The 72,089-nt window shown below is 43.9% G+C and overlaps 1 pseudogene across 1 annotated transcript; it reads right to left on the bottom strand.

Moving 5' to 3' along the window:
• Positions 1-39,276: 39,276 nt before the first annotated feature.
• LOC106583988 (cysteine protease ATG4C-like) lies at positions 39,277-71,797 on the bottom strand (annotated as a pseudogene). Its single transcript, XR_014382269.1, has 9 exons — positions 71,621-71,797; positions 65,651-65,821; positions 62,993-63,347; positions 62,602-62,893; positions 60,559-60,654; positions 42,582-42,660; positions 41,707-41,783; positions 41,023-41,142; positions 39,277-40,580 (listed from the first exon to the last, which is right to left on the bottom strand). The product of XR_014382269.1 is annotated as a cysteine protease ATG4C-like (transcript).
• Between the last annotated feature and the right edge of the window lie 292 nt (positions 71,798-72,089).

Raw genomic sequence — 72,089 nt, 5'->3', positions numbered from 1 at the left:
CAAGGCACATCTTTGGTTAATGCTTGGTGATATAATAAATTGATGGTCAAGTTTTTTTCACCCCCTACCCCTTTCATACAGACAATCTGAACCTGCATAATGAAGGTGCTTTAGAGGGAAAGCCTTTTGTTTGAAAGGAGTACAAAACACCTAAAACAATGGGGCCTACCTTACAGATGTAGCAACGCTATAGCAAAGAGATAGCAAAGTTGACCTCAAACTGTGACCAAGGATACTACCGGTAACAGTTGCACTTAAACTTAACTGAGTAATCATTCGTACTGTAAAACCAATATGAGAGTGCACAATACAAAAACAAAGTGTAATGCATGGAACTTTGTATTAGTATTAAGACAACAAACAGAGGACCGGTTTATAGAAGCTTGATTTAAAACATAAAATCTCACACAACAACCTATACATTTTTTCATGATCCTGGATAATGATAAAGGGAAAAAATGAGTCCTATATTTCGCCCTAACATTTTGCTGGAGGTTCAGTATAACGATAAAGAGACCAGACAACGCAGATATTCCTGGTTGACCTTCTCTAACAGAATTCAATGATAACAGGCAATATGCTGCCAATCTTCACAATAACACCATGCCACGTACACATACACAGCAGACATTGTCAAAAAGTTTTAAAAAAAACAGCAACATACACGTCCTACAGAGGGGCAGAACTGAAAAAAAAGTATTTTTAGGAACTCACCGGAAATCCTAGAAATCATTATTTTCATGTCATTATTATTTCACTTTGGGACCTCTATTCTACAGATTCCCTCAGGTGAGGTTATTCTTCCACATAGATGACCACTGCCCCGGCCTTACCCTGCTGTACAATAACCACAGATAACACAGAGAGAGTAAACTTTAGTCCTCCCATTGCAATCTCTGTCCTGAGCAGTGACTCTATCAATCTGGAGGAGTAGGGGAAGTTTGCCTGATTTGGTGCCCGGGGAGACCTCATCACTCTCGGCCTCATTGAGTGTCTGACCGACCCGGCCTGGAGCCCAGGCTTGGCTCTGTAGCTCATTGCTGCTCAATGCGGCTCTGCTTAACATTATCACCCTCATCTGTAAACACAGTCATCCATCACCCGGGCACCACATGGCAGTCCCCCCTCTTATCCAAACAGATAAAGAAGGTGTATACTCTTATAATTTGCTCATCTCTAGGAGAAGGAATAATAATAATCTCTACTTGATGTACAGTCAGTGGCTCCCTCCTCCTACTCTCTATCGCTCTGTTTCTCTCTGTTTCTCTCTCTCTCTCTCTCATTCTCTCTCTCCACGTTGCTCTCTCATTGGGAGCTTACTCACTTAAATTCTCTCTCTGTGCCCCCCCCCCATCCCCCCTCTGTCTCCTTTCCAGTCATAATGTGCTTGTGGATAGTGTATTAATGAAGCAGCCTAATTTGACACCTCAGCGTGGTGTAATGGATTAAAACGCTGTGCCGCCATCCGTCTGGCCGGCACAAATAAACCGTTCGGTATAAATATTGTAATTCATAGCGCCTCTCGCTCAGATGATAATAATCTTAGCCTGTTGATGCCTCGCAGATTTAAAAAAATCTGACGATGAGCAAAGATGGGGAGGGGGAGGAAGGATTCGCATACCGCCCCAACAGATCCGCAGTTGACACAATCTCTATTCCACTCTACACTGCCCTTTCCCCACTTGGACAAAAGCAATACCTATATGTGAGAATGCTGTTTATTGACTACTGCTCAGCGTTTAACACCATAGTGCCCTCCAAGCTCATCACTAAACTAAGGACCCTGGGACTAAACACCTCCCTCTGCAACTGGATCCTGGACTTCTTGACGGGGCGCCTCCAGGTGGTGAAGGTAGGCAACAACACATCCACCAGACTGACACTCAGGGGTGCATGCCACACTGACACTACACGGGGGCCCCTCAGGGGCGCATGCTTAGTCCCCTCCTGTACTCCCTGTTCACTCATGACTGCGTGGCCGCGCACGACTCCAACACCATCATTCATTTTGTTGACGACACGACGGTGGTAGGCCTGATCACCGATGACGATGAGACAACCTATAGGGAGGAGGTCAGTGACCTGGCAGTGTGGTGCCAGGACAACAACCTCTCCCTAAACATCAGCAAGAGAAAGGAGCTGATTGTGGACTACAGGAAACGGAGGGCCGAGCACATCGACAGGATTGTGGTGGTGTGGGTGAAGAGCTTCAAGTTCCTAGGTATCCACATAACTCAGGATCTACAGTGCATTCGGAAAGTATTTAGACCTGTTGACGTTTTCCACTTTTTGTTACGTTACAGCCTTATTCTAAAATGGATTAAATCATTTTTACCCCTCATCAATCTACACACCATAATGACAATGCAAAAACAGATTGTTAGATTGTTTGGCAATTTTAATAAAAATGATTCAGTATTCAGACCCTTTACTCAGTACTTTTTTTGAAGCACCTTTGGCAGCAATTACAGCCTCAAGTCTTTTTGGGTATGATGCAGCAAGCTTGGCACACCTGTATTTGGGGAGTTTCTCCCATTCTTCTCTACAGATCCTCTCAAGCTCTGTCAGGTTGGATGGGGAGCATCACTGGACAGCTATTTTCAGGTCTCTCCAGAGATGTTAGATCGGGTTCAAGTCCGGGCTCTGGCTGGGCCACTCAAGGACATTCAGAGACTTGTCCCGAAGCCACTCTTGCGTTGTCATGGCTGTGTGCTTAGTGTCGTTGTCCTGTTGGAAGGTGAACCTTCACCCCAGTCTGAGATCCTGAGCGCTCTGGACTAGGTTTTCTCAAGGATCTCTCTGTTCTTTGCACTGTTCATCTTTCCCTCGATCCTTACTAGTCTCCCAGTCCCTGCCGCTGAAAAACATCTCCACAGCATGATGCTGCCACCACTTGCTTCACTGTAGGGATGGTGCCAGGTTTCTTCCAGACGTGACACTTGGCATTCAGGGCAAAGAGTTCAATCTTGGTTTCATCAGACCAGAGAATCTTATTTCTCATGGTCTGAGAGTCCTTTAGGTGCCTTTTGGCAAACTCCAAGTGAGCTGTCATGTGCCTTTTACTGAGGAGTGTCTTCCGTCTGGCCACTCCAGCCTAAAGGCCTGATTGGAGTGCTGCAGAGATGGTTGCCTTTCTGGAAGGTTCTCCTATCTCCACAGAGAAACTCTGGAGCTCTGTCAGAGTGACCATCAGTTTTTTGGGCACCTCCCTGACCAATGCCCTTCTCCCCCGATTGCTCAGTTTGGCTGAAGTTTTTATTGCGCTTTCATTGGTTATCCGTTTTTGATTTTGATATAGCTAGTCTGGTGGCTATAATGTGTGAAAAATAACGTTTGTTTTTGTGTATAAAGGATTCACCCCAAAAATATTCTCGAGACATATAGCAGATAAATAAATGTAATAAAATGGAAATATCAACACACACACACACAGTGACTGTCTTTCTAGGAGCAGGTGTCATAGTTAGAGTGACAGTCCCAGTCAGACATTCACAAGATTAGCCACAGTGCCACATGACAAGCAGCTTAACTCTTGATAAGAGCAAAGCCTGTGGTCGGAGCCAGCTGATGTTGTTACCAGAGATGGTTTAGAGCCAGAGATATTGATCTACAGGTTTATGAATGAATGGACACACTTCATGGAGAAGGAGGATTCTGGGAGGATCCATGCAATATCTAATCCAATGACTGACCGTGCAATATGGTCTATGGTGCAGCTGGGGTTGAGTTTCCCGAAGACATTGTTGCGGACATGGCACGTTTTTGTCCTGCTCCATATAAATCAGAAGACATTGGTTATCATAAATCTATGACCTTTTCCTGAAATTAAGCATGCTTCCTACCCTATATTTATGTTCTAAATGAAATAATGACATCAATTATATGAAGCCGAACACAGTATGTGCAGCACTGTAGCAGTGCCTTAGTGTACTCCATTCTACTGTACCACATATCTGCCCAAATTGTCTTAACTTAGTTTAACAGTATAGCTTCCGTCCCTCTCCTTGCCCCAACCTGGGCTTGAACCAGGGACCCTCTGCACACAAGAACAACTGACACCCACGAAGCATCGCTACCCATCGCGCCACAAAAGCCGCGGCCCTCGCAGAGCAAGGGGAACAACTACTTCAGGTCTCAGATCGAGTGACGTCACCCGATTGAAACGCTATTAGCGCGCACCACCGCTAACTAACTAGCCATTTCACATCGGTTACACTAGGCCTACATGTATCTCAAAAACAAGGGAAGCTTGTAGCAGTGTATTGCTGATCACAAGATTGTGCATCTCTCTAACAGGGGGAGGAATAAATGTATAGACATTATGCAGTCCTCTGGTGGACTGACTCGCTTAACAGATTTACGTCTACCGCCCTATGCTCTCTGAATAGCAAACAGGTGCATTTGCAATGTAAATGGTTGTATTCTTCTCTATATTGAATTGTTTTCTTAATCATTTCCTTTGTGCCATGAAGTAAAGAAAACAGATTCTGTCTAAAGAGCATTGGAAGTGTTAATGACCCCTTGGCTCAGCAGCAACATTAGCGCCTGGCAGCATAGCAAACACAGGGTCAATCACATTATCTCTAGGTGCTTGCTAACACCAACATTTTCTTTCTGATGAGCAAGACAATTGGATTCTGGAATTTGCAAGAAATACTTTATAATGTCCAATGGTGTGAATCTTCACCTCACCTGAGATGCTATTTCGTTAAAAGCATCTTAAAGGTATACCTGTGTTCTATGTCATTGTAATGTCATTGTTTTAAACTACATATAGAAAATATACCATCGAGATACTTTATTTTTCTCATACACCTTTGTATGTTACTGAACTTCATATTGTAGATGCAGAATAAAGTGGGAATAGGTATAAACTCTTTACATTTCAAAACCAAATGACTACATTCTAAATAAAGAATGTGTAGTGAAATTAAGCTTTCTAAATGCATTGATCTTTATAATATAGTTATCACCACCAAAAGATGAAACAGAAAGATAAGATTGGAAAGAAACCTCATTTCCTTTCAATCCTTCGGTGGGACGTCCCCCACATGAATAATCTACCCGTGGTTGAAATCTGTGCATAATGAAAATCTCTTTTATAAATATGTATGCAGCCAAGACACAACATAATAGAGGTTTTTAGTGAAAAACAGATGTCTGGCTGGCTGATTTCTAAAGGATGAAGAGCAGAGAAGAGCACTGCAGAAAATGATGTTCCCTAGCCTAGAAATGTCTTTAATTAATAGCACATTTTACATAATGATTACACTGTAATTGTGCCAACTAGCAGAGTGTCATTAAGTATATCCTTGCTCCTTTACAACGCTCTCCGGCTAAAAATAATGAGTTACATGGTATATCACTATGCAACAGGTCCATAAATAACATTTAAGCCCATACAAGGAATGTACTTATAAATAATAAATATTTGCCTTTTGTAATTGAGCAAAAAAAAACGACTGTCTCTTTTGTCTGCCCTCCCATCCCCGCCAATTTGGCTTTGTCCTGTTATATGCTAGTTGGGGGGGAAAGGAGATTTTTCAAATGTTTTCCTCCCTTGTAAGTACTGAATAATTTATTTGCCGGCTAATAGCCAACACTGTCAACACAGGGTGGTTAAAATATACCTGTGTCCAGATAGATGCGTTGACTGGCCGGGAAGGGATTATTCCCTGCTTCCAGATATTTTGTTGGATGCAGTCCCTGTATACACTGCAGTAAATCACTGCCTTCCAATTACACAGCTCCATAAAACAAGGCTTGAATTCAAATCAGGCCCCAAAACAGAGACAGAGATAGCATCTGCTTGCCTGCCCGGGTAGTGTTACTCATGTGGGTGAGACAAGGGGGTCTGAAGCTGGAGTTGGGGGTACAGGAGAGGGAGGGGTGGAGGGTAGGGTTGGGGGGGTGAAGATTTGTTTCTTGTTTATTGCTTATGCCATTTTATTGTGGCTTGGGTGTAGGTTGCTCTAACCTCTTGGGGGAGGCTGAGTTCAAAATATTTCAGTTGGTCCCATAGCACATGGTGTAAATTTGCCTTTTCTGTGCCAGAGGTCAGCTTTAGGTATGAAGAGAAATCATCATATTGCAAAGATATAAAACTAGAGAGAGGACAAATTATTTAATTATGAATAAGACTTTGGAGGCTTGGTGCCGGCCTGGGTGTTGGTTTTACATTTACATTACATTTTAGTCATTTAGCAGACACTCTTATCCAGAGCGACTTACAATTAGTGCATTCATCTTAAGATAGCTGGGTGAGACAACCACATATCACAGTCATAGTAAGTACATTTTCCCTCAATAAAGTAGTTATCAGCAAAGTCAGTGTTAGTAGGAAAATACAACTTGGGATTAATTTAAGATACTCTTTGAAGAGGTAGGGGTTCAGACGTTTTCGGAAGATGTCCTAGCGTCAGGGGGAAGCTGGTTCCCCCATTGGGGTGCCAGGACAGAGAAGAGCTTTGAGTGGGCTGAGCGGGAGCTGACCTATAGAGGTGGGAGGGCCAAGAGACCAGAGGTGGCAGAACAGAGTGTTCGGGTTGGGTTGTAGGGTTTGAGCATAGCCTGAAGGTAGGGAGGGGCAGTTCCCCTTGCTGCTCCGTAGCCAAGCACCATGGTCTTGTAGTGGATGTGAGCTTTGACTGGAAGCCAGTGGAGTGTGCGGAGGAGTGGGGTGACATGGGAGAACTTGACATTGGAGAACCACCAGGCGGGCTGCGGCGTTCTGGATACGTTGCAGGGGTTCGATGGTACAAACACGAAGCCCACCCAACAGAGAGTTGCAGTAGTCTAGACGAGAGGTGACAAGAGCCTGGATTAGGACCTGCTCCACTTCCTGTGTGAGGAAGGCTCATTCTCTAACAGATGTTGTAGAGCATGAACCTGCAGGAGTGAGTCACTGATTTGATGTTTGCAGAGAATGAGAGGGTGTTGTCCATGGTCACGTCAAGGCTCTTTGCACTCTGGGAGGGGGACACTGTGGCCGGTAGTGAGAGCATGTGGTGCAGACTCAGATTTGATCTACATCACCTGGTCGGAGTGTCCTGCCAGGTAGGATGCAATCCAAGAGTGTGTAGAGCCTGAGACTCCCAGCCCTGAGAGGGTGGCGAGGAGGATCTGATGTTTCACGGTGCCTTCGAGGCAGCGGATAGATCTAGGAGGATGAGAACAGAGGAGAGAGAGTCAGCTTTGGCAGTGCGGAGAGCCTCGGTGACACAGAGGAGAGCCGGTCTCAGTTGAGTGAGCTGTTTTGAAGCCTGACAGTTTAGGGTTAAGAAGATCATTCTGAGAAAGATAACGTGAGAGTTGGTCATAGACAGCACGCTCAAGTATTTTGGAAAGAAAAGAAAGAAGGGATACCAGTCTGTATTTGTTGACGTCAGCAGGGTCGATTGTTGGTTTCTTGAGGAGGCAAGAGACATTTTGAAGTCAGAGGGGGCACAGCCAGTAGCAGAAGGGGAGGGCCAAGCCAGCCGGGAGGAAAGGGGACAGTGAGAGTCATAGGATGTGGAAAGGGAGGAGAGTAGGGTCGAAGAGGCAGAATCAAGACACAGGAGAGAGAACGATTTAGCAGAAGGTAGAAATTATAAGAGGAGAGAGTTGTGGGTAGGGGCTTAGTAGGAGCTGAGTGGGTATGGTTGAATGCGAGAGAGAGAGAAAAGGAAATAACGTGGTGATTAGAGACATTGAAGAGGTTGCAGCCAGATTAGAAGGTGAACAGAACTGGGAAAGAGTGAGGTCAAAAGCGGAAAGGAGTGGAAAGAAAGAGGTGGAAAGAAATGAATCAAAGTCAGGCGTCGGGGGGTTGAAGTCACCCAGTACGATGAGAGGTGATCCATCGTCAGTAAATTAGCTTATCAAGGTGTCAAGCTCATTGCGGAATTTTCATAGGGCACCTGGTGGGCGATATATGACAACATTGTAAAGCTTGAGTGGACAAGTGACAGTGACAGCATGGAATTGAAATTAGAAGATGGATAGGTGAGAGAGGGAGAAAATAGAAAATTTCCACTTAGGAGAAATTAGTAGTGTGAACACTTAAACAAAATAAGAAAAAACAATGTTTTTTTTGTTTTTTCCTCCGACAAAATTCTAATCGCAGTGCAGTTATCACAAAACATATTATTTTCAATGTTATAGCATAACTAGACGATAGGCTATAAGAGGCAAACTTTAGGCTACTTTGGTGAATTTGCGAGGCATGCAAAATAGATTACCAAGACATATGCGCACCGTGTTTTTCTTCCTGCCCCTCCTCTCTTTCCATCACGTTGGCTCGCCTGTGTCATATTCATTACACTGATTCTGTTGCTAAACTTATCTTAAATGGAAGCAAATGGAACAAAACGAGGAGGGACCTACCTGAATTTGTCCAATAGACACTCGTGTTTTAGTTGTTCCGTTTTGCAACTGTTTGGACAAATGAGACTTATCTTTCTCTTCACTAATGATGTTAGTGTGTTCAGTCTTCAGTCTGGTGTATGTAGAATGTCCTAGCCTATTCATTGATGATAGGCCCTGCTTTACTGAAGTTGCGAGACATTGCAATCCAGGAGATTGTGAGATACAGCATTCCATTGCAAGATACAGCTTTTGATTACCTGTAGATAGGTCTGGTGCACAGTTCTGACTGTCTGCCTGGTGGCCAACCTGGCTATACTGTGCCCCTCTCCTCTCTCTCCCTCCCTCCCTCCCTCGCTAGCTAGCTATGGAAGATGCAAGTGTTTGTGTTCTTGGAAGAATTGCAAAAAAATACCTAGTTGATTCTTAGTGGAATCGAATCTTGACACTCAGAGGTGTAATTGAGGTTCAGTAATAGTAGTACAGGTGATTAACCATCTGAAAAGGACACACCATGAGACCCAAACCGTTACTGGCAGCAGCACAGCTGCATTGTGAAAACACCATGACATTTTATTGATTTCTATTATTGTTTTAACGTAAAACCAATAAAGAAATGGCTCTTTAAACGTTAAGAAAAACGGTCCATTTGTCACATCCCTAGCCCTGTGCCACCACTGCGATGACCAGATGCTCTCGGACTATGAGAAAATACGCAGTCAGATGATGAGAGAGCAGCTGGAGCAGCAGTGTTTTCTGGGTTAATCCATGTCTCCGTAAAGGCCAAAAAGTTTAGTAACTGAAGAGCAACATAGGCTGACATTTAGTTTCCCAGTTATTGAAGCATTCTGCATAAATGCAATCCGTCGGTGGCGTTGGTTGGCGGGATGTTTAGCGAGATGGAGAGATGGGGCGATCGAGGGATGGAGGGATACGGAGGTGTGAGGGAATTTAATACACTCTGAGGCAGGGAGGCGAGCGGCAGAGAGCGAGAGAGCGAGAGAATCTTGAGTGTTTTTCGTCCGCCGCTGCGCCATGACGCGTCGACCAGGGAGCTGAGCAAAAGTAAATCGCATCATCACATATGCAGATTTCCCTGCGCATGTGATTCACATTTGATCAGCTCCCCGGCCAGCGCGGCAGGGCGCAGCGGCAGATAGAAAACCCTCCGGATTCTCTCCCTCTCTGCCGCTCGCCTCCCTGCCTCAGAGTGTATTAAATACTCTCCCTCACACCTCCGATCGCTCCATCCCTCCATCTCACCAACCATCCCCCCAACCAATGCCACCGACGGATTGCATTTATGCAGAATGCATCAATAACCGGAAAAACTAAAAGGCCTTGTCAGGGACGAGGAGTTGTCACAGGCACAGGCAAATGATTCTCCACCGGCGCTCATCTGAGCTGCAATCAGCTTATAATCTGGGTATACATCAGGCTCTGACATGGACATTTCCTGCTTCCATTCTCATTCTCCGTGGCAGTAATCACAGCGATAGGCGCTCAACCTCACCAAAATGTATAAATAATTTTAATTCAAACATATTAACAGTCAAAATATGGGAATCCATCATGGCGGCGTACGGGGAAAGGCTTCTTAAGAAGCAATCAGGGCCTCGGAGTGTGTTCTTTGTCTTTGGCGGCTGAGAGACAGGGTGCAGATTACTATCAGCCAACCCTGTTCTGCATAACTGCCTCCTCCCTCAGTGCTTTTAAATGTTCCTGACGATCTATTACATTTACCAAGCAGCCTTCCCAGGCGGCTGCACGGCTCCCCTTGCTTCTTCCTTTAATCTCATGCTTCCCTGGGAATGCGAAGGAGATCTGGATGAGGGTTTAAAGACCTTTTTATGAAGGCAGGCATGTGGGCCTCTATCCATCTTCCACCAACTAGCAGACACGTTTATGTTCCATGGACGGGTTATGTCCCGCCATCTTAAAGAACAAAAACTTGCCCTTTTTACCTCATTGGGAAGAAGAGATGCTGGACATGTTACGGTGGTTTTTGAGTGTTCCTAGACCAGCACCAGATCTTACGCTTGACCAACAATGGACGTGACTTGGATGTATCTCTCACAAACTAGAACGATTTTCAGTCTTTAAATGTTAGACAAAATTATCCTCTGGTGTATTGATTATGTGAGATCAGACATGAATCTATGATAGAAAATGTAAATATTGTAGATGCATACATATCGTAGACTCATAGATAAGGCTACAATCATTTCATCGACCCTGTGACAATACGAGTCAAACACGGATGCCCATACAGGCACAGGCACAGGCTTCCCATTGCCACTGAAATTAATTCCATTGCTTTGCTGTCGGAGTGTGTCATCGGATACGCACACATAAGTATAAAGATGTAAAATGGCATAATCCAGCCATCCAACCATCTTATTAAAGCACATCAAAATATATATTTTTTCATTCCACCCAGAGGAGAAAAGAATGTTAGCACTATCTATTCACAGGAGGTGAAAATGAAGGCAGTTTCAGCCTGGAAGCCACCCAAGCTTGTCAGGACACGGACTGCGGTTTTATGTCATGTCATTTATCTGCAGTTTAGATTTTCTATGACCGCATTGTCTCTTTCAAGAACCTTTTGGAAAATATACACGCTGTACAAACAGCCACCTCTTGTCCGTGGCGTAACTAGGAAACGCTAATGTTTTTCTAACAGTCACAGCGTCCTAATGACCCTCACACACATCTCAGACACGTTTCATTTTTGAATTCCGATTGAAATAAATATTTATTTAATAACACGGATAACGCTCAGAGAGAGCGGAATCCACATGGGAAGATAGGAGCATATAGAATAGTGGAAGGATGCGGGGTGAATGACAAAAACCGATCGAGGGATGCCCTCTCTTCGTCCGCCGTAAAGCACATCGAGGCAAATCAACACCCATGGATCACAACCCTTTTCATTACAGTTTAACAGGCACCGCACTTTCTATTTTTCACCTCAACAAAACCTTTGATGTAAAGTTCCATAGTAAAAAGAATAATAATGGTTTTCACCATGGCCACAGGTTAATGGTTTGGATCTTAGATGGGACTGGATGGATGAGAGTGGAGGCAGCAGCAGCCAATGACCTGATGGTCCTGTAAAGGTGGGTTCAGATTAGGCTTGTCTGTAGGCCTAAGAAGAAATATTTAGAATTGTATGCTATTATAAAAAAAAAGGATACCGCTGGATAACAACATCAGTAGTGTATGCCATGCAATAACTGCACAAACAGTATGCTCAACATGTTGGTCATTTGAACCTTACCCACGTTATTGACCATTCTACAGCTGGTTATATAGAAACACACATAACACACTCACACACTGAGCCACAAAAATGGCTGACATCACGTGAGTGTGTGCATGCTGTGAGAGTGTTTATTAAATTGCAAATCAGGGCGGCAAATTGAAAAGCCCTTGCTCTTGTCATATAGATTTTCCCCCATCAATCCCACCCTTCACCCCTCTTCCCCCATCTATCCCCTGGCCTCCCCTAGCATGAGGGCATACAGCAGGAATTATAGCTCAGTGAAGTGCGGTGGCAAAGCCCGGGAGATTCATAGACAGTTGAAATGATAAAGTCCGGACCAGGAGAAGCGCCACCGGTGCAATAACAGCCAGAGAGTCACAATAAAGGTTAGTTTAATGACAAGCACAAATAACGTGAACATTTGGCTGGGGCGCTAAACCCTTGCTTCAGGATCGCATGTGATATATTAGTGGGCAACTGACCATGACTGCCGGGCGATTGTGCTGCTTGCCACGGAGGCGTGGGCCGCGGTGATACATGTGGCAAGGTGGCAGGTGTCCATTTTATAGAGTTATTCACTCGGAAATGCTGCTGGAGTGGACACTGGACGTTGGCTGGGCCATGAAGGGTGGAGGGGGCCTGGTTACATTATTGTTATTGCACAGCTGATATCTCCCAGACCCTGGCCCTGTCCACACGTGCCCCGCTGGACCTCTGGCTGGCTCAGCACCACTGCAGTGCAGTAGTCTAGTACACCAAACGCTAACAGGCTAACGGATAGTCTCTGAGGTGATAACCAACCTGATGCGCTAACATGACAATGGCTAGTCTCTGAGATACAGCTAGGCAAGTGCGCTAGCAGACTTATAGTGTCTGAGGTGATAACCAACCGGCTGTGGACAGGGGAGCCTGGCCTGACTAGCATCCTAGGCTGGGCTGGGCTGGGCTGGTCTGGGGCACTTTGGTTGGTTAAACGACACCCAGAGAAAAATGACATGGGCTTCAGCTTTTGGTCACTGTGTCCCGGTCTGGTCTGGTCTGTGTCTACAGGGCTGCCCATTTTAGGCAAGCCTCATGTAAAAACATAACGGATATTATGTTTTCCCCTGAATCAATTTAGTGACCACATCATCTAGCAGTGTCCTGATACACCTGGTTAAATGACCAGTGATGACGAAGTCTGAACCACAGAGATACAATTAGATGATTTAGATCAGTGGTTCTCAACTGGTTTTGCCTCGGGACTCAAAATGAACCAGGTTGTCTCAGTCGCGATGCGATATCCGCATCACGATATTCTTTTTGCCTAAATACAATATGGAAAACTTTAATGCTAAATTGATAATAAATGTACCAATTTTATGAGAAGGGAAAAACAGTCACATCTTTTCCATTGTCAATAATTCCATTTGCCCATATTCTTGATGAAGACCACAAAATCAACCAAATCCACTAAACAGCACTGCTAATAACTCCCTATTGGACATACTGTGATTGAAGAACATTTTTGAAGAGGTTCAATTATTTAAAAAATATATAGGTTAGTTGTCATTTCTACACACTTTCTACCTGGTTTTATTCGGTTAAGTTCGGACATTTTTTATTTTATTTTTCTTTACTCAGACACTCAACCCATTCAAAACCTGCCGAGACGCAAACCAATTGAGAATCGCTGATTTAGATGATCTATCTCTACATTCTCGCTAAAGCGGGATCACACATGATCATGTGAAAAACAATGGGACATAACGATATTCAATTTGCTCCAACACTCGTTTATCACACGCTTACTGTCACCTACTTAACCACTGTGAGTGATGATGGCTGGCTGGCCATGGCCTATGGTGTAGCTGATGGGCTGATGGGCTGATAGGCTGGGGTAGGAGATGGAGTGTCGGGCAGCTGGTCGCTTGGTGGTGAAATAGGGGATCAGGACTGGCCGAGTGTTGTGAGGACCAGCGGGAGAGACGACCACTGGGAGATGGACGACAGTGTGGCGCACCGGATAGTTTTCCCACAAATCAATCACTGCGTCCTTAACAGCATTACACCTATGAGTATTCGTTCGCTTGAACATTTTGGTTTATGAGTACAGGGAAAAGACAATGCAGATATCCAGAAAGAGTGAAATAAGCCACAATAAAGCCTTTGAATCAACCCTTTTGGGATGAACCCAGCACTATAGACTCTAACAAGGGACACTAAGCGACCACCCTCTGCTACGCTAGTTGTTGCCACGTTTTCTGTTTACACGGGCTGAAAGAGCTCATTTAGCGCGGCCATTGTTGAACGTGGCCCTCAATGCAGATCAATTTGAAGGGCCATTATCCAAGGAGAACGTCAGAGACAAAAGGAAGACAGCTAGTGACAAATGATCCAGCCCATAGTAGGGTATAAGACACGCTTACCATGCTAACAACATGGTGGGCAGAATGGACCCCACCCCCCGTTGAAAACAAACAATGTGCTTCCTATTAATCATCGTTGATACGTGTCATCATTATCCCTCAATGAATGGCTATCCAGACCTCCCGGCGGACATCTACATGACAATTCAACATGGTGCAATGCAAATCCACCGAGAGATAGACTAGAGCATATTTCCATTTCTGAATGGTAATGGACACTAAATAATAAACGGATTGTGTCATCATCATCATGTCATCTGGAGGACTAGAACAAAAATGGCGTTTGTGGAAAATGGCACTGAGTGTTGGTGATGAGGGAGATGGTGGTGGTGTCTGGGTAACCTTGCAGGTACACTGTTGTGATTATTCTGTACAGGTTGGGATAATGTTGGGCTCTGGGGGACAGAGAGGAGCTGATTGGTGATTAGAGATATAATTAAGAGCAGCTTTGACATGGCCCCTCCCCCCTTCCTCCCCCCTCATACTCCCCCAGTCTCCCCCGTGTCCCCCACCTCCCCTAAAAGCCCTCAAGGCCACTTCTCATCTGTGTTTATGGCTCTTCACCCTATTATCCCACAACAAAAGGGAGCTTCGCCACACAAACCCCAGCCAGCTGCCTGCCTGCCGCCCTGCATGCATGGCTGCCTGCCTAGCTACCACCACTGCCCTGGAATACACTGGTGCTCTCCAGTGACAATAAAAAGAAACTTGAGATTAAACAAAAAAAGTTACACCATATTTGCTCAGACTAACTATGATGAAAGGCAATGAAGACAAGGGCTCCTCATGTAGGTATCAATATAAATATTACTGGAAGGTCAATTAATATGTAAATTAACTCCTCCATTTAATTAGCTATTTAACTATTTTCCGAGGCATGGACATATTAAATCATGCTTAAAGACCCCTCTAACTAGGCTCCTGACAATAGTGCTAGGGAGTCGCGGGCTCATAAACTACCGGCTTGACCTATAAAGAGCCGCGAGTCTGCTAATTCCATCTCAGGCTAATTTTATGACTTGCATAAAATAACCATAGTGCAGCTTTGTGGCTGTAAAGAGGATGTGGGTGATAAAACTAGACCCGGGGAAAGCATCAGAAATCTCCTCTTTACTAGTGTCCTCATTTATTATTCTATTATTCTTTGCAGGGTACCGGGCTCCTGTGAAAGACAAATGACCTTATTATATTAAATCATTTGTGAGGATATTAACCGTTAATCACATATAAACAGCATTTAAAAGGTATTGATTTCCCAGCAGCTCATAACAGCTTTTTAAATTGATGTTCAATAACATGATAATAGATAATCAGCGTAATTCTGCCTGTCAAAGTAGGGGACAAAGGTTAATGAGTGTTACCTGCAGTGACCTCATCCCAACTCCCCTTCACACCCCTCCAAACCCCTCCAATGACCTCTATCTCAACAGGTTCATGACCTTGGCTGTTCCCATCACCCCAGAAAGGGATGGACAACATGTTCAACATGGGCAAAATACCTGTCTGCCCTCTGTCCGTTTTCAGTATCATACCATATTACTCACCATGGAATGCTATTTCACATGTTCAAATGGATATCAGATTAAAACTGGTGTGGTCACAAAATGACACTGTGATACTACAAATACATCATATGTACACTGAGTATACAAAATATTAAGAATAGTATGTGCATTACGTTCAGTGAAGTACAGTATGTAACGCAACAATGACAACAACACAACAATTACCTTGGGAGCAGAGGTAGAGGCGAGGAAGAGGTGCCAAATGGACCAATAATGAGACTAACCTACACACAGTAAATAAACATTGAATTCAACTTAGTGTTGGTATAGATACATCTATAGCTCAGTAATCACCTCTCTAATACACCGGGCTTGTATAGAGTAGAATGGCCTGTCTTATTGCCGCATCAAGCCTGTAGAGAATGTCTCGTCCTATTGTTGGATAAACTTATGTGGCCTGGTAGATAGCTATGTCACAGGGTATCATTCAAACTTGTTTACTACACTACACCCCCTTAACATTGATAAGACATTTATATTGCAATCAACATTCCATACAGTTTAATGATTCATTCAGTATTTTGAGCTTTGATATGGCACTGAGTGTGTACAAAACATTAGGAACACCTGCTCTTTCCATGACATAGACTGACCAGGTGAATCCAGGTGAAAGCTATGATCCCATATTGATGTAAACTGTTAAATCCACTTCAATCAGTGTAGATGAAAGGGAGACCTGTTAAAGAAGGATTTTTAAGGCTTGAAACAATTGAGACATGGATTGTGTGTGTGCCATTCAGAGGGTGTATGGGCAAGAGAAAATATTTAAGTGCCCCTGAACATGGTAGTAGATGCCAGGCACAACGATTTGTGTCAAGAACTGCAACGCTGCCGGGTTTTTCATGCTCAACAGTTTCCCGTGTGTATCAAAAATGGTCCACCACCCAAAGGACGTCCAGCCAATTTAACACAACTGTGGGAAGCATTGGAGTCAACATGGGCCAGCATCCCTGTGGAACGCTTTCCACACCTTGTAGAGAATTGAGGCTGTTCAGAGAGCAAATGGGAGGGGGGGTACAACTCAATATTAGGGAGGTGTTCCTAATGTTTGGTGAACTCAGTGTATATCAAAATATACCGTTTTAATAAAGAGTAGTAGACCATACCTTATTGTCAAAGGTAGGAAAACACATTATGTGCCTGCCTATAGGCACATTACCTTTTGTTCACACTATCGCTAGCAGTTTTCAGGTGAGTCACTTTTCACACCTTAGGTGAATCACAACACTTTATTTGCAAGTATGGACGGCCATATTGTATTTAACCCTAGAACTTCACTTCAAAGACTACAGTTTTGGGGCAGTTTTCACATTTGTGTGTGTATGTGCGTGCGTACATCTGTGTATGTGTGTGCATGCGTGCGTCTGTGTGTGTGTGTGCGCGTGTGTGTGTGTGTGTGTGCGTCTGTGTGTGTGTGTGTGTGTGTGTGTGTGTGTGTGTGTGTGTGTGTGTGTGTGTGTGTGTGTGTGTGTGTGTGTGTGTGTGTGTGTGTGTGAGTCTGCATCCGTACGTGTGTTCATGTGTGTGTCTGTTGTGCATCCAGACCGCCCGCAGATACCATTTAGTTTTAAGAGTCCTCCCAGTTGCTGTTGGGAATCTGGCATGCCACAATAATACATTGCAGCAGGTAGCAGAGGATAGCGTGCAGCATGCAAATCTATCTTGGTGTCCCTCTGGGGCCAAGGCAGAGGAGAGCACAGGGAGAGAAAATGAAACTGTGCTGCACCAAACACTGTGTCTCCTCTCTCTCTGGGACCAAAGTTAATTTCGGAGAGGGAAGTAGAAAATAAGGTTCAGGCTAGTCCTCTCTATCCTCTATCCCCTGTTCCAACACACTGTGGCTCATAATATGGTACAAGAGATGGATATGTGAGAGGATAGACTCACATTCAAAGCCTGACACAGGTCCAGCTGATTCATTATGACAGGCCTATCTTTTATTAGCCCGTGCTTCGTATTTAAATTCCATCTCGTTGGGGGATGAAAAAAAAGTGAATTTTCTCTGGATGAATACAGCTGATTTATTATGCAGCCAGACGTATAGCTATAGCCAGGTAATTATTATTAGCCCTGTGAGTCTTGACAGTTGTGTTGAGTAGTTATTATGTACGGTATATGATATTAGCCGTTTAAGTTAGTAGTGAGTCCTATAGATTGACAGGATGTAAACTCACACAGCCACTGTGTTCAGTATATCCTTAAGATTGGAATGCTCTATGTAGATTGCCAATGCAAAATCATTCCAAGACAATACAAGCAAAAAGGCCTAATAACAGTCTCTAGCCCAACTGTTGTTAGAAGAGACTAGCTCATTTTCAGGTGTAGAATTTTATTGTAGGACGAGGGGTTGAAATCAAACACATCCCATTTGCCAGTTATTAGGAGATTGACGAACAGGAAATTAATACATGGGTGGACGCTAGAGTGCTTCAATTCCAGGCTGCCAGCACAGGCCCTGGTTTTATAGTCTCCTCCCAGAGCCGTGAAGAGAGCGAAACCAGGCTAAATTAACATGACTGAGTTTGCTACTCTGCTCCTCTCAGCCTGTTGTTACGATATGGCTTTTAGCCCAAAACTTTTCTAATTCCTTATGAGTAAAAGTGTAGTAGCCTGAGTGTAGTTATTTGTGATGGAATATGTGATCTAACTGCCCTACACTCCAAAGTAATAAGGTTGATATAGTAGTGTTATAGTAGTGTATCAAAGTAATAAGGTTGATATAGTAGTGTTATAGATGTGTATCAAAGTAATCTGACCAGATATTTTTATATATTTAACATTGACTTTATTTCACTGCTTCACTTAAGTAAAACATTTAAAACTTCTTCAGCTGCAGTACCACAAAAATACTTGTGTTTAATGGTACAGTTCAGACGTGTCTTAGGAAAAGGAAACTCTGCACACTTAGAACGTTTTAGTCATTTGATGTGCGAAGATTTTGGTGAATAAAGACATTCGTCAAAGCATTTTAGTGTTTTATATTTCCCTGCACCTTATATGGCTACTATGTTGGGATTTCTCCATTGTTCAGATTTGAGAGACAGAGGTTCAAGGAGTCCAGCATGGCTGATACCAAGGCAGAGAATAATGATGAGGTGGGTGGTGGTGGAGGATGTGCTCTGCACCTCTGGTGTTGGGAGAAACACACCAAACTGTATTGATTCTGATCCTGTTTCATTTTTGTAAGTGGCCAGCGTTTCACACTTTGTTTGGGCACCTTTTTGATGGCCCCTGACAGGTCTGTTGATGCTGTCTGGGACAATTTGACAGGCTGGACGAGGCTGGGGGGAATGAGAGAGGGGAGAAAGGGGGAAGGGAAGGGGAGGAGGGTGTGTGTGTGTGCAGCTTAGCACAGCTCAGCACCAGTGACTTTCCTATCCTACCGCCGCCTCCTCCCTCAGCCTCCTGGAATCAATTCTGTGTGTTTATAGACCATTTCACAGGCCTTTACCTGTAACATCACTGGTGTCAGTCCCATAAATACCCACAGATATATAATGGTTGAATTAGTATAATGGTTAAAACAAGGCTTTGGCTACAAGCATAAAGGAAATGTCAACATGTTCTCTTCACTAACGTAATTAGAGACCATTACTACAGCAGGCTTGGCTGGAAACATCATCAAGGTTAAAGTCAACATCCACAAGACCCCTCCAACTGCTGTTTTTTTACCCCTTGTCTCTAAAAGATGGGCCATGGACATTTTGTAAACAGAAGCATTCGCAGGGTTCCTTCCAGGTTCAACGCAAAATCAGCCCACTTTTTCAGCACTCCAGGTAAATGACCAGGTCTATTTCTACAACTGTGGTTTTAACTGGCCAGACAGATGCTCAATGAGCTGGTCAAATACAGAGCGTTTAGACTAAGGGTGCGTCCAAAATGGCACCCTATATAGTTTACTACTTTTGACCAGCCCTATAGGCTCTGATAGGGGATGGGCTCTGGTAGTGCAGTATAGGAGATAGGGTGCCATTTCAGATGCAGCCTAAACCATTTTAACAAAAGGACAAGCCTGACAACACTTCCACACCACTGGTTAGCACATGGACCACAGGGATGTTCAAATCAAAATGTATTAGTCACATGCACCGAATACCGCAAGTGTAGACCTTACAGTGAAATGCTTACTTACGAGCCTCTAACCAACAATGCAGTTTCAAAAAATACAGCTAAAAATAAGAGATAAAAGTAACAAGTAATTAAAGAGCAGCATTGAAATAAGGACAGCGAGACTATATACAGGGGGGTACCGATGCAGAGTCAATGTGCCCGGGCACCAGTTATTTGAGGTAGTATGTAGAGAGAGTTATTAAAGTGACTATGCATAGATGACAACAGAGAGTAGCAGTGGCGTAAAGAGGGGGTAGGGGGTGTCACTACAAATAGTCTGGGTAGCCATTTGATTACATGTTCAGGAGTCTTATGGCTTGGGGGTAGAAGCTGTTTAGAAGCCTCTTGGACCTAGACTTGGCGCTCCGGTAATGCTTGCCGTGCGGTAGAAGAGAGAACAGTCTATGACTAGGGTGGCTGGAGTCTTTGACAATTTTTAGGGCCTTCCTCTGACACCGCCTGGTATAGAGGTCCTGGATGGCAGGAAGCTTGGCCCCAGTGATGTACTGGGCCGTACGCACTACCTGTAAGGGGTGCGTGACTGGCTGCAAGGAAGTCAGGCGCAGGAGAGCAGAACTGGGTAATAACCGGAGCAGTTTAATATGAAAAACCAACGGCACCCAGAACAACAGAAAATGGGTACAAAATAACCCGCCGTGAACCAGTCAGAGTGCACAAACACTTTACAACAAACAATTTCACACACAGACATGGGGGAACAGAGGGTTATGTACACGACAGGTAATGAGGGAATGTAAACCAGGTGTGTGGGAAAACAAGACAAAACAAATGGAAAATGAAAGGTGGATCGGCGATGGCTAGAAGACCGGTGACGTCGATCGCCGAACGCCGCCCGAACAAGGAGCTGAACCGACTTCGGCGGAAGTCGTGACACTACCCTCTGTAGTGCCTTGCGGTTGGAGGCCGAGCAGTTGCCATACCAGGCAGTGATGCAACCAGTCAGGATGCTCTCGATGGTGCAGTTGTAGAACTTTTGAGGATCTGAGGACCCATGCCAAATCTTTTCAGTCTCCTGAGGGGGAATAGGTTTTGTCGTGCGCTCTTCACGAATGTCTTGGTGTGCTTGGACCATGATAGTTTGTTGGTGATGTGGATACCAAGGAACTTGAAGCTCTCAACCTGTTCCACTGCAGCCCTGTCGATGAGAATGCAGGCGTGCTCGGTCCTCTTTTTCCTGTAGTCCACAATCATCTCCTTTGTCACGTTGAGGGAGAGCTTGTTGTCCTGGCACCACACGGCCAGGTCTCTGATCTCCTCCCTGTAGGCCACTGTTGTGTCATCAGCGAATTTAATGATGGTGTTGGAGTCGTGCCTGGCCATGAGGTCATGAGTGAACAGGGAGAACAGGAGGGGACTGAGCACGCACCCCTGGGGCCCCTGTGTTGAGGATCAGCGTGGCGGATGTGTTATTCCCTACCCTTACCACCTGGGGGCGGCCCGTCAGGAAGTCCAGGATCAGGGAGGTGTTTAGTCCCAGGGTTCTTAGCTTATTGATGAGCTTTGAGGGCACTATGGTGTTGAACACTGAGCTGTAGTCAATGAATAGCATTCTCACATAGGCATTACTTTTGGGAAAGGGCAGTGTGGAGTGCACTGGAGATTGCATCATCTGTGGATCTGTTTGGGCGGTATGCAAATTGGAGTGGGTCTAGGGTTTCTGGGATGATCGTGTTGATGTGAGCCTTGACCAGCCTTTCAAGGCACTTCATGGCTACAGACGTGAGTGCTATGGGTGGGTAGTCATTTAAGCAGGTTACCTTAGTGTTCTTGGGCACAGGAACTATGGTGGTCTGCTTAAAACATGTTGGTATTATAGACTCAGACAGGGAGAGGTTGAAAATGTAAGTGAAGACACTTGCCCGTTGGTCAGAGCAAGCTCGCTGTACACATACTGGTAATCCGTCTGGCCCTGCGGCCTAATGAATGTTGACCTGTTCAAAGGTCTTACCCACATCGGCTGCAGAGAGCGTGATCACACAGTCTTCCCGGAACAGCTTGTCCTCTCTTGCATTTTTCAGTGTTATTTACCTCGAAGCGAGCATAGAAGTAGTTTAGCTCATCTGGTAGGCTTGTGTCACTGGGCAGCTCTCGGCTGTGCTTCACCTTGTAGTCTGTAATGGTTTGCAAGCCCTGCCACATCCAATGAGCGTCAGAGCCGATGTAGTACTGTATTAGTGGTTTGATGGTTCATAGCGGGATTTCTTCAAATCTTCCAGGTTAGAGTCCCTCTCCTTAACCTGTTGAGGACAGACGTTCCGCTAGCGGAACCCCGATCCGCCTGCGGAACTCCTAGCCAACAGCCAATGGTATCGCACGGCGCGAAATACAAAACCAACTAAAATACCACAACTCAATTTTCTCAAACAATCAACTATTTTACACCATTTTAAAGATAAGACTCTCGTTAATCTACCCACATTGTCCGATTTAAAAAAGCTTTACAGCGAAAGCAAAACATTAGATTATGTTAGGAGAGTACCCTGCCAAAAATAATCACACAGCCATTTTCCAAGCTAGCATATATGTCACATAAACCCAAACCACAGCTAAATGCAGCACTAACCTTTGATGATCTTCATCAGATGACACTCCTAGGACATTATGTTATACAATACATGCATGTTTTGTTCAATCAAGTTCATATTTATATAAAAAAAACAGCTTTTTACATTAGCATGTGATGTTCAGAACTAGCATACCCACCGAAAACTTCCGGTGAATTTACTAAATTACTCATTATAAACGTTCACAAAATACATAACAATTATTTTAAGAATTATAGATACAGAACTCCTTTATGCAATCGCGGTGTCAGATTTTAAAATATCTTTTCGGCGAAAGCACATTTTGCAATATTCTGAGTACATAGCTCGGCCATCACGGCTAACTATTTTGACACCCACCAAGTTTGGGACAACCTAAACTCAGAATTACTATTAGAAAAATTGGATTACCTTTGCTGTTCTTCGTCAGAATGCACTCCCAGGACTTCTACTTTAACAACAAATGTTGTTTTGGTTCCAAATAATCCATAGTTAAATTCAAATAGCTCCGTTTTGTTCGTGCGTTCAGGTCACTATCCGAAGGGTGATGCGCGAGCGCATTTCGTGACAAAAAAATTCAAAATATTCCATTACCGTACATAGAAGCATGTCAAACGCTGTTTAAAATCAATTTTTATGCGATTTTTGTCGTAAAATAGCGATAATATTCCAACCGGGCAACGTTGTATTCATTCAAAGGCTGAAAGAAAAAAAGTAGTAGTCTCGTGACCGCGCATCTCCAGTGTCACTGTCCCCAGGCTGACCACTTACAAATTCTCCTGCTGTTCTTCGCCCAGAGACAGCAGACACCCCATTCCACTTTCTGGCGGCTTTAGAGAGCCAATGGGAGCCTTAGAAAATGTCACGTTACAGCACAGATGCTGTATTTTCGATAGAGATGCAACAGAAGGACAACAAATTGTTAGACAGGGCACTTCCTGTATGGAATCTTCTCAGGTTTTGGCCTGCCATATGAGTTCTGTTATACTCACAGACACCATTCAAACAGTTTTAGAAACTTTAGAGTGTTTTCTATCCAAATATAGTAATTATATGCATATTCTATTTTCTGGGCCGGAGTATTAACCAGTTTTTTATCCAGCCGTGAAAATGCTGCCCCCTATCCCAAAGAAGTTAAAAGCGGCAGCTCTAGCATTTAGCTCAGTGCGGATGCTGCCTGTAATCCATGGCTTTTGGTTGGGGTATGTACTTACGGTCGCTGTGGGGATGACGTCATCGATGCATTTATTGATGAAGCCAATGACTGATGTGGTATACTCCTCATTGCCATCGGAGGAATTACATTATATATTCCAGTCTGTGCTAGCAAAACAGTCCTGTAGCTTAGCATCTTCTTCATCTGACCACTTTTTTATTGATTTAGTCACCGGTGCTTCCTGCTTTAATTTTAGCTTGTAAGCAGGAATCAGGAGGAAATAATTATGGTCAGATTTGCCAAATGGAGGGCGAGGGTGTGTGGTATAGCTTGTCAAGAGTTATTATTCCTCTGGTTGCACATTTAACACGCTGATAGAAATTTCGTAAAAGGGATTTAACCTGTTAGGGCTAGGGGGCAGTATTGACACGGCTGGATAAAAAACGTACCCGATTTAATCTGGTTACTACTCCTGCCCAGTAACTACAATATGCATATAATTATTGGCTTTGGATAGAAAACACTCCAAAGTTTCTAAAACTGTTTGAATGGTGTCTGTGAGTATAACAGAACTCAAATGGCAGGTCAAAACCTGAGAGATTCCTTTACAGGACCATTTATTGTCTTTCTTTGACATCTCATTCAATTACAAAGGATCTCTGCGGTAACGTGACACTTCCCACGGCTCCAATAGGCTCTCAGAGCCCGGGAAAAACCTGAATGTCGTCATTCCAGCCCCAGGCTGAAACACATTATCGCCTTTCTCAAGTGGCCGATCAAGGGACTGTGGGCTTAGGCGCGTGCACTGGCCGCCCCCGTCTTTGTGTTTTTTCCTCTGTTTGCCGAAAAGGAGATTCCCGGTCGGAATATTATCGTTTTTTTACGAGATAAATTGCATAAAAATTGATTTTAAACAGCGGTTGACATGCTTCGAGGTACGGTATTGGAATATTTAGAAATGTTTTGTCACGAATTGCGCCATGCGCACGACCCTGATTTACCATTTCGGATAGTGTCTGGGACGCACGAACAAAACGCCGCTATTCGGATATAACGATGGATTATTTTGGACCAAACCAACATTTGTTATTGAAGTAGCAGTCCTGGGAGTGCATTCTGATGAAGACAACAAAAGGTAATCAAACTTTTATAATAGTAAATCTGATTTTGGTGAAGGCTAAACTTGCCGGGTGTCTAAATAGCTAGCCCGTGATGGCTGGGCTATGTACTTAGAATATTGCAAAATGTGCTTTCACCAAAAAGCTATTTTAAAATCGGACATATCGAGTGCATAGAGGAGTTCTGTATCTATAATTCTTAAAATAATTGTTATGCTTTTTGTGAACGTTTATCGTGAGTAATTTAGTAAATTGTTTGTAAATTCCCCGGAAGTTTGCGGGGGGTATGCTAGTTCTGAACGTCACATGCTAATGTAAAAAGCTGTTTTTTGATATAAATATGAACTTGATTGAACAAAACATGCATGTATTGTATAACATAATGTCCTAGGGTTGTCATCTGATGAAGATCATCAAAGGTTAGTGCTGCATTTAGCTGTCTTCTGGGTTTTTGTGACATTATATGCTAGGTTGAAAAATGGGTGTCTGATTATTTCTGGCTGGGTACTCTGCTGACATAATCTAATGTTTTGCTTTCGTTGTAAAGCCTTTTTGAAATCGGACAGTGTGGTTAGATTAACGAGAGTCTTGTCTTTAAATAGCTGTAAAATAGTCATTTGTTTGAGAAATTGAAGTAATATGATTTTTAAGGTATTTGAAAATCGCGCCACAGGATTCAACTGGCTGTTACGTAGGTGGGACGAATTCGTCCCACCTGCCCTAGAGAGGTTAAGTTTCCCTGCATTAAAGTCCCCGGCTACTAGGGGCGCTGCCTCTGGGTGAGCGTTTTCTTGTTTGCTTATGGCGGAATACAGCTCATTCAATGCTGTCTTAGTGTCAGCCTCTGACTGTGGTGGTATGTAAACAGCAACAAAGAATACAGATGAAAACTCTGTCTGTAGGTAGTGTGGTCTACAGCTTATCATGAGAAACTCTACCTCAGGCGAGCAAAACCTTGAGACTTCCTTAGATATCGTGCACCAGCTGTTATTTACAAAAATACATAGTCCGCCCCTTGTCTTACCAGACGCCGCTGTTCTATCCTGCCGATACATCGTATAACCAGCCAACCGTATGTTGATGTTGTCATCGTTCAGCCACGACTCTGTGAAGCATAAGATGTTACAGTTTTTAATGTCCCGTTGGTAGTTTAGTCTTCCGTGTAACTCGTCGATTTTATTGTCTAAAGATTGCACGTTTGCTAGCAGAATGGAGGGAAGTGGGGGTTTATTAGATCGCCTGCAAATTCTCAGAAGACAGCCAGACCTTCGGCCCCTCTTTCTCCACCTCCTCTTCACACAGATCACGGGATCGGGGCCTAGAATCAGTGTATCCTTTGCGTCGGGCTCATCAGAGTCGTGAAAGGAAAAAGAATATTCTGCTAGTCCGTGGTGAGTAATCCTGATGTCTAGAAGTTATTTTCTGTCATAAGAGACGGTAGCGGCAACATTATGTACAAAATAAGTAAAAAAATAAGTTACAAGCAACGAAATAAGCGACCCAAAAAACCCAATCAGCTGGGGGCACGTAAAACGTCGGCCATCTTCTCCGGCTCCATGTTTCAGTAGGAGATAATGTAATTCAGGTTTATTCCCCGCAAGTTAATGAAATGAATGAATTACTGAACGCACACTTAAACTGGTCAATTGAGTATTTGTGTAATTATCCTTTTCAAATGGTTTAAATGATTTCGCTGCTGGGCCAATTTTGATACGCGCAAGCAAAATAAATAAATACTGCATTCGGAGACATATGTTTCCATAGTCGCCGTCTCCTCCTGTGACAGGGGATACACGTGACTCCTGAGAAGTGCTGCGTCTACCAGGAGATTTATCGCACAATCCCCCTGTCGATGGGGTGGTAATTGAGTCGCCCTCTTCTTACAGAAGGCGAGAGCCAAATCGACATATTCAGAGGGGATGCGCAGGGTGGAGACCTGGTCTGGACTTTCCACCGTAGTAGCACCGACGGAAACCCCTAAACACCTCCCTGAGCACTTTCGTGACCACCCCTTGAGAGCCCTCTGTTGCCACGAAATAGGGGGGTCATGTCAGGCCAACCAGGTTAGGCCCAGCACCACAGGAAACGCAGGAGAATCAATAAGGAAAAAACTAATTCTCTCCTTGTGACCCTCCTGCGTAACCATGCCCAGTGGAGCGGTGGCCTCCCTAATTAGCCCTGACCCTAATGGTCGACTATCTAGGGCATGCACAGGGAAGGGCATATCCACAGGAACAATGGGAATCCCTAAACTATGGGCAAATGCTCTATCAATAAAATTCTCGGCTGCGCCTGAATCTATGAGCGCCTTATGCTGGGAATGCGGGGAAAACTCAGGAAATGTATAAACAAAAACATGTGAGCAACAGGGGGCTCTGGGTGAGCCTGGTACCGACTCACCTGGGGTGAAACGAGTGTGCCCTGCCTGCTGTCTCGACTCCCAGAGGAACCTCCCCAGCACCGACCAGCAGTGTGCCCTCTGCGGCCACAGGTGGTGCAGGGAACGCCCCCTCCTCCGGTCGCCCTAAGCGCAGCACCTCCCGGCTCCATGGGCGTTGGAGCGGTGGTGCTGGGGGATGGAACTGACAGGCCCTGATCCGGACGTCCGTGGGTAGCCAGCAGGTTATCCAGCCGGATGGACAGGTCCACTAGCTGGTCAAATGTGAGAGTGGTGTCCCTGCAGGCCAACTCCCGACGGACGTCCTCGCAAAGACTGCACAGGTAGTGATCAATCAGGGCCCAGTCGTTCCATCCTGCGCTGGCGGCCAGGGTCCGGAAGTCCAAGGGGAACTCCTGTGTGCTCCTCGTCCACTGCTCGGTATGCGTTCACATAAAACAATCATGCACAAAAACCATGGGGAAAACAGAGGGTTAAATAATGAACATGTAATTTGGGAATTGGAACCAGGTGTGTAAAACAAAGACAAAACAAATGGAAAATGAAAAGTGGATCGGCGATGGCTAGAAGGATGGTGACGTCGACCGCCGAACACCGCCCGAACAAGGAGAGGGACCGACTTCAGCGGAAGTCGTGGCAAATACTAAGCCTAACATTGCTTACACTGGCAAAAATAAGATTGTAAAATAAATCAATTGAAACTGGATAGCCTACTTACAATAATATATATTTGTATAACATGTGTTCAGGCATCGAATGTAAACAATGCAGGAGTTTCAAGAAAGTTCGAGTTCCACGAACATAGTACCATCTCTATGTCAACATATAAAAACTGAGCCACACTGGTGATAATGGTAAATGAAGGCCTTGGGAGTATTGCCTCAAGACTGCAGACGCAAGCAAGGTCAAGAGAAAATGGTTCATGACCACACATCATCCTCACTGGGGTAGGGGGTAGCATTCGGAATTTTGGATGAAAAGCATGCCCAAATTAAACTGCCTGCTACTCAGGCCCAGAAGCTAGGATATGCATATAATTAGTAGATTTGGATAGAAAACATTCTAAAGTTTCCAAAACTGTTAAAATAATGTCTGTGAGTATAACAGAACTGATATGGCAGGCGAAAACTTGAGGAAAATCCATCCAGGAAGTACTATTATTTTGAAAGGCTGTTTTTCCATTGAAAGCCTATCCACTATGCAAAGACTTAGGACCCAGTTCACGAACTCTATGGCTTCTTCTACATGTGGCCAGTCTTTAGGCATTGTTTCAGGCTTTTACTCTGAAAAAATGAGGGAGATACAGCACTTTCAATGAGTGGACAGTGGACATTTCCAGACATGAGTCCAGCGCGTGATCGGGAACGTGCCTTTCTTGTTTCTCCTTTTCTATTGACGAAGCTTTTGTCCGGTTCAAATATTATTGATTATTTATGACAAAAACAACCTGAGGATTGATTTTAAACATCGTTTGACATGTTTCTACGAAATTTTACTGTACTTTTTTGACTTTTCGTCTGGATGTTGAGAGCACGCTTTGTGCCTTTGGATTACTGAACTAAATGCACCAACAAAACGGAGGTTTTTGGACATAAAGAGGGACATTATCTTACAAAACTAACATTTATTGTGTAACATGGAGTCCTGGGAGTGCCACCAGATGAAGACCATCAAAGGTAAGCGATTAATTAATTTTAACGCTATTTCTGACTTTTGTGACACCTTGGTTGCAAAATGGCTGTATGGTTTTCTGTGGCTAGGCGCTGACCTAACATAATTGCATGGTGTGCTTTTGCCGTAAAGCCTTTTTGAAATCTGACACAGCGGCTGGATTAACAAGACGTTTATCTTTAATCTTATGTATAAAACTTGTATCTTTCATCAATGTTTATGATGAGTATTTCAGTAATTCGATGTGGTTCTCTGAAATTTCACCGGATGTTTGTTTGAGACAATGATTACTGAACATAACGTGCCAATTTCAACTGAGGTTTTTGGACATAAAGAGGGACATTATCGAACAAAACAAACATTTATTGTGTAACATGAAGTCCTGTGAGTGCCATCTGATGAAGATCATCAAAGGTTAGTGATTAATTTAATCGCTATTTCTGACTTTTGTGAGCCCACTCCTTGGCTGGAAAATGGCTGTATGGTTTTCTGTGACTAGGCGCTGACCTAACATAATCGTATGGTGTGCTTTCGCCGTAAAGCCTTTTTGAAATCGGACACTGTGGTTGGATTAACAAGAAGTTTATGTTGTATGTTAGAGGAAATTTAATTATGGGATTTCTGTTGTTTTGAATTTGGCGCCCTGCAATTTCACTGGCTGTTGTCGAGGTGGGATGCTACCGTCCCACTTATACCAGAGAGGTTAAAGAATGGCCATAGCTGTGTACAAGCCAGACTGGGTTTATGATGTCTTGCTCATTCGGAGGTAACTGTGTACACCCCAAAGACCATGGCATTTCAGTCCAGAGTATTTCAACCTTCATCAAGGTGCTGATTTGACCGGATCACTACTGTAGTTTTATGATGAGAACGCTGGGAGCATAAGTTAAGCTAATGTACTGTATAGCAATAGATGTATGGCAAGTACACATCCTTCTTCTGTACAGAGTCGCAAAGCATGCAGAATGCCATTATTACGAAATAAAAAAAGTACCACGTAACAACACGTCATAACAATGTTTTCACTCGTGTAACTACAGTGTTACTACACAGTCATAAGAGCAACTGTCAAAAATGTATTCTGGAAAATTAGGTTTCCTTTCCCGTTCAGCAGAAGCTACACAGTTTTAAGCCTGACTGAGTCCTGTTTGTCCTGCCATAGAGAGCGGAGCAAGGCTGGGCAGGCGACAGGCCTCACATATGCATCAGAATGCAGTCCCCTGTCTGCTCTGTCCCAACACCGCCCGCCTGCCATCCCAACACTAGATGATAAGTCACCTAGCCTGGCCATATTGATTGGGCTCCGGGAGCCTTATACAAAGGATAGCAGGGAGCTGAGTGATTGTGTTTTACAGAGAACATTATCACTCCACCGAAGGAGAGAGTGGCGAAAGAGAGAGAGGCCCGGCCAGGAAATGGAGAGACCACCAGCCACGGCGGGAGGGAGTATATGACTTGACTCAGTGAAGCACTCAGTCCAATTTGAAAGCCAAATTGTGGTGCTTTAGAACAAAAAGAGACGGTTACAGATTGTCGGGTGATTTTTCTCTCTTTGGTCTGGTCTTGGACAGATTTACAATACTATTACTATTTCTATTCATTGAATTTTCTTCTATAAATTCATAACAGTACTGAATCAAATTACACTGTACTGAACGTGTTCTGCATTTCATAATCGAAAAAACCCCCCGCCGAAATAAATACTAGGCTACTATGTGACATCAGTTTTTATCTTATACCTATGTCCAGTGTTTTCATCTATTTTATCACGACAGTGGATAGACTGGTTAAAGACAATTCTGTCAAAGGGATTGTATTGAGCCTTCAGATAACAATCCAAGTCAGCGTCTCTGCTTCACTTACAGTAAACCAGCAGATGGACACATTTGTCCGTTATGGTCATTTAAATAACTTTTACAGTTTTACCCCAGTCTACTTGTTTTGAAAGGTAGATTTATGGTTCTGCATGGTTTTATCAGCTCTGTCTGTAGATTAAATATGGACCCGTCTGCCAGTAGATCACAGGGATCCCGTTGAAGGCCTGAATGAAAGCGTTCTTTTTTTTCTGTTACCTTATCTCTCCCTCCCTCCCTCCTTTCTCTCTCTCTCCCCTTCTCCACCTCCCTCTCCTCTTCTCCTCCTCCCTCTCTTACCATCCCTCCCGTTATCCCTCCCTCTTTCATCTCCCTACGCATTATTTTCCGGTCAAGCTGTGCTCTTCGTAGATAGGACTAACTTGGTAATCAGTGAGGGTATCAGAGCTCTAATAGACTCACACAACAGCTTCTCTTATCAGCCAGGTTCAATCTGGGGCTGCCCGCTTAACAAAGAATAAAAAATAAAAAAAAATCCATGCTGCCGCTGGCACTTTAATAGATTGATGCTAAAAGTTTAGAAAATAAAACCCTGCCTGCTCGGCTAGCACGGTAGAGCTGCTTCCCTCAGACAGAGGGGCCCTCGATTGGAAGTGGCAGCTTGCGTTCTCTGCATCAGCCGGCCCTGTCATCTGGCCCGGGCTGTGCGTGTGCGTGTGTGTGTGTGTGTGTGTGTGTGTGTGTGTGTGTGTGTGTGTGTGTGTGTGTGTGTGTGTGTGTGTGTGTGTGTGTGTGTGTGTGTGTGTGTGTGTGTGTGTGTGTGTGTGTGCGCACGCATGTGTGCGTTAGCACCTGATACATCACACGAGAGCGGCGTCTGAAAAACACATGTACTCAGAATCAGGGAATCAATAGAACACTTAATGAACAATTAGCGGAACAGCTGTAGGGCTGTCAGAGGCCCATCTGTATACAGCTCAGAGAGAGAAGGGAGAGATGGGGAGAACAAGAGAGGGGTGGATAGAGAGCGGGTATTGAGAGGGAGAGAGGAGTGGGGGGAGGGGACAGAGACGGGGGAGAGAGAGGGAGAGAGCGGCGCAAAAGGGTAGAGGGGAGAGAGAAGAGAGAGAGGGGAGCGGGCCTAGCCCCATAATACTGGGCCTATTGCTTCAGGACATATCCCCCTTCCTTCTCCCATGCCCATAACAGCCGGGCCTATTTAGCCAGCAGAGCCTTCCTCCATCTCCCTCACCTCAGTAAAAATATGGAAATGGTTCAAGACATCCTTCAGGCTGAAGGATCGATAAATTTGACAATCTATGACATTTAATTAAAATGGCCCCCGGAAGAGAGGCAGTTTGTTTTTCTGTGCTGACTCGGCCTGTCGTTTATTGCTCAAATGAATACATAAGTGTGTTCATAAGCACCCTTACATTAAATCCTCCTTAGTCTTTAAAATAGGGTGGACCATGGTTTTCCCCCCCGCACGCCTATCCGGGCTGCCAAACACCATGGACAGATTAAATTAATATCTAAACCTAGTGACTTTTAGCGTATTCTTGATGCATAAAGAGATATCTCTCCACCTCAAGCCATGACAAATGAACGTTGGCGACAGTGAGCTCTCTGATTCGCTTGTCACTGACGGTGGCGACCTTAGCTGCCAATCAGGTGGACAAATAGTCAACAGTAAACGTACACCGAGTTGTTGGATAGGTTCAGCCTTCGTGTGTGTAGTCTGCATAGCTGACATGTATACATGTTACGAGTGGACCAGTGGTGTATGACTGACATATATTATGGTTAACTAAGCACCATGTAGGGCTTGGACGGTGGGATGGACAGAGTCTTGTAATTGACCTTGGACACCCTCTGTCGTGATATATTAAAACTTCATTTAAAGAAGAACAACCCCGGGTGGAGGAGGGATGAAGACTCTCTCCCTCTCTCTCCTGCTGTAATGGATTAGATGGGAATCCATTAATGCATTTCAGCTAGAGAAAAAGTAGGGCCTGAGACCTGCTTAAAAATATATATTTTTTGTTCTGAAAATTAATGCGTTCACACGTTCCACTGAATCATTTTAAATGTTCTTTTTTTAGTATATTAGGTATATGTGTTGAGAAGACCTATATTTCAACGGAGTGTGGAGACCTAGTATTATAATAATGGGCACATTAATACATTCATGATTTTATCCTCTGTGGTATCTGTGTTTTGCAGTTGTTATGGCTTTTAGAGATCATATGCACGCGCGTGTGCGCGCAGACACACACACACACACACACACACACACACACACACACACACACACACACACACACACACACACACATACAGTTGTTGTGACAGTTCTCTCACCTCTACATCAGAGCGGTTTTATGTGTCAGCCAGGCTGCAGGGATCGTATCACTACGCTGTGTAAATAACTAACTCTTTGGCCCTAACTCCACGGGCGGATGCACACCAATAGCCACCGGAGACGTTTCACTGTCCTGACATTTTCTCCCCTGACCTCCAGTCTAACTCACTCGACTCCTCCAACCTCATCTTTTAATATTTGCCTTGGACAATGGTCCACTCATTGGTGAAAGTGTTTGAAAACCAAATGATTACTAGGCATGTCATTTTTGATCATTCTAATTTCTAGGGGATTAAAAAGGTTAGATTGCACCATCATGTTGAGTCTTTAACAGGTGCAGGTGCTGATTAAGTTGATTCACTGAGGCAATTACATCCGGATCCCCTTTAATTACTCTGGCTTTATGGCGTCTCTCTGCAGCTCCAGGATCATGGAGAAGCTAGCTAGGGCCCTGCAGCCGCAGGAGGATAGTGGTGTGTGTGTGTGTGTTGCAGATCCGCAAGCGCATAGGCAACCACCTACAGCAAGTACTTAAGCATGCAATCACGCACTCTCGTATGCACATACACGCGCATAGAAATGTGCACACAGACACACATTCTCAAACATACACATGCCATAGACATACTCAACAGAATCGATTTACACAAATATACTCAAACAAACGAGCAGGCACACACTCATACAGTGCGCTGGCTATAAGGAGACGGGGTAGAATACTAACGGACTTAGGTGTGGAGTGAGCAGGGCTATGAAACCTCAGTGTGGCAGAGACTCATGCACAGCAATGACAGGGGGAGGTAAGGCTAGTGGTAGAGGGAACTGTGTTAGTGTGCAATATACTCTCTTTCAAACACAATGCACGGGTGCACAAAGTATGTTGTCACACACACACACACACACACACACACACACTTGCCACCCCTCTCGACACAGGAGTAGGAGGAGAACTGAGTCGACAGCTACACAGCAGGCAATATCCTGTGCCTTCAGCCCTGTTGCGGCGCTGGATCCTTCCTTCTCAGGCTGCGGATGCATCTGGTTAGTAAAAGCTGACAGAGGGCCGGCCATGCCTGAGAGGAGAGGGGAATGAGGAATTTCGGTGTTCCTCCACATCACCCCGGAGACCATTTGCCTGAGATTCCCTGTCACCGGGAATAGAAATCAAAACCAGCACACACATCTGTTGTCTAAATGTTAACTGCAGTGCCCTCCATGTTGTCACAGCCAGGCAAGGTTAGCCAACACCGGCTAGGAGGCTTTTCTTTGGGCACCTGCCATGGCAACATTTAACAGAAAGAGGAGCAAATCAAATCAAATGTATTTGTCACATGCTGTATACAGGGAGTACCAGTGCCAGAATTATGTGCAGGGGTATGAGGTATTTGAGGTAGATACAGTGCCTTCAGAAAGTATTCACACACCTTGACTTTTTCCACATTTTGTTGTGTTACAGCCTGAATTTAAAATGTATTAAATTGAGATTTTGTGTCACTGGCCTACATAGAATTCCCCATATCTTCAAAGTGGAATTATGATTTTAGATTTTTTTTTTACAAATTAATTAAAAATGAAAAGCTGAAATGCCTTGAGTCTTCAACCCCGTTGTTATGGCAAGCCTAAATAAGTTCAGGGGTAAAAATGTGCTTAACAAGTCACATAATAAGTTGCATGGACTCACTCTGTTTGCAATAATAGTGTTTAACATGATTTTTTAATGACTACCTCATCTCCGCACCCTAAACATATAATTATCTGTAAGGTCCCTCAGTCGAGTGGTGAATTTCAAACACAGATTCAACCACAATAGCCAGGGAGTTTTTCCAATGCCTCGCAAAGAAGGGCAACTGTTGGTAGATGGGTAAAAATAAAAAAGCAGAAATTGAATATCCCTTTGAGCCCAAGTTATTCATTACACTTGGGGTGGTGTATCAATACATCCAGTCACTACAAAGATACAGGTGTCCTTCCTAACTCAGTTGCCAGAGAGGAAGGAAACCAATGGTGACTTTAAAACAGTTACAGAGTTTAATGGCTGTGATAGTAGAAAACTGAAGATGGATCAACAACATTGTAGTTACTCCACTATACTAACCTAAATGACAGAGGGAAAAGAAGGAAGCCCGTACAGAATAAAAATATCCCAAAACATGAGTCATTTTTGCAATAAGGCACTAAAGTAAAATTGCACAAAATGTGGCAAAAATATTTACTTTATGTGCTGAATACAAAGTGTTGTATTTGGGGCAAATCCAATACAACACATCACTGAGTACCACTATTCATATTTTCAAGCATGGTTGTGGCTGCATCATGTCGTGGGTATGCTTGTCTTCAGGAAGGACTAGGGAGTTTATTAGGATAAAATGAAACTGAATAGAGCTAAGCACAGGCAAAATCATTGTGGAAAATCTGGTTCAATCTGCTTTCCAACAAACACTGGGAGACAAATTCACCTTTCAGCAGGACGATAACCTAAAACACAAGGCCAAATATACACTGAGTTGCTTACCAAGATACTGTATTTCTAAAAACATGTTTTCACTTTGTCATTATGGGGTATTTGGTGTATGGGAGAGAGAAAAAATCTATTTAAGCATTTTTGAATTCAGGCTGTAACACAACAAACGTAGAATAAGTCAAGGGGTATGAATACTTTCTGAAGGCACTGTATGTACATGAAGACAGGGTAAAGTGACTAAGCATCAGGATAGATAATAATAAGAGTAAAATAAAGAACAGAGTAGCAGAAGCAGAAGCATATGATGGGTGTGTGCGTGTGTGTGTTTGTTCTGTGTCAGTATAGCTTGTGTATGTGTGTTTGTGTTGTGTTGGTATGCGTGTGTGTGCGTGTGTGTTTGTGTGTGTTTAGTTGTCGTGTGTGTGTGTGTGTGTGTGTGTGTGTGTGTGTGTGTGTGTGTGTGTGTGTGTGTGTGTGTGTGTGTGTGTGTGTGTGTGTGTGTGTGTGTGTGTGTGTGTGTGTGTGTGCATATGTAGTGCATGTGAATGTGTGGGGGGTTTGTGTGGGAGTGTCAGTGTAGTGTGTGTGTGGGTATAGTCTTGTGGGTGTGCATAGAGTCAATGCAAGATAGGGTCAGTACAGATGGACACAGACACCTCCCAGTTCCAACACAAAGTCACATTGTAGAGGAAATTAACCACATCTAAACTACTTCATTCAAAGTTTCCTTCAGGTTTTTCCTGGACACTAAATTATCTTGGTGGGTGTTGATGTATTGCTGCATCATGACAGCTGTCTGGCAGTGGGCCACTGGAGACATGCAGAGACATGTGAGGCATGCAACGCCTCAGCACTCCTCAGGAGCCCAAAGAACTGAGGCAGGATAGGAAGGGACAGGGACACCACAGGATGGGACAGAATAGGACAGGGCAGAATAGGTCCACGACAGGACAGGATGGGACAGGACTCGATGGGACAGGGCGAAAGAGGATAAGACGGGACAGGACAGGACGAAAGTGGATAGGACAGGATGAAGAGGGCTGGACAGGGCAGAATGGGGCAGGGCCAGGACAAGGACAGGACAGGATAGGAGGACAAGACAGGGCAGGTCAGGAAAGGACAGGACTGGGCAGGACAGGATGGGTAGAACAGGACAGGGCAGGACAGGGCAGGATAGGACAGGGCAGTATGGGACAGGGTAGGATAGGACAGGGTAAAGCAGGACAAGACAAGACAGGGGTGAGAGGAGGGGACAGATGTGTGGACAGATTTCAAACGTAAGCGCCCGTGCGCCAGGAAGTATTTATGTTCTGACGACTGCTAGAACACATATATTTACCCATTTAGACCTATCACGAAGTGATGAGATTTCAAAGTGGTGGAGTTGCTTGTTTGAAGATGCACTGCATAGCATTCCACAGCGGAGGGCGACAGAGGGGCGAGGAAGGGCCGGGCGTAAATCTAGCACTGCTGCACCTGGCGTAGGGACAGGGACGGTTTGGGAGGAGATAGGTCTGACACCTTAGAAGAGGCCAGGACTTCACACTTACACTACATGTTAGTGTGTGTACATAGGTCATACATATATGCATTGTTGAAAAAAGTACCCTATTGTCATACTTCAGTAAAAGTAAAGATACCTTAATATAAAATGACTCAATTAAAATTGAAAGTCACCCAGTAAAATACTACTTGAGTAAAATTCTAAAAGTATTTGGTTTTAAATATACTTAAGTATCAAAAGTAAATGTCATTGCTAAAATATACTTAAGTATTAAAAGTAAAAGTATAAATAATTTCATATTCCTTGTATAGAGCAAACCAGACGGCATAATTTTCTTGTTTTCAAAATGTACGGATAGCCAGGGGCATGCTCCAACACTCAGACATGATTTACAAACGAAGCATTTGTGTTAAGTGAGTCCGCCAGATCAGAGGCAGTAGGGATGACTAGGGATGTTCTCTTGATAAGTGTGTGGATTAGACAACTTTCCTGTCATGCTAAGCATTCAAAATGTAACGAGTACTTTTGAGTGTCAAGGAAAATGTATGGAGTAAAAAGTACAATACCGTAATTAAACATCTCCACATTACAAATGCAATGTTTAATTGCACTGTAAGATAAAATGCTAGGTTGCACTGTAAGGATCTGGGGGTTTAAGAAGGCTAATCTCAAACATCTACAGTACAGAGCAATGTAACATGGTTGGATTTTTCATGGTTGGATTTATTTAAACACATCTTCACCCAAACACATTGTGTCACTATGAAAGCTCTAGCTCTAGCCTACAGAGACACCGTCACAGCTCTAGTCCCAAGAATTTGTGTGCTGCCGATTCCGCCAAAAGCCTGCTTCATTCCAATCCCGTTCCTGCGCACTGGAAGATGCGTCGCCCAAGGGCTGTGTGACCAGCAACACAAGCCATTTCCTCCCCTGAATGACACCAAAATAAAATCTTTATTGAGTGTCCATCTGTGAGCTCCAAACTCTGGGACAGAAGGAGGCCTCATGGATTCCCTTCCCTTTCATGTGAGTAATGTGCTCGGCTGGGCAAATTAGATTTTCAAGAATCCGCAATGTCAATGACACTATTGGCAGCTGTGTCTGTGTTAATTAAACAGGAGGGCATGGTTAGGATAGTTAGAGTGTGTGTGTGTGTGTGTGATATTTGTTAGTGTGGTTGGGGGGGTTAGAGTGTGTTTATGTGTGCGGCTTTGTACAATGCATTTCCCCTGAGCCCATCCATGACTCACTAATCAAATATTCATACATCCCTGTAAGTACAAGGTGAACATAGCAGACCCTTACAGCACACAGCAGCCATCCCTGTGCCTCCTAGCACAACACACTCTTTCATGTTCACTTGGGGCCTGACAAAAATCCCCAAATCCTGATCCCCCATAACATTCCCCCTCCCATCACATTCCTCTCCACAGCAACCCCCCCCCCCCCCCCCCCCCCCCACAGACTATCCACCACACCAAAATGCAGAAACATTGCCGCATATTTAATGGCTTGATGCACAGTTCTCTGGCCGGTTGGCCTTAAAAACAGCCTTGTTATGTATGAACATACTGATCTGACACTTCCTGTAAGTGATGCCATTATGTCCTCTACCAGCTCAAATAAGGCTGTAAAACATCCGGCCGTGATTCAGATTCCCGTAGGGCGGCGCAAAATTGGCCCAGTGTCGTCCGGGTTTGGCCGGGGTAGGCGTCATTGTAAATGAGAATTTGTTCTTAACCGACTTGCCGAGTTAAATTAAAATGTTTCGAATAATAAAAACCCAATCAAATGTATTTGTCACATGCTTCGTAAACAACAATGCAGAGAGAAAAAAAGAGAGAGAAAAAAAGAGAGAAATAATAACACAAGGAATAAATCCGTAATAAGTAACGATAACTTGGCGGGTACCAGTACCGTGTCGATGTGCTGGGGCTCTCTGGCTTCTCACTGAATGGACATGTGAACAGATCCCTGAACTGGGACCCCCGAGCCCAATGCCAAGCTCCTGATAATACAAGAGTTTGTATTGTACATGACAATATGTAGAGCATAGCTCAAACGATGGGGGGGGGGGGGGGGGGCGGGGGGGGGGGGCAACAGAAATATTACCCATGGCAACAGTGCGTCGTTGCACACAGCAATATTTTATTTTCCTCTACAGGCGGACACAATCCCAGCCTGTGTCACAGGGTCACATTTTCCCGCCGGCTGGTTAATGGGCTGTAGAGATGGTTAGCACGTACGATTAGTTTTAATCTAGTACATTTGACTGGGTAACAAACAGGGTTGAATACATTTCAACACATGTCAAGTTTTGTATTTTTCATTGCAAGATGAGACAAAACCCCCAAAAAATCTCTCTCTTTAATGCTTTTAAAACGTGTAAAGAGGTGCAGGGATCAGACGAGAAATTCTAAAAAGATTTTATGACTTTATTCTACTTTGCTGCACAGCAGTGTGAGAATCAATATTGTGATAAAGAGACACATTTTGTAAACATTTGGCAACACTGGTAGAATTTAGCTGTCTTTATAGATTTACAGTTGAGGGGCTGATCTTGAAACAGTCCAACATTATCGTACAACATTTCAATTATATTCAACCTTATCTTCAACCCACATAAAAAAAATGGTGTACTCTACAAATGTCTGTCACCATTTGAACAAGATGATTCAATTATTACAATGCAGTTAGTATGTGAGTATAGTGTATATGAAGTTTGTAACTAGTGCAATTATAATGAAAGTGCAAGGAGAAGCAAGGCGTTGTACCCGTCACCTCTATAGATGTGTTTGACTGTGACATTGACAAACCTTCCATTTAGACTAATTTAATTTGCTTTGAAATGAAAAAAGAAAAGTCATGAACCAAAGTACCTTTTCAAGGACAATAATCAGAAATGCTCAAATAACCTACCTAAGAAAATGCTAAACATCTTGAAATGATTTGGCAACATAATACTTTTCCTCCTAAGGTAAATGTGATAACAACCTAGAACATATTTTACCAATCCAAACCTCCAGTACTTTCTCAGTATCGCTAAAAACAAACTATAGTATGTGAATGGCACTCTCCTATACAAGCACTTTACCAGGATATATGGCCCAGTTCTAGAACCACAGAGATATCCTTCCTCATACACGTCCTCTGATAATCCCCGTTGGCGGCTTCTGTAGTGCCGCACTGATTTCCTTAAAAGGTAAATGTGTGTTATATTTGGCTGAGAGTCACTCTTCCAATAAGCCAAGGCACCCGATTCTCCATCAGTATCGATAAGGTACAATGTATAAGATTCAGTACAGCGCATAACCCCCAGTACAATTTCATGTCCATAATACAGACTCCTGGTATGTTTGATTACATTTGAGCAGTCAAAACTAACAGCAACTATCTACAGTACAGGATAACTATTTGAATGTTTTTAAGTTTAGCTAATTAAGCCATGAATGCTGGTGTGAGAAATTAAATAAATACATTTAAGTGTCTGAAAAAATTGCGGAATAGCTAGCAGATCCATAGGGTATAGGGAGTGTCTGAGATGGGGTCTTGAGAGGTCCAGTTTGATGAGTCCTGGCCTTGGATAAGCCTGTTTCAGTCTGTCTGGTAAAGTGACTTCGCCAGCCATTGAAAAGTCTCTGATCATGACCTTTGCCCTTGGCGTCGGCCTTCAGAGCAGCACAAAGTCTCCAGCAGTGGCAACCGCTGTCCGTGGGTTGTGGATGAAGGGCCATTCCCTTTTCTCCGGGGTTAATGCTGCCGAAAGGTCGTAATCTCTTCCGTGACCTTGCATGAAAGTGAATGCTGGGTATTTGTCCTTCACTGATGGCTGAAACACCTGATTCATAAACAAAAACACAGCATACAATAATGATACACGAAAGTCAGGAAAGTTTCATGAAGTATCCAAAGAAGCCCACCTGAGAGCTGGAGAGCAGGGAGAGGAAACGGGAAACCTGCCTCAGATTCACAGCTAAATGGTGCCACCTGGTGTCAAGTTAATTTTATGTACAGAAGCAATATGGACACAGAGCAGATTTTATCAACAGTTAACGCCTATACTCACCGTGTGGCCCTGTGCAGACGCGCCAAAAATCATGGCGTTATGCCAAAAATCCAATTGCGCTATTTACTGTCTTGACTCTATGATAAAAGTTCTGTCACACTTACAGCCATTCTCACATCTCACTCCCTAACTATGCTTTCAATGGGATATGCATTTTATTTCATTACAAACTAATAGGATTCTGACCAAATAGTAAAGCCTTTAGTTCACCCACCTTGGACAGTTCTTGGCTGATTCTCTCATAGTCCTGGGCACTTCTAGAGTAGAAGCCTATGGTACAACTAGGATCCATCTGACTGAAAGGCATCTTCTTTGGCGACGGGCAATAATACGACTAGAAACACAAAATGACAAAGAAAATCCTGTGTCAAATGGACAGCAATGTGTTATTGCTGGTAATATTAAACATCTATGATTGAATTGCTTGTTAGTGCAGTAAAGTATCAAAGATATAAGTGCGAAACTAAAAGGACATATTATGAAGATAAAATGTTATGTTTTATGAACGCAATGCAGTTGTAATTAATCTTGTCACACTCACAGACTGGTGAAAATAAAAGTCTAGCTGTTTCTGATCTCTTGTCACATTGTGTGCTGCACCCTTTGACCAAGCATCAGTAGAAGTTCCAATGCAGTAGTCTAATACACTATGATAAATGCATGTTTTATGTGTACCAGTGCTGAAATATTCAGGATCATAGTAGCTGAGCTCCTTATATTCCACATGCTGTATTTCTCCACTGCAGCAGCCTCACATGTCTGAACAGCAAATAAATCAGCAGCCAGAGACTCAGTAATTGCGCATAGGCTGCTTTAGGATTCATATCCTTAAGTACTAACAGAAACTATTAAATTCACATTACTGAGCCCCAGTCAGCTCAGTGTAATTTCCCATTACCTGCAGAGGGAAACGGCTCGTGCTGACATCCACAAAAGACTGACAGTAATGAGGGTCCATGTAAATCAAGCTGTCATCTACAAGGACAAAACAAAAGACAAGTTATTCAAAAAACATCTGATTATTACAAACACTACCACGCCAACGACACATTACTTCCCTCCACTTTATATGCAGAGTAGCTCAAAGTCATTCCGCTAGGCTACTGTTAGCCTTCTTACAGTCAAATATGCCTCTTGTTTTTTAATATCGACCAGGGTGGATTAAACTCTGCATAATCAAATGTCGTTGTGCAAGCACATTTTTTACCCCCGGCCACGGAAAGGAGGCTGTCATTGAATTTTTGTGTAGGGCAATTACTTTTACAAACACACAATTATATTCAGCTATTTGCATATGATGTATGTGGGCTGGAGTTGCGTTTTGGCAGCGAGAATGTATTGCTTGTCATTTAGACATAATCCGGCACTGTATTTCAAATTGGTAAAATGTAAATGCATAAATATTGACTGCCAAAATGTACAACTGAAGGTTCCTCCTGGCCGCTGAAGGTGATGGAGAGTCGCTCACTTTGGGCCCCACTGGATAGATGAGGATGAGATGATATGCATAATGCCTCCTATGGAAATCAATTACGAACACAACTTGGGAGGTTTACCCCTCATGATAAATGAGCCAGGCTTTGATGGTCAGAGAAAAATAAAATAAGCGCTGTTTCACACACACTCCTCTCATATCCAGTCCTCTACGGTCTTCTCCTCACGTACACAAATGCATGAACTTACTTTGCCTCTTTATACAGAGAGGAGAAAGGACATTATGCTAAATGATCTCCACTTCCCTCTCTCTAGTCCTTTGCCTGGTGAAACACTAACCTTAAAAGCCCATGAAGTAGCAGGCCTCTTTGGACTTCCTCTCGATGATGCCGATACAGTGCTCCAAACTCAATATGCACTGAGGAGGATGGAGACCAGGGGACAAACAGTCAAATGGGTCATTCCACCAACTGGGTGCCTTTTGAGTAGTGTAACTTAATAATAAAAAATAAAAAATGAAGTTTGATTTCACTTAATTTTACAATTTTTTTCCCTCAAAAAATGTATTCCCATCTCACAAAACAAATGACTACAGTAAGTGTCAAACAAAGTAACAGGATTGACTATAACGGGGTTGACTGTGACAAGTGTCACGTTGAATAGGAGACAGGCGCAATACGAAACAGGATTTTTTATTTCTCTACCCAAAATAGAGTATGACATGAACATGATGGGGATGAAGCCCAAAACAAACATATATATCTATATCACAGGGCAGTAATCCAAACAAAGCACAAGGTGTAAATCTCTAATAAATACACGGGACGACTCCCGTAATAACAAGTGCACACTAACAAGGTAACACGAAAGCCGATACAACAGAGCACAGGTACTCACAAGACCAACGGACATGGAACAATAATCAACAAGGACAATGGGAAACACAGGGCACATATATACACATACTAATCAGGGGGAAATGGGAACCAGGTGTGCGTAATGAGACAAGACAGTTCGGGGTTGGTGGTAATGATCCAGTTCAGTGATGCCTAGGAGGCCGGTGACGTAGACCTCTGGAGCTGGTGAACGGAATGAGCAGCAGTATGGGGGAATCCAGCCTCTGGGACGACAACAGGGACGCTGTGTGGGTCGGTCAGGGCACCGACGGTGAAAATCCCTGATCAGCGAAGCGTCCAGGATGTTCACCTCAGAAACCCAGCACCGCTCCTCTGGGCCGTACCCCTCCCAGTCGATGAGGTACTGTAGACGCCCCGCCCTATGCCTCGATTCCAGGACTTCACGGACTGAGTGTGCCGGACCTCCCTCAATGTCCAGAGGAGGAGGCGGGGCGTCACTGGGTCCAGCCTCAGCGAGGGGACCAGGCACCACTGGCCTGAGGAGAGACATGAAAAGTTGGGTTAATGCGGTAATCAGCAGGGAGTTGCAAACGGTAAGTTACCTCATTAACCCTCTTTAAACGGCCCCACAAACCGCGGGCTCAGCTTCCGGCAGGGCAGGCGGAGGGGCAGGGTCCAGGTGGAGAGCCAGACCCGGTTGCCTGGAAAGAAAACAGGCACCTCACTGCGGTGGCGGTCGGCCTGATGCTTTGTGATGACGCACAGCCCGCTGGAGATGAGTATGCGCTGCGTTCCAGATCTCCTCAGCCCGCTGAAACCACTCGTCCACCGCAGGGGCCTCAGTCTGGCTCAGATGCCAAGGTGCCAGGGCCGGCTGATACCCCAACTCACTGGAAAGGAGTGAGGTTAGTGGAGGAGTGATGAAGGGAATTCTGCACGTACTCAGCCCAAGGTAGAAAATCTGCCCACTCTGACAGTAACACCTCAGGAACCTGCCCACTTCCTGATTGACCCTCTCCACCTGCCCATTAGCTTGAGGACGGTACCAGGAGGTGAGACTGACCGTGACCCCCAGGCATTCCATGAGCGCCTTCCATACGCGTGAGGTGAACTGAGGGCCACGGTCTGACACAATGTATTCCGGGATCCCGTAGTGCCGGAAGACGTGCGTAAAAAGAGAATCGGCGGTTTGCATGGCCGACGGGAGTCCAGACAGAGGAAGGAGATGACAAGCTTTGGAAAACTGGTCCATTAACGAAGAGAACGGTGGTGTTCCCCTGGAAGTGGGGAAGGTCAGTGAGAAAGTCCACCAAGAGGTGAGACCAGGGTCGTTGTGGAACCAGCAGTGGAAGGAGCTTTCCATAAGGGAGGTGTCTGGGTGTCTTAGATTGGGCACAGATGGAGCAGGAAGAGACGTAAACCCGGACATCCCTAGCCAAGGTGGGCCACCAGTACTTCTTAGTCAGGCAGGCGATGGTACGGCCTATCCCAGGGTGACCCGACACAGGCGCCGTGTGCACCCAGGTAAGGAGGTGGTCCTGCACACCTGTGGGCACATAGGCGCAGTTCTCTGGTCACTGTGCAGGTGTGGGTTCCATATGCAGGGCCTGCCGTATGTCGGCGTCCAAATCCCACACCACTGGCACGAGATACGGAACGGAGGGATGATGGGTGTCTCCTCTCCCTTCCTCTCCTCTGCGTCATAGAGGCGAGTCAGGGCGTCCGCCTTCACGTTCTTCGAGTCTGGTCTATAGGAAAGCGTGAATTGGAACCTGGCAAAGAATAGAGCCCACCTGGCCTGTCTAGGGTTTAGTTTCTTCGCTGTCCTGATGTACTCCAGGTTGCGGTGGTCTGTCCACACCAGGAAAGGGTGTTTGGACCCCTCCAACCAGTGCCTCCACGCCTTCAGACCCTTCTTGAGCGCCAAGAGTTCCCGGTCCCCTACGTCGTAGTTCCTCTGGGCGGGGCTTAGCTGCTTGCAGTAGAAGGTGCAGGGCCACAGCTTTGGAGGGGTTCCGGGCCATTGGGACAGCACTGCCCCGACTTCTACCTCGGAGGCATCCACCTCGACAAAGAAGGGGAGTGAGGGATCGGGATGTGTCAGCACAAGAGCAGTGGTGAAGCGTGCCTTCAATGTCTCAAACGCCCTCTCCTCCTCCACCATCCAACAAAGCCGTTGGGAACCTCCTCTCAGCAGGGAGGTAAGAGGCGCGACCACCAGGCTGAACGCCGGAAATAGTTGGCCAACCACAGGAATCGCTGGACTGCTTCACTGAGTTGAAGATGGGCCATGACCTGACTGCGCTGAAGTGTTGCTCCTCCATCTCCACCCCCTCCGTGGATATGAGGTAGCCCAAAACGGACACAGACCGCTGGAAGAGCATTTTTTTCTTGTTTAACATATAGATGATGCTCCAACAGTCTTCCCAGCATGGAACTGACCAAGGAGACATGCTGGGCGCTGTCAGCAGAATATACCAAAATGTTGTATATATAAACCACAACGCTGAACTTAATGGTGGCTTTATTCAGTGTTTGATAATCAATGCAGGGGCACAGTCCCCCATCTTTCTTATTAACAAAAAATAAGCTTGAGGAGGCTGGTGACGTAGAGGGGCAGATAAAACCCTGCTGGAGGCTCTACTGTACGTAGGTCTCCATGGCCTCGGGCTACGCATAGGAGAGGGGGTAGACATGTCCTCTCGGGAGGGCTGCATCACACAGCAGGTCAATGGCACAGTCCCAGGGGCGATGAGGAGGCAGGCGTGTAGCCTGGGTCTTAGAGAAAACCCGGTGCACATCCTGGTATTCCTCCGGTAAATCCACTTGAGGGGCGTGGTCTGGACTTTCCACCGTAGTGGTGTTGACAGACACCGCGAGACACCACCCCTGGGTTGAAGCAGGGGAATTCCCTGGCTTGTCACCTCCTCACCTATTAGTGGACAGAGGGCAGGTTGGGGAGAAATTACCCTTTTCAAACGTGCAGAGCCCCCTCCATCGGCTCTGGCCATGGAGCAGGTATAGCCATGGGCTCCGGATTCCGTGCAGGTCTTCGTCGGGACCGCTGGAGGTTGTCCAAACAGATTGCCATGCTGATGAGCTGGTCGAGTGACAGGTTGTCATCACTGCAGGCTAACTCCATCTGTACCTCCTCTCGCAGTCCGCTGCGGAAAACGGGGATCAAAGCCGACTCGTTCCATCCGGAACTCCAGGGCGAACTCCGAGGCGGTCCTAGATCCCTGGCGTAGTTGGAGTAAGCACTCACCTCCCTCTCGGCCCTCCACAGGATGATCAAACATCGAAGGGAAGAGGGTGAAGCGCTCGTAGGACTCAACGTTGGGCCCACCCATTTCCCAGACCGCGGCACCCCAGTCCAGGGCCCGTCGGTCAGTGCCGAGATGACGGTGGCAACCATGTCTCTCCCAGAGACAGCCTCGGTGTAGCGAGCGAGGTACAGGTCACATTGCAGAAGGAATCCCTTGCATCTCACTGGCGCTGTCAAAGCGCTCCAGGAGGGACAGGGGTATTCCGCGGACCGGCTCAGATAAGACGGAGGCAGGTAGTGGTGGTGTGGCGGCTGGTGCTGGAACCAGTGCTGGAGACTGGATGGACTGCACATTCCCCTCCAAAAGCAGGATGGTTGCCAGTCCACTGTAATGATCCAGTTCAGTGACGCGTAAAAGGCCGGTGACGTAGACCTCCGGAGCTGGTGAACGGAATGAGAAGCAGTACTGGGAAAATCGGTGATAACAAGGTTGACAATTTCATCTTTAAACAGACATAAATCCCCTTGTGACAGGTAGAATGGAAGCTTGTTGTGTGAAACAGGGAGGAGCAGTTGAAAATAACCTTCACAAAAAAAATGTGTAATGATAAAAAATTCTAGCCTGTCTATCTATGGGTAGCAGGGTTGACGTGTTATGTTCGACCTGCTAACTTTTTCACAAAAACAACACGGCCAAAAATAGTACAAAAAGCTCAACTGCTGTTAAACTATGGTTTGACTCTTAGATGTTCAATGATTGTTTCAGGGTATCTGCAGGTTCCATGAAGTTGAATGTAATACATTTTTAATGCCACTTGGAAGGAAACTAAATACCAATTTAGAGGTCTGCGCTAGAGGTTGACACGGGAGTTACAATTCATCCCTGTCCTATCTTGTCCTGTCAATTTTTTTCCCATACTGTCCAGATCCCGCAACAGTTCTATAACCCCAGATCTGTCGGCCCTCCACAGGATGATCAAACATTGAGTGGAAGAGGAGGGTGAAGCGCTTATAGGACTCGACCTTGGCACCCCAGTCCAGAGCCCGTCCGGTCAGTGCCGAGGTGACGGTGGCAACCCTGTCTCTCTCTCTCTGTCCAGATCCCGCAACAGTTCCATAACCCCGTCATCTATAATCTGTCCCAAGGGCCGGATTAAGAAATCATAGCCTTTTAAAATCACATTTAATGCAATTCTACATCATTTACATGACAGAAGACCTTAGCTGGGCCTCCCAAGGGGCACAGTGGTCTAAGGCACTGCATCGCAGTGCTAGCTGTGCCACTAGAGATCCTGGTTCAAGTCCAGGCTCTTTTGCAGCTGGCCGCAACCGGGAGACCCATGGGGCGGCGCACAATTGACAAAGCATCGTCCGGGTTAGAGGAGGGTTTAGCCGGCAGGGATGTTCGCGGGCGAGAGACTCCTGTGACGGGCCAGGTGCAATGCACGCTGACAGGTTGCCAGGTGTACGTGTGTCCTCCGACACATTGGTGCCGCTGGCTTCTGGGTTTAGCGGGCATTGTGTCAAGAAGCAGTGGGTGGGTTGTGTTTCGGAGGACGCACAGCTCTCGACCTTCGCCTCTCCCGAGTCCGTACGGGAGTTGCAGCGATGGGACAAGACTGTAACTACCAATTGGATACCACGAAGTGGGGGAGAAAAAGTGGTAAAAAAAAGAAATAATAAGACATTAGATTCATCTTTTTTAATAACACATAAATGACCAAAATGAGTGTCTACAGGTCAATCTGGTCTTGAATTCAAACAAACAACAGACCAGGCCAATGGTCTGTTGACCAGGCCAATGGTCCAATGGCCAACAGACCAGGCCAGAATGTACAATATTAGAAGGAAATATATATATACTGAAGAAAAATATAAACATAACATGCAACAATTTAAACCATTTTACAGTTCATGTAAGGAAATGAGTCAATTGAAATAAATGTATTAGGCCCTAATCTATGGATTTCACATGAATGGGCAGGGGCGCAGCCATGAGTGGGCATAGGCCCATCCAATTGTGAGCCAGGCCCACCCACTGGGGAGCTAGGTCCAGCCAATCAGAATGTGTTTTTCCCCACGAAAGGGCTTTATTACAGACAGAAATAAATACTCCTCAGAAATACTCCTCAAACACAGATTCAACCACAAAGACCAGGGAGGTTTTCCAAAGCCTTGCAAAGAAGGGCACCGATTGGTAGTTGGGTAAAAATAAAAAAGCAGACATTGAATATCCATTTGAGCATGAAGTTATTCATTACACTTTAGATGGTGTATCAATACATCCGGTCACTACAAAGATACATACTTCCTTCCTACTAACTCAGTTACTGGAGAGAAATTAAACCGCTCAGGGATTTCACCATGAGGCCAATTTGATGGCTGTAATAGTAGAAAACTGAGGATAGATCAACAACATTGTAGTTACTCCACAATACTAACCTAAATGACAAAGTGAAAAGGAGGAAGCCTGTAACAGAATACAAATATTCCAAAACATGCATCCTGTTGCAATAAGGCACAAAAGTAATAATGCAAAAAATGTAGGAAATGTTATGTTTGGGGCAAATCCAATACAACATATTACTGAGTTCTACTCTTCATATTTTCAAGCATAGTGGTGGCTATATCATGTTATGGTTATGCTTGTAATCATTGAGGACTCTTTGACAGAGCTTGAAGAATTTTGATGAGAAAAAAGACTCACAGCTAAAACGCTGCCAAAGGTGCTTCTACAAAGTATTGACACAGGGGTGTGAATACATTTGTAAATGAGATATTTCAATAAATGTGCAAAAAAATCTAAAAACATGTTTTCACTTTGTCATTATGTTGTGTGTAGATGGGTGAGAGAAAAATATATTGAATCCATTTTGAAATCAGACCGTAACACAACAAAATGTGGAATAAGTCAAGGGGTATGAATACTTTCTGAAGGCACTGTATATCATAGGCTACAGTAGGCTACTAAATATAATTTCCAGTAGCACTACGAGTCACCTAATAATGAAGATGAAGCCATAGGCTACTCACGTGATGGCCGATGCGCTCATCATGGCATTAGCCTACCTCAAGATGAGCTACTTTGAGAAACAGTGCTGCTGCAGTTAGCTAAGAGTTGTTGAGAAAAAACAAATATATTGGTTCTACAGACAGATTAGTCTTCTCTTTTCAGCAGTAGGCATTTGCTTTCAAAACTGTACGTTTTTCACGTGATTGCATTTCGAAATCTGCAAAAGTCAAACCAACAGCCGCAACAAACCATAGAAATATAATCCATAGATGGCTATTCCCATTCAAGTCTGGAATAGCATCCATTGCTAGTGTACCAACGAATTTAATTGTCATATCGCCAGGGTAAGATGTTACAAAACCCTTCTATGGATTATATGTCTATGGCCACAATGCAACAAATAAAGGAAACTTGAGTTAATGAGGAATACAAAGTACATGTTACAGTATGGTGTGCATTTTGCTGGCGTCATTTAGGTCCACTTGTAGATTCTATGCCAAGGCGCATTGAAGCTGTTCTGGCAGCTAGCGTCCCACCTGGCCAACATCCGGTGAAATTGCAGAGTGCAAAATTCAAAATATAAAATTCGTAATATTAAAAATGTATGAAAATACAAGTGTCTTACATAATTTAAAAGCTTAACTTCTTGTTAATCCAGCCGCTTTGTCAGATTTCAAAAAGGCTTTACGGTGAATGCACACCATACGATTATCTGAGGACAGCGCCACGTGTACAAAAGCATTACAAACATTTTCCAACCAAGCAGAGGCGTCAGGAAAGTCAGAAATAGCGATAAAATAAATCACGTACCTTTGAAGATCTTCCTCTGGTTGCAATCACAAGGGTCCCAGCTACATAACAAATGGTCCTTTTGTTCGATAAAGTCCTTCTTTATATCCCAGAAATGTCAGTTTAGTTGGCGCGCTTGACTCAGTAATCCACCGGTTTCCCTCATTCAAAATGCATTCAAATGAATCCCAAAAGTTACCAATAAACTTCGTCCAAACAAGTCAAACAACATTTATAATCAATCATTTATTTACCCTAATGTGTAAATAAATGATCAAATTTAAGACGGAGAATAGTATGTTCATTACCGGAGATAAATAATGAAGTGGGCGCCCTCACCGACGTGCGCCACAACACTACAGCCAAAATGGGAGCCACCTAGAAAAACTACAAATTCTAGCTCATTTTTCAAAGAACAAGCCTGCAACTCTTTCTAAAGACTGTTGACATCTGCTGGAAGCCCTAGGAACTGCAATCTGGGAGGATTTCCATTGATTTCCCCATAGACAGGCATTTTAAACGGTGTCACCTCAAAAAAACATTTTTCCGGATGGATTCTCATCGGGTTTTTGCCTGCTATATCAGTTCTGTTATACTCACAGACATTATTTTAACAGTTTTGGAAACTTTAGAGTGTTTTCTATCCCATACCAATTATATGCATATCCTAGCTTCTGGGCCTGAGTAACAAGCAGTTTACTTTGGGCACCTCATTCATCCAAACTTCTGAATACTGCCCCCTATCCCTAAGAAGTGTGTTTCCTTTATTTTGGCAGATACCTGTTTGTACTTGTGATACAACTTAATCCAGTTATTTTTTTATAAGCTATTGATCCTCTGTGGCTAAATTATGCTCTCTGGTGTATTTTTAACATTGAGAGCGGGCTCCTGTGGTTGGATAAAAAATTATAATTTCAAAAGTAACGCAATTCATGGTCTTGGGTCCAGCCCCTGAATCACACAATTGACCAGTCACATTTATTTATTATGGCGTTTATTTTATTAATCAGTTACCCATTCAAGGCAGGGCCCCCAGTTACCCACATGGGCCCTTTTCCTCCTCTCCCCCCTCCTCCATCTGATGATTAACAGAGCAGCAGCAGGCTGTCTAGACTCAGTGAGAGCAGGCTCCTGAGTCCTCCTGTGGTTGGCGGTTGAGGTAAAAAAATAAAAAAGATATACTGACCAGAAGTATGTGGACACCTGCTTGTTGAACATCTCATTCCAAAATCATGGGCATTAATATGGAGTTGATCCCCCTTTGCTATAACAGCCTCCACTATTCTGGGAAGGCTTTCCACTAGATGTTGGAACGTTTGGCGATTAGTCCTGGCTCACAGTTGGCGTTCCAATTCATCCCAAAGGTGTTCGATGGGGTTGAGGTCAGGGCTCTGTGCAGGCCAGTCAAGTTCTTCCACAGCGATCTCGACAAACCATTTCTGTATAGACCTCGCTTTGTGCACTGGGGCATTGTCATACTGAAACAAGAAAGGGCCCCCAAACTGTGCCACAAAGTTGGAAGCACAGAATCGTCTAGAATGTCATTGTATGCTGTAGCGTTAAGATTTCCCTTCACTGGAACTAAGGGGCCTAACCCGTAACATGAAAAACAGCCCAGACCATTATTCCTCTTCCACCAAACATTACAGTTGGCACTATGTATTGGGACAGGTAGCGTTCTCCTGGGACCCGCCAAACCCAGATTTGTCCGTTGGTGTGCCAGATGGTGAAGCATGACGCTCGACCATGGAAACCAATTGCATGAAGCTCCTGACGAACAGACTAGTTGGAAAGGTGGCATCCTATGACGGTGCCAGGTAGAAAGTCACTAGCCCTTCAGTAAGGCCATTCAACTGCCAATGTTTGTCTATGGAGATTGCATGGCAGTGTGCTTGATTTTATACACCTGTCAGCAACGGGTGTGGCTGAAATAGCTGAATCCACAAATCTGAAGAGGTGTCCACATATTTTTGTATATATAGCATACCATGGGCAGTTGCGTCTCAGAGGCCTAACACAGCAAGTAACACTAAGTATAGCATTACTTACTGTGTTTGGCCTCTGAGATCCAGACGCCTATAGTCTGCCCTGTAGATAATCATGGCATTATGCAATGAATAGTTGGCTGCCAGGTATAGGTCAGTATCAACACAAAATCTATTTCATAATTTGCAAAATAGACTTTGTGATACTACTGGAGATTCTAATTTACTTAAATGTTTCTAATAAGTAAACACTTGAATTCTGTTGTCACAATTTTCTTGTCAGTTATTTATATAACATAATAAACAGATCCACTGCAATTCAGTTTTCTTTATTGTAAACTTCCAAAGTACTCCATTGTGTATTTGTGTAAATAAAATCTCAGATCATAAACATGGTTATAATGGAATTCAAAATCATGGCATATAGGCCTATCCTTTCAAGTTATTGCTTTACAACTCAAGCTTTGGAAGGCATAACTCATTCACAGTTAAATGTATTTCTATTCTGACCCTTACAAAATAAGTAACACCTGTTTCAGTGATTGATAGTACATTTCAAAAACTATATGGAATCTTCTCTGAATTGTCTGTGAATTTTCTGTGACACTTTGTTATTCGGATAGTAAATGAAACATATCTGCACCAAAACAAATGACAGAAAACAATCAACTCTTACATATGATAAGGAAAGACATACACAACTAATATCATATCATACACAACTGCTTGCCCTTGCATTCAGGTGCCACACAAGCAAACCATGTCATATTCTCCTTTCCATCGTTCCTGTAACAAAATCAACAATTTCTATAGTAGTCCTCAAGTACATTGACGTTTCTAGCTTGGTCTTCGATCTGTTTGTGCTATATAGACAACTCCTACGCTATGGTAACATGGAGTAATAACTATCATACATTAGGTGTTAGCAAAACCGCATAAACAGATCTGGGACCAGGCTATAGCATTTCTACAACATGCACCACCAGCTTAGGATGTACAGCAGACACCACCAGCATCAACCTAGGAGAGTTACAGCTGCTTCTCTGCCAATCGATGTTCACCTGTTTGTGTGTCTCATACTCTTTGTTCTCATCTTCACCAAGTAGCTCCTCAACAAAAGCATCTTTCTCGAAGAAGTCCATGACCTCATGGTTCTCATCCTGCAGGCCTTCCTCAGCGATGACCGAATAGCACATAAGGGGATCATGAATGAACAGAGTAAAAACTCACGGACAATTAGAAAAAGCTCAAACCAAGTTTATTCACCCACTGGGTCATGCAGCTGCAAAGACAACATGCAAGTCACACAAGAACATCTTTATACCTTCCAACGAGGCGGAGTCATCTCCTTGCATGTCTATCCTAAGATAGACACTCATTCTCTGTTGTTAGGCAGAAACACAGTAGGTTCCTCTTAAATGTGTATGTGTGATAGGACTATAATCAGATGGGCTTCAGAGTGGACCGGTGTGGCCCCCCTCCCAGCAATGTCTTCTCTCTTCATCTGTTGACCTTATCTCGAGTTGAGTTCAACATCCCTCATGGTCCTGGTTCCTCAGCAACTGGTCTGCCTTATCAAGAACTGAAACTAGACTGTTGCCCTTTGCCTCCCTTCTAAGGAACATTTATATTCAACAATAACATATTTGAACAGAACATGAACTTCCTACACTTCCCCTTTTCCCAATCGGTAACTTTCCATATCACTCAGTAACTTTCCACACACCTAGTTTCTCTTTACCCTTCCTTAACCCCTAACATTCCTTATACATGTAAAGTAATCAATAAGTTCTAGTATGGTAAAAATGAATAAGTATTTTTCAAGCTAGAATCCAACAGTAGCTACAAGTTATCAACCTTTTGGCAAGGTGACAGTTACATTTTATAATCATTTTCACTCACACATTTGAAAAAATGTAACAATTTCCTATCTGATAGTCCATAAGTGAAATATCAAACCAAAGTTGATGGGAGTTAGGAACAGGACAACCATCATCGGCGCCATCTTGTTCAAATAATATGATCACGTATGCCTGTAGCAAAGTCAAACCAGCTAGACGTCCAGCCTGAGCTTTTAAAAGTCATATGATTTATTAATTATTGCATTCAACAGCCAGATGGCTTACTATTTTTTAGGATTCATATCACAGATAAACGTACACCTAATGAGATATCTAGCTAGCTAATAATAATAGCTACCCTCGCTTTCTTCTGTCTGGCAAGCCAGTAGCTACAAATCCAATTACAAGCCAGTTCGTTTTAGCTCTAATATCTAATGACAAATACTCTTCAAATAGTCAATTTGAGCATTTTATTTTGTTCTGTCATCAAAGAAAAACCAAATGTAAAAAAGACAAGACACAAGCTAAATCAAGTAGGCTACCTTGGTACATTTTGGGTGACTTACTCTGACTGCAGCTTGAACAACAGTAAACAGGCTAATGTCAGCTACTATTATTAAGTTAGCTAACGGACTTTGGTAGCTAGCAACCTAGCTAACATTATCTGAGGAGACACTAGTGGCCTGGAAATAAGATGACATTGCTAAAGTAGGAAAGTCATTAGTTTGAAACAACTTTGCAATCATTATGTCGTCAAATTTACATTAGAGAGGTGACAATTGCCATAGCTAGAAAAGTTAGTCAAAAATAACGTGATCTAGCTAAAATCCAGTACTGTCCCATAATATTAGCTAGCTAGCCTCTTTTTGAATGTGAGAGTAAAATACTAACACAATCATCTCTAACATGTAGGCTCAGCTTTTCTGAACAGTCCTATTCCAAGTCAGAATGTTGAACAAACTTAATTTAAATTTACTTTCCCTGTTGTCCACCGATGTTGTCCCTATGTCAGAGGTAATCTGATAGAAATAATCCACAAGGAAGTCTTATCAACCAGACCTTCATTAGATGGTCTGTATATCAGTTTGCAGTACCGGTTTTATTTTCAATACTGATGCAATTCACATGTGACAAACACTTGCACAATATGGCCAAGCCTAACCGAACCACAGATCGAATGACAAACACTTCCAGCTGATTGCGAGAAAACGTGCTTCGGTCAACTAAGTTTGGTTACATTCTGCTATTGTTTACATATTGTGCTTCACGTGCAATGCGTCAAGAGATAGAAGATACAACCGACAAACCTACCGGCGTCGCAAAAAGTAGGGTAAACAACACTGTCCTGTGGATACTCTATCTTCACCTCCTACCGCCAAAAGGACCAACAGCATGTACAAGCGGTAATAAGTGTAAGTATAATTGTATTCAACATTCGGGCTTGTAGAGACTATTGCTGTGCTGTGCAGGAGGTTCGACTGAACTTTTCTGACAGCCAAATCAGAAAAAGTGATTGTTCAAATCAAATTTTATTGGTCACATACACATGTTTAGCAGATGTTATTGAGGGTGTAGCGAAATGCTTGTGTTTCTAGCTCCAACAGTGCAGTATTATATAACAAGTAATATCTAACAATTTCACCACAATACACACAATACACACAAATCTAAGGTAAAGGAATGGAATTAAGAATATATAAATATTTGGACAAGCAATGTCAGAGTGGCATAAACTAAGATACACTAGAATAGAATACAGTATATACATATGAGATGAGTAAAATATGTAAAACATTTAAAGTGACTAGTGTTCCATTATTAAAATGGGCAGTGATTTCAAGTCACGATGAGATTTCCTAGTTTTTGAAAGAAAATCCACATTTTTTGTCCATTAAAATAACATCAAATTGATCAAAAACACAGTGTGGACATTGTTAATGTTGCAAATGACTATCTGAGCTGGAAATGGCAGATTTTTTTATGGAATATCTACATAGGCGTACAGAGGCCCATTATCAGCAACCATCACTCCTGTGTTCCAATGGCACGTTGTGTTAGCTAATCCAAGTTATACTTTTAAAAGGCTAATTGATCATTAGAAAACCGTTTTGCAATTATGTTACCACAGCTGAAAACTGTTGTCCTGATAAAAGCAGCAATAAAACTGGCCTTCTTTAGACTAGTTGAGTATCTGGAGCATCAGCATTTGTGGGTTCGATTACAGGCTCAAAATGGCCAGAAACAAATAACTTTCTTCTGAAACTCGTCAGTCTATTCTTGTTCTGAGAAATGAAGGCTATTCCATGTGAGAAATTGCCAAGAAACTGAAGATCTCATAGAACGCTGTGTACTACTCCCTTCAGAGAACAGCTCAAACTGTCTCTAACTAGAATAGAAAGAGGAGTGGGAGACCCCGGGGGCACAACTGAGCAAGAGGACAAGTACATTAGTGTGTCTAGTTTGAGAAACAGACACCTCACAAGTTCTCAACTGGCAACTTCATTAAATAGTATCCGCAAAACACCAGTCTCAACGTCAACAGTGAAGAGGTGACTCTGGGATGCTGGCCTTTTAAAAAACAAGGACATTTCTAAGTGACCCCAAACTTTTGAACGGTAGCATATATAGGGCAGCAGCCTCTAATGTGCTAGTGATGGCTATTTAACAGTCTGATGGCCTTGCAAAAGAAGCTGTTTTCAAGTCTCTCGGTCACAGCTTTGATGCAGCTGTACTGACCTCGCCTTCTGGGTGATAGCGGGGTGAACAGGCAGTCGCTCGGGCGGTTGATGTCCTTGGCGATCTTTTTGGCCTTCCTGTGACATCGGGTGCTGTAGGTGTCCTGGAGGGCAGGTAGTTTGCCCCTGGTGATGTGTTGGGCAGACCGCACCACCCTCTGGAGGGCCCTGCGGATGTGGGCAGTGCAGTTGCTGTACCAGGCGGTGATACAACCCGACAGGATGCTCTCAATTGTGTATCTGTAAAGGTTTGTGAGGGTTTTAGGCGCCAAGCCAAATTTCTTCAGCCTCCTGAGGTTGAAGAGGCACAGTTGCGCCTTCTTCACCACACTGTCTGTGTGGGTGAACCATTTCAGTTTGTCAGTGATGTGTACGCCGAGGAACTTGAAGCTTTCCACCTTCTCGACTTGCGGTCCCGGGGGTGCTCCCTCTGCTGTTTTCCTGAAGCCCATGATCAACCTTTGTTTTGTAGACATTGGGTGAGAGGTTATTTTCCTGGCACCACACTCCCAGGGCCCTCACCTCCTCCCTGTCGACTGTCTCGTCATTGTTGGTAATCAAGCATACTACTGTTGTGTCTTCTGCAAACTTGATGATTGAGTTGGAGGCGTGAGTAGCCACGCAGTCGTGGGTGAACAAGGAGTACAGGAGGGGGCTGAGCACGCACCCTTGTGGGGCCCCAGTATTGAGGATCAGTGAAGTGGAGGTGTTGTTTCCTATCTTCACCACCTGGGGGCAGCCCGTCACAAAGTCAGGACCCAGTTTAGACCCAGGGCCTCAAGCTTAATGATGAGTTTGGAGGGCTATAGTCAATGAAGAACATTCTTACATAGGTATTCCTCTTGTCCAGATGGGATAGGGCAGTGTGATTGCATCGTCTGTGGATCTATTGGTGCAGTAAGCAAACTGAAGTGGGTCTAGGGTGTCAGGTAAGGTAGAGGTGATATATATAGTTTTTTTACCTTTATTTAACTAGGCAGGTTAGTTAAGAACAAATTCTTCTTTTCAATGATGGTCTAGGAACAGTGGGTTAACTGCCTTGTTCAGGGGCAGAACAACAGATTTTTACCTTGTCAGCTCGGGGATTCGATCTTGCAACCTCTCGGTTACTAGTCCAACACTCTAACCACTAGGCTACCTGCCACCCATAAATGATATGATTATTGACTAGTCTCTCAAAGCACTTCATAATGACAGAAGTGAGTGCTATGGGGCGATAGTCATTTAGTTCAATTACCTTTGCATTCTTGGGTACAGGAACAATGGTGGACATCTTGAAGCATGTGGGGACAGCAGACTGGGATAGGGAGAGATTGTCCATAAACACTCCAGCCAGCTGGTCTGCGCATGCACTGAGGACGGGACTAGGAATGCTGTCTGGGCCGGCAGCCTTGCGATGGTTAACACGCTTAAATGTCTTACTCACGTCGGCCACGAAGAAGGACAGCCCACAGCCCTTGGTAGTGTGCTGCATCGGTGGCACTGTGATATCCTCAAAGAGGGCGAAGAATGTGTTTTAGCTTGTCCGGAAGCAAGACGTCGGTGTCCGCGACGTGGCTGAAGTTTGCCTTTGTAGTCCGTGATTGTCTGTAGACCCTGCCACATACGTCTCGTGTCTGAGCCGTTGAATTGCCACTCCACTTTGTCTCTGTACTGATGTTTTGCCTGTTTGATTTCCTTACAGAGGGAATAACTACACTGTTTGTATTCAGCCATATTCCCAGTTACCTTGCCATGGTTAAATGTGATGGGTCACGCTTTCAGTTTTGTGCGAATGCTGCCATCTATCCACGGTTTCTGGTTAGGGTAGGTTTAAATAGTCACAGTGGGTACAACATCTCCTCAACATTCCTGATAAACTCAGTCACCGTATCAGTGTATTTGTCAATGTTATTCTCGGAGGCTACTCGGAACATAACATAACATGAGCAAACCAATCTTGAAGCGTGGATTCCGATTGGTCAGACCAGCGTTGAATAGTCCTTAGCACGGGTACTTCTTGTTTGAGTTTCTACCTATAGGAAGGGAGGAGCAAAATGGATTTGTGATCAGATTTGTCAAAGGGAGGGCGGGGGAGGGCCTTGTAGGCATCCCGGAAGTTGGAGTAGCAGTGGTCCAGTGTTATTGCGAGTACTACAGTCAATATGTTGATAGAACTTCGGTAGTGTTTGCTCAAATTTGCTTTCTTAAAATCCCAAGCTATAATAAACACGGCCTCAGGATATGTGGTTTTCAGTTTACATAAAGTCCAATGAAGTTCTTTGAGGGCCGTCGTGGTATCGGCTTGAGGGGGAATATACATGGCTGTGACTTTAACCAAAGAAAATTCTCTTGGGAGGTAACACGGTCGGCATTTGATTGTGAGGTATTCTAGGTCGGGTGAACAAAAGGACGTGAGTTCAGATCCCCCCTTCATCCCTCTTTGATCAAACGTTTTGGCCTCAGTGTGTGAATCTGGGCCAGCGATAGGCTACTTTGTTTTATAGAGTAGCTGGTACACAATTCCCAAAAAATTGTAAGTGCCGGGTGTTGTGCCCGAAAATCTCCCCCCTGCTAGAATCCCCCCCCCCCCTTCAAATTTCCTTAATTTTGTCAAATACTTTCTGTGGCACACATCAGAGTCAAATACTTTCTATAGAACAAACTTCACGTCAGGATAGGCAACCGAAATGAATAATTAATGTATGTGTGTTATATTAAACATGGAGGAGGGAGTAAAATGTTGGCAAGCAATAAACGTTTCAGAACAACTACGGCTGAATTATCCTTACACTTTCAAAAATACTTGTCGAATAAGACATGGGAGAGATGATGAATTTTGGCAAAGAGATTTATTTAGAGACTAATTCAAATCAGTAGCGGACTCAGGGCACCATACAAGCTATAACCGCCACATACACTTGAAACAAATAGCCAAACCGAAAACTGCAGACAAAAATGCTTTCTGCTACTAAGATCAGTGAAATGTTGACTAAATAGACAACGGAGTGAAGAACAGAAATCTCGACTAGCAAGCAAGTCGCAGCAATGAAGAACGCAAGGGTGGGGGTGGGGGGGGGGGAGAATTCTGGCAGGGGGGGAGATTTTCGGTACAACACCTGTACAGCGCTCTGGACAGCTCCGGCCCAAGTCAAGCACTGTATACAACCAGATACTAGCTCCAGGGTGCCAATAATTTTGTCCATGCCATTTGTATTTTTGGGGGGCTCCAGGGGGAGCGGAGGATGCTGACACCCACCTGAAGGAGGTCTACCACCTTACCCAGGTGTCCTGGCTGGGGGACTTAAGTTACAAAAATAAAATTGGTTCTGCAAATGTTAAAAATCCAATAACAAGTTGTTGTGACCAAAAGTTGTTTTACATTTCAACTTATTTCATTAGAAATAGTTAACTATTTAAGAAAAGTGCAAGGGTGCCAATATATTGGCCGCAACTGTACACAGAACAGGAATATACTGAATGGACTGAATATAACAGGTCTATGTACTACTGTAGCTAATACCAACCCTCTGCTGTCAGATCCAACTTAGATATATCTGGGACCTACTACTTATGAACAACTGCGCGGTTTTAGAGTCACTTCCCTACAGACATGACTTTTAATAAAAAATAAAAAAAAACAATCCAATATGATATTATAGACCGCATCCCTGGTCACACAGAGGCTCTCTGACTGCATTTGAATCACACAATTGTTAGCTACAGTAAGCGTTTACTAATTTCTTCATTTCCTACTCTTTTCTCTAATCACTACTTTCTACACTCTTTTCAATACAAGTTTATGTAAAGGAGAGGATAATCCTATGAGGTTTATGTTATTGTTTTTCCCACCTTGACGAAGTTGAAGTACTCTGGGTTTGTCGCCTCTCCCTCCAGCCAGACCGGGATGAGAATGGCGACCGCTCCCCTGCCAAACACGAACAGTGGCTATTGATGACATCAGCGTGTACACTATGGGTGATCAATACCAGAGGTCAGACAGGGTGAAACTTCTGCCTGCCTCTATCGAAACCCTGAACATTTGCGATGATGATGTATGTTGTTACTATAGAGTAAATATCTATAACAGACAGAGTCGAGTGTTATTACACCGGTAGACCATGGAGCAAGGGGGGGTGGGGGGGGCAAAATACGGCCCACGGGCACTTCAATCCGGCCTGCGAGACATAAAAAAGAAAATAAATATATATATTTTTTACAATTTTTTTCTCCCCAATTTCGTGGTACCAATTGGTAGTTATAGTCTTGTCTTATTGCTGCAACTCCCGTATGGACTCGGGTGAGGCAAAGGTCGAGAGCCGTGCATCCTCCGAAACATGACCCAGCCAAGCCACACTGTTTATTGACACAATGCCTGCTTAACCCGGAAGCCAGCTGCACCAATGTGTCAGAGGAAACACCGTACACCTGGCGACCGTGTCAGCGTGCATGTGCCCGGCCCGCCACAGGAGTCGTTAGAGCGCGATGGGACAAGGAAATCTCAGCCTGCCAAACCCTGTCCTAACACGGACGACGCAGGGCCAATTGTGCGCTGCCTCATGGGTCTCCCAGTCACGGCCAACTGTGACACAGCCTGGGATCGAACCTGGGTCTGTAGTGAAGCCTCATGCAGTGCCTTAGACCGCTGCACCACTCGGGAGGCCCCTGCAGATTGATTTTAATAAACAATTGGTCCCCCCAAAAATGCGTTCCTCCGTTGAATTTTAAAATCCCGATGTGGCCCTCGAGACAAAAAGTTTGCCCAGCCCTGCCCACAGAGCAACTTCTCTACTCAACTCTCTCACCAAGGTCTCCAATCATAAGTGTGTCTGTATTCTGTAGTAGTGTGAGAGTGTAATCCACTGCTGCTCTCCACCTCTCTCATCCTTATAGTGCCCTACTATTGTACCTGTAATGCTCTCTTCACACACTGGGAGAGTCAAGATCCTGCAGCTCTCATCTTAACACTCTCTTTTCTCTCACACAAGCAGTCCCAATCACTTGCTATTGAGAAGAAGGACTTTATTCAAAATCCAAAATATTGGAGGAAGGAGGAGGATTTAGGATGAGGGGTTGGAGGAGGTGTTAGCCTCCTGCCACTTCTCTACCTTTCTCCCTGCTCTCCATCTATCCTCTCTCTATCTATCCCAGCTCTTAAAACTTCTTATGGGCAGGTGGGACGGTAGCGTCCCACCTGGCCAACATCCGGTGAAATTGCAGAACGCGAAATTCAAAAGTACTAAATTCAAATATTTAACATTCTTGAAAATATATGTGTCATAAATCAAAATAAAGCTTAACTTCTTCTTAATCCAGTCGCTGTGTTAGATTTCAAAAAGGCTTTACAGCGAAAGCAAACCATGTGATTATCTGAGGACAGCGCCCCGCATACAAACACATGAAAATCATATTTCAACCAGGCAGGTGCACCACGAAAGTCAGAAATAGCGATATAATTAATGCCTTACCTTTGAAGATCTTCTTCTGTTGGCACTCCAAAATGTCCCAGAAACATCACAAATGGTCCTTTTGTTCGATAATGTCCTTCTTTATGTCCCAAACATTTCCATTTATTTGGTGCGTTTGATTCAGAAATACACCAGTTTCAACTTGCCCAACATGCCTACAAAGTATCTAATAAGTTACCTGTAAACTTGGTCCAAACATTTCAAACAACGTTTATAATCCAACCTCAGGTTCCCTAAAACGTAAATAATGGATAAAATTTAAGACAGAATAAACTGTTTCTAATACCGGATAAAAACAATGTGGAGAGCGCTCCTGTTCACGCGCACCAAAACAGTAGAGTCCACCTGGAGTGACACTTACAATGAATAGGACTACTTCTTCATTTCTCAAAAGAAAATCATCTAACAATTTCTAATGACTGTGGACATCTAGTGGAAGCCATAGGAACTGCAACCAGGTTCCTAATAATGGTATCCCATAGAAAACCATTGAAAATCCTATGACCTCCCATTTTTTTTCTTCTCCTGGATGGTTTGTCCTCTGGGTTTTTATATCTATTGTCCCTCTAGACTGTGTTTCTCCTGATGCGGGGTCGGACTGGGCGAGGTGCCCAGACCCTCGGCCCAGAGGAGGCTCGTCTGTCATACCTGTACAGTCCTGGGAGACATCAACAGTTATACCTGCCAGCCCAGGGTCTGTTGCCTCCTCTACATATTTTCTGAGAGAGAGAGAGAGAGACAAATATTTATTTTGTTGCCACCAATAATGTCAACAGCATCAATATCACCCTATAGCATTATCACTGCATTAATATAACTCTAGAAGCAGACCCACCACAGGATTTGCCACCACGGCAGGGCCGTACCGGTCCTCTACCCATTTCCAGACACCAGGCCTAGCTCTACCAGGTTGTGGACCCCCAGCTGTGCCTGGGGGCTGTGCCTGGGGGCTGTCCCCCATCCAGGACACCAGGGTGCGGTGGAAGACCTCCCTCAGGTGGGTGTCAGCCTCCTCCACTACTCCAGGAGCCCCCAGAGCATGGAGCAGCGGCCCTGGGTCCAAGGGCCTCTCCCGCTGCAACGAGGCCTCCAGGCTGGCCACCAGACACTTGGCTGCACTGGTAGTTCAGGCCTCTATGTTTAGAGGCTGGAGGGTCAACGCCTCCAACCAGTCTGAGGAACACAGACAGAGATAGGACGATCAAGTTTTTTAACACCTAATATATATTTTCCAATTTGTTAGTTGAACACTGCTATTAAAGGAAACTTTTAATGATCAGATCATTTATTTAATGTGCCTTGTTAAAGTATGCTCTGCAAATATGGTAAAATCTTCAACATTCAGCACAAGAAAGACTAAAGTTACAGCAAATGGTACCAGTGTTCTGGCTGTTAGCTCAAATGTGACATTGAACCACATTCTCCAGACCAAAGACTCTTAGAACAAAGAGTCTTTCAGAAGTCATGAAATAAAGATTTGCCTTAAATCTTCTGCTGTAACAGATACAGTCCAGTTTGACTTTAAATAAGAGAATGAGAAAACCCTATGGTATAATAGTCCAATTATAGCTGTTCAGTACGTCCTGTATTTCACTTTTACAGCGTTTTAGCCCTACAAACAGGGTGGGCACATGGGGTGGCGAGGGTGGGAGTGGCCAAGGTCATAAAAGGAGCCGGACTAGGGCATGAGGCATTAATATAATGACCTTGCAGAGTGAATGAAAGGGAAATTGATCAATAAATATCTTTAAGTGGCCATTAGTCATTTTATAGCTAGAAAGAAAGATTTCTTTAATGACATATTTCAGAATCAGTGGAAGAACAAGTTAAGGCTCAAATATTGTTTTCTAAATGGCTGCATAAAAATAAAATGAGGTTCATATTCATCATTGTGTGGGTCTCAAGAGGTCAGACTCCAAAGAACAGAGAAACCACTTTGTTTAGGAGTATATTAAAATGGTCAACTTACAACTAACAATGACAAAACCTGTTTCTTTTTCTATTTGACTACAATGTACTCTAGGCTATGCCCGAGGGAATGGAACATGTCTTTCACTTTTTCGTAAAAATGTTTAGGGGCATACTATAGCCCTTTTTCTTCCCCACTTAGCTATAGATAGAGATGTAAATATCTTTCCCTGATTCTTCACATCCTCTATCCCAGGTATCATCACCTAGATTCCACCGCGGTACGATTTATTCTTGAGCGGATGGTCAGGGGGACAGAACATAATTACAAATATACTGAACAAAAACATAAACGCAACATGTAGAGTGTTGGTCCCATGTTCCATGAGCTGAGATAAAATATGCCAGAAATGTTCGCAAAAAATGTTTGTGCACAAATTTGTTTATATCCCTGTAAGTGAGCATTTCTCTTTTGCCAAGATAATCCATTCGCTTGACAGGTGTGGCATATCAAGAAGCTGATTAAACAGCATGATCAATACACAGGTGCACCTTGTGCTGGGGACAATAAAAGGCCACTCTAAAATGTGCAGTTTTGTCACACAACACAATGCCACAGATGTCTCAAGTTTTGAGGGAGCATGCACTTGTCATGCTGACTGACTGCAGGAATGTCCACCAGAGCTGTTGCCAGAGAATTGAATGTTAATTTCTCTACCGTAAGCCACCTCCAATGTCATTTTAGAGAATTTGGCAGTACGTCCAACCGGCCTCACAACCGCAGACCACGTGTAATCACACCAGCCCAGGACTTCCACATCCGGCTTCTTCACCTGCAGGATCGTCTGAGACCAGCCACCCGGACAGCTGATGAAATGTAGGAGTATTTATGTCTATAATAAAGCCCTTTTGTGGGGAAAAACTAATTCTGATTGGCTGGGCCTGGCTCCCCAGTGGGTGGGCCTATGCCCTCCCAGGCCCACCCATGGCTGCGCCCCTGCCCGGTCATGTGAAATCCAAAGATTAGGACCTCATGAATTTATTCACTGATTTCCTTATATGAACTGTAACTGGGTAAATAATTTAAATTGTTGCATTTTGCATTTATATTTTTGTTCAATATAATTTGTAGACTGCAAATTGACCGCAAGAAAGCCATACAGATATAGTATTTGACTAAAATATAATTTCAAACCTTGCTTACATTTGTATAGGATCACGTGTTTGTTTCTCTATTATGCATGGAAATATTTGGGAACAGATTTCCAAAATTAAAATCACATGGAGCTGATTTTCCTGGTGTTTTTACTGTCTTTTATGTCCAACAATGCACATTTAGTTTTTTTGGGGCTCATAAAACTTGGGGGGACAAATAAAACCACCTGATGGTCAAATTCTTTCCTTTCATCCTTCTCAAAACGTATTGGAGGTGAAGTTCCAAGGTCCCTCCCCTTAGACCTTCTTCTCCAATAAATTAAGACAAAGAACTTAGGAAAAAGTATTTGAGGAATCAACCATAGACGTATTTTGAAATAGCCATAGACTTGGTTGATTGCCATCCCACTGACCTCTGCCCAGGAACTGCATAAAGGGGCTGAGCCAGCATCATCTGTCCCACCCTCAGCAAGCAGCCACAATCAGAGGTCAGGGAGGAGCCTTGCAGGGCAGGGAACTCCTTCCTGTAGGTCAGCCACAGAAAGGTCCCTCCGGAAATCCTCCACGTCCTCTCCTGTGGCTGGCTAAGGATAATCAATGAAAACAGGATGCACCTGAGCTCAATTTCAAGTCTCTTAGCAAAGGTTCTGAATGCTTATGCATACATGGTACATTTGCAAAAATGTCTAAAAACCTGTTTAAAACCTGTTGGGGCTAGGGGGCAGTATTTTCACGGCCGGATCAAAAACATACACAATTTAAACAGGTTACTACTCTGGCCCAGAAAATAAAATATGCATATTATTAGTAGATTTTGATAGAAAACACTCTGAAGTTTCTAAAACTGTTTGAATGGTGTCTGTGAGTACAACAGAACTCATATGGCAGGCAAAAACCCTGAGAAAAATTTAATCCGGAAGTGGGAGAAATTAGAAATGTAGTTTTTCTTTTGAATCCCTACAAAAACTACAGTGACATAGGATTTACGTTGCACCTCCTAACTCTTCCATTGGCTGTCAACAATCTTTAGGAACTGGTTTTATCCATCACCTGTTACCGGGCAGAAAATTGTGGCTCAGTCAATCACTGACCAGTCTGAGGAAAGGTGTCTTATGACGCGTGTGCACGTGACATTGTTGTTTTTTATTTTTCTTCTGGGATGAATACCTATTGCCCGGTTGTAAAATTATCGCAATTTTACGTTAAAAAATACCCTAAAGGATTGATTGTAAACATCGTTTGACGTGTTTCTACAAACGCTAATGGAACTTTGAACATTTCGTCTATGGATTTGCGTCCACGCCACATGGCATTGTAAAGTGTTCTGGATGGGTCAACAAAACGGACAGATTTGGACATAAATGATGGACTTTGCAGAACAAATGAAGATTTCTTGTGGAAGTGGGTGCCCATCCGAGTGCATTCTGCCAAAGATCAGCAAAGGTTAGTAAATATTTCGAACATATTTTTTTAGATTTGTCGACGTCGTGGTTGTAGGCTAACTGTATAGCTTAGCATTAAAGGCTATGTTCTGTACTCAGAATATTGAACAATGTGCTTTTTCCGTAAAGTTATTTTGAAATCTGACAAAGTGGTTGCATAAAGGAGTAGATTATCTCTAATTCTTTAAATAATTGTTATACATTTTGTTAACGTTTATGAATTCTTCTGTATATTAAATGTGCCTATTCACCGGAAGTTATGGGGAGAAAACATGTTCTGAACGTCACGCGCCAATGTAAAAATTGGGTTTTTGGATATAAATATAAACTTGATCGAACAAAAAATGCATGTATTGTCTAACATAATGTCCTAGGAGTGTCATCTGATGAAGATTGTCAAAGGTTGGTGCTTAATTTTAGCTGTATATCTGGTTTTGTGATGGCTATCCGTGCTTGGAAAATGGCTTTTTTTTGTTGCTAAGATGCTATGCTAAAATAATTTAATGTTTTGCTTTCACCGTAAAGCCTTTTTGAAATCGGACAATGTGATTGGATTAAGAGTAGAGTATCTTTAAAATGCCGTATAATACTTAAATTTAAATTTTGAGATTTTTTTTTGAATTTCGCGCCGTGCTTTCTCACTGGTTGTTGTCCAACCAATCCCCTTAACAGGATTTTATCCTCTAGAGGTTAAACTGTTTTTGCTTTGACATTATGGGGAATTGTGTATAGATTAAAAAAAAAAAAATTTAGAATAAGGCTGTAATGTAACAAAATGTGGAAAAAGTCAAGGGGTCTAAATAAATGAGTGGATTCTGCTATTTCAGCCACACTCATTGCTGACAGGTGTATAAAATCGAGCACACAGCCATGCAATCTCCATAGACAAACATTGGCAGTAGAATGGTCTTACTGAAGAGCTCAGTGACTTTCAATGTGGCACGGTCATATGATGCCACCTTTTCAACAATTCAGTTAATCAAATTTCTGCCCTGCTAGTGCAGCCTCGGTCAATTGTAGGTGCTGTTATTGTGAAGTGGAAACGTATAAGAGCAACAATTGCTCAGCCATGAAGTGGTATGCCACACAAACTAACAGAACGGGGATGAAGCGCATAGAGCGTAAAAATCATCTCCTCATTTGCAACACTCACTACCGATTTCCAAAATGCCTCTGGAAGCAACATCCTCACAAGAACCAGTGGCGCAACTTTGGTTTTAGAAGTGGGGGGGCCATAATTATTTCATTCTTTTTTTTAATTCAAGTCGGATAAACACTCCAAAACAGCCTAGCCGACCACTCTGGGGCATCTGCATGGTCCTAAAGCACACCATTGCCAGGTTTTGTATCACATTCCAATGCTAAAACGGGGGAGACAAAAATGCAATTTCAGAATGTGGGGGGGGACTTGTTCCCAGTGAAAGTTGCGCCCCTAACAAGAACTGTTCATCGGGAGCTTCATGAAATGGATTTCCATGGCCGAGCAGCCGCACACAAGCCTAAGATTACCATGTGCAATGCCAAGTGTTGGCTGGAGTGGTGTAAAGCTTGCCGCGATTGGACTCAGGAGCAGTGGAAATGTGTTCTCTGGAGTGATGAATCACACTTCACCATCTGGCAGTCCGACGGATGAATCTGGGTTCGGCAGATACCAGGAGAATGCTATCTGTCCCAATGCATAGTGCCAACTGTAAAGTTTGGTGGAGGAGGAGTAATGGTCTGAGGCTGCTTTGCTTGGTTCAGGCTAGGCTACAGCAAGCATACAATGACATTCTAGACAATTCTGTGCTTCCAACTTTGTGGCAACAGTTTGGCAAGGCCCTTTCCTGTTTCAGCATGACAATGCCCCCATGCACAAAGCGAGGTCCATACTTAAATGGTTTGTTGAGATCGGTGTATAAGAACTTGTCTGGCCTGTACAGAGCCCTGACCTCAACCCCATCGAACACCTTTGGGATGAATTGGAACACCGGAATCAAGTCCCCACAGCAATGTTCCAACATCTAGTGGAAAGCCTTCCCAGAAGAGTGGAGGCTGTTATAGCAGCAAAGGGGGGACCAACTCCATATTAATGGCCATGATTTTGGAATGGGATGTTCGATGAGCACGTGTCCACATACTTTTGGTCATGTTGTGTAGCTATCTAGCTAATCTCTTGCCAACTTCTTATGGAATGGCCATGCCAAGCATGGTAACAGCAATAGAGTTGGCAAGAGCACAAACAGTTAACTAGCTAGCTAAGTTAGCTCAACGGTAGCTAATTTACACAGTTGTTTAGCTCACAACTGGCTAGCATTCACACTAACTATTTAGCTTAACGTTCAGTTTCCGGTGTAACAAGATAGATCCGAGACTTGTTCGAAGAAATGGATGCATGTCAAATAATTGAACATAAAAGTTGGCATTTCAGTTTAATATTTAATTTGTTACGTTATATAGCTAAGCTCCCAGTGTTTACATCTTGAGGATACAAAGCAACAAGCCAATCATGTGACTCTCGCAGTGTTATCATCATTCTGCAATGTGAATAGAGCTGTCTATACCACTATATACTCTTAACTAATCCTGAATTTCTAATAAAACACAATAATTCCCTACAAACCTCACTACTCCCATCACTCCCACCCAAAATACCGCCTACTCCCCATTCCCGTCCAACAAAAACTGTAATGGCTCATGACATTATAAACCCTTATAAACCAAATTTAAACACCCCTTAAAGGTATTGATTTGTTTCAGATGAGTTCCCTTTCAACTGGTATGCATAAGTGAGATTGGCGTAAGGCACTATTACTGTGTAAGGCATGGGCTGGTAAGCTGGCATATACTGTAATAAGGTTGTTTGCCAAACTGGCATAAGTGGTACCCCATAAAACCCTACAGTGCTAACCGAACTGTGTGGGTCGAATGATGGCTGACCTAATGACTGGTAAGTAAACATCTGTGTAGGCCTCCTACCACTTGTGGATCTCCTGACTGGGTCGGTCTGGTTATCAACTGTTTGAGGAATTTCAGGTCTATTGTCTCGCTCTGTCAGTCTGATTTCTTGTTGGTGGTAATTTTCTTCTTCTGACATTATAGGTGCACAGTAGTGTTTCTCCATGCACCAAAATCCTTTGATTCTCACTGTCACGTCCTGACCAGTAAAGGGGTCATTTGTAACTGTAGTATGGGCAGGGCGTGCCAAGGGGTGTTTGTTTTGTGTGTTTTGGGGTTTTTTGGTTCTAGGGGATTTTGGTTATAGTTTTCTATTTCTATGTTTCTTTTTCCATGTTTGGTTTCCAATCAGAGGCAGGTGTTTTTTGTTGTCTCTGATTGGAAGCCATACTTAGGCAGCCTGTTTTTTTCCTGTTTTGTGGATGGTTGTTTTCTGTATAGCCGTGTGCCTTACAGAACTGTTAATTGTCGTTTGTTATTTTTGTTTAAGTGTTCTCTCTCTAAATAAATATTCGAAGATGAGCACTATACCCGCTGTGTTTTGGTCACCTTTCATCGACGCTTGTGACACTCACAGGGAAGTCTAGTGTTCTCTCTTTCAGGTCCTTTCCTAACAGGTACTCTCAACCAGTATTGACTTGCCTAGTTAAAATAAAGGTTAAATAAATACAAAATATTTAAAAACATTTACTTCTGGGATATTAATCATTGTTCGAGTCTGTTGAATCACTGTTTGATGTCATCTCATTTTGATTTTGTTCCATCATCTGTCTCTTTCTTCCTCTTTTCTCTTTAGGTTAGATTGTCTTCTCGGACTGTGGTGGTAAGTTGACAGGTAGGTCATTGACTAAGTGTAGTAGGTTTTAGTGTAGGATTCTGGTCTTGTTTCCACTTGTCTCAGGAAATACTTTACTCACTGGATTGTCATTTACTTGTTCTTTGACAACATACACAGTTTTCTCCCAATATGACCTTAACTTCCGTGGACCTCTTCTTTCCCCCAGATTCCAGACAAGTACTCTGTCTCCAGAGTGAAGAACGACTCCTTTCATGTATCGGTCATAGAACTTCTTCCAACTTGTACTTGATTGTTTGCTGTTTTCAGATGCAATTTGATATGCTTCTCTCATCCTCTCAGCCCACTTCTCGGCATAACCCTTAGAAGAAGGAGCCACTTCACCTATCATCAAACTAAACAACAAGTCTACTGATAGGCGTGGATAACGGCCATACAGCAAGTAAAACTTGAGAATCCTGTAGCTTCGTGCTTGGTACAATTATAGGCATATACAACCTGTGGAAGGTGGTCTTCCATCTATTCATCTTGAGTAACGTCCTGTTAAATCGTTCTGCTGGATTACCCTGTGGGTGGTATGGTGTTGTCCTCAAATTACTCACTCTGGTGAGTTGATGCAACGTCTTAAAGGTTCATTCTCAAACTCACGGCCTTGGTCATGGTGTAACTTTCTTGGATATCCGAACTGTGGAATGAAATCGCTGAAGATCCTTTCTGCCGTTGTTCTTCCAGAATATTTTTTTGTTGTTGGATACGCTTGGGCGAACCTTGTAAAATGATCAATGACACCCAGGATATATTCATAGCCACCTCAGCTGTCCTCTAAATACATGTAGTCAATAGACACAAGTTCCAAAGGTGAACTAGTAGTAATGCCGCCTACTAGTGCTCTGGTGTGTGTAACCGGCTTCCTTTGCTTTATACAGTGGCACTGTGGGGTTACATGCTCGTCGATGTCTCTCTTCATTAATTGGGCCAGTAAAACCGGTGCCTCGCCAGGATAAGGACTCTCGCAGTTCCGACAGTTGTCTTCTCTGGCATGTCTTGCGGTATAGTAGTCCATTGTCGAGGTGAAGTTTCCTCCATTCACGCATCATGTTCCTTAAAGGACCACTTCCTCCTCGTCTGTCATTACTGGTCAGGACTGTGTTGGTTTCTTTCAATCTGATTAGTTCTCCAACGGCCCTATCCGTTCTCTGAGTCCTCACAAACTCATTGTGGCTGATCGTCTGCAAGGGTCCCCTTGAGTCTGGTTCCGAGTTGCCTTGTGACAGGTTAAGAGCGGCCACCCAGGCTATGTCTTGTCTCTGGGCAGCTTTGCATTCAGCGACATACTTGTTGATGTCCAGTGGCAACCGGAAGAGTGTGTCCGCATCCGTGTTCATCTTGACTCGTCTGCATTTGCTGTCAGATCTAAAGTCGGCAAGTTCACCAACCCATCTGTGACCCACCGCACTCAGCTTGGAGGAGCTCATGATATACAGTACCAGTGAAAAGTTTGGACACACCTACTCATTCAAGTGTATTTCTTTATTTTTACTATTTTCTACATTGTAGAATAATAGTGAAGACATCAAAACTATGAAATAACACATATGGAATCAGTAGTTACCAAAAAAGTGTAAAACAAATCAAAATATATTTTAGATTGTTCAAAGTTGACAGCATTTGTCTTGA

The sequence above is a fragment of the Salmo salar genome, chromosome 23 (assembly GCF_965601325.2).
Source record: "Salmo salar chromosome 23, fSalSal1, whole genome shotgun sequence".
Lineage (NCBI taxonomy): Eukaryota > Metazoa > Chordata > Actinopteri > Salmoniformes > Salmonidae > Salmo > Salmo salar.
This window is presented reverse-complemented; position numbering and strand designations above follow the sequence as displayed.